Below are 72089 nucleotides of genomic sequence, written 5' to 3'. Positions count from 1 at the left end.
ATATTATGGACGCACCCATTCACTGTCTAAATTCAACTATTATAGTCTTTGTACCAGATTTATGAATACTACCCAGCTAAGTGATTAATTCTCGGTGTATCCTTGTTCAAGGTCCTCCTAACGTTTGATGGAGACCTCTATGTACCAGTTCCATACTGCTCTTTTAATACTGACATTGTTCCCCTGTCTCTTTCTCCACAAGATGGTGGTAAAACATAAACCTATTAATCATGTTTGAAAAAGTTGAACAGAGAAATGGATCACATAACAACCCAATGGCTATATCTTTTCAATCTATTAAACGGGGAGTGTTGATTTTGGCTACATGATCTGCTATCACTGATGTTCTGTTATTATTGATTTACAGCATTTTTATTTACCATTTAAGGTTTACAGTTCACCAAAGTTATAAGTATGGAGGTGGTGATCTGAGTAAAGAACAACCAACCTATGACCATGTCAAATGACCTAACGGACCAAAATGAGCAATTGTTTGCTACAGCTGCAATGTCAGAGTGTGTTCACCACCCTATTGAACTGGGTAATTGATTAGCAATGCCTTTGGAGCCGTCTGACAATCTCTACTAACCATCATATTCAAGGCTAATCAGTAGCCTATGTCAGCCTCGCTGCCAAGGCTATTTTTCTTTAAACGACTCCAGGATTTTTGGAGTTGACTCCGACTCTCGGCAGTCAAGGAGTTGAGGAATTGACTATTTTGGAGTTGACTATTCAGTTGAGTCTCCCCAGAAGGGAAGACCATCCTACCTTGTTAGGGCCAGGGTCCTTTTTTCTGAATTTCCGCCTGACTGACGTGCCCAAAGTAAACTGCATGTTACTCAGGCCCAGATATGCATATACTTGGTACCATTGGAAAGAAGACACTCTGAAGTTTGTAGAAATGTTAAAATAATGTAGTAGACTATAACACAATAGATATGGTAGGAGATAATCCAAAGAAAAACAAACCAGACTTTTTTTTGAGAGCCCATGCACTTCCATTAGAACGTATAGGGAAAAAGTTAAATCCAGCTCCCTGATTGCAATTCCTATGGCTTCCACTAGATGTCAACAGTCTTTGTTCAAGGTTTTAGGCTGGTTTCTTCCAAAACGAGCAAGAATTCTGAGTTATGATACGATACACAGAGTTGGAAAACAGTCTGTGCGCGCGATGAAGTGGACGCGCACCTGCTTATATCGCTTTCCAATTGAACATACTCATTTCTGTATGAAATATTATAGTTTAATTACATTTTAGGGTACCTGTGGATTACATTGAAACATATTTTGACTTGTTTTAACAAAGTTTATCTCTAGCTTTTTGGATTCCTTTCTCTGCATGTTGAAGTCGCTCTGGATAAGAGCGTCTGCTAAATGACTTAAATGTAATGTAAATGTTGAACGAGTGGATTACTCAAATCGATGGCACCAACTAAAACTGACTTTTTGGGATATAAAGAAGGATTTTCTCTAACAAAACAACACTACATGTTGTAGCTGGGACCCTTTGGAGATCAAATCAGAGGAAGAGTTTCAAAAAGTAAGTGAATATTTAATCGCTATTTTTGAATTTATGAAACCTGTGCTGGTTGAAAAATATTTTGATGTGGGGTGCCATCCTCAAACAATTGCATGGCATGCTTTCGCTATAAAGCCTATTGTAAATCGAACAATGCAGTTAGATTAACTACTCAGTGACTTTCCTAAAAATGTAAATAGTAAAACATTAAAGTTTTCCTTTTTAGTTAAAACTATACTAAATATATGAATGTCACCATAAAACTGATTAAAACACACTGTTTTGCAATGAAGGTCTACAGTTGCCTCAACAGCACTCTCTGGAATAGCACTATGGTGTAGTCGGAGGACAGCTGTTTTCCGTCCTCCTCTGGGTACATTGACTTCAATACAAAACCTAGCAGGCTCATGGTTCTCATCCCCTTCCATAGACTTATATCGTAATTAATTATGATGACTTCCAACCTATCAGAGCTCTTGCAGCATGAGCTGAAATGTTGTCCACCCAATCAAAATATCAGAGAAATAGTCTAGTACTGAGAGCATTTCGCTACACCAACAATAACATCTGCTTAACACGTGTATGTGACCAATAACATTTGATTTGATCTGTTATGATTTGAAAGCATAAGCTACTACTAGCTAGCACTGCAGTGCATACAATGTGGTGAGTAGGAGAGAGAAAGACAATAGTTGAACAGTTTTGAAAAATGTATTTCTTCAAAAAATTAAGGAGAAGCGAGAGAGAGAAAGAGATTGAGCGAGCTATATATATATATATTTTTCTCACTTTGACTTAATTTAGCCTACTCAAACACCCAGTTCAAACAGATAGGAATGTGTTCATGTTAGCTAGCTGGCTAAAGCGATCCATCACTGGAACTATTCCAAGTCAAGTTAAGCTTTCAGTTTTATTTATTTATTTTGGCCGAGGCCCACTGATGTAAATGCTGAACTGCTTGCTGTACACTGTACTGCGTGATTGTAGCAGGTTTACTAACGCGTTAGTTCTAATAGCTATGTCGACTATGACGTTAGCTAATCTGGTGACAATGATGTAGGATGTGTGTAGCGGTTGTGGTATGAAGGTTTGGAAAGTTATTTTCACCTGTTCACAGACAGCTGTTGTGTTGTGCACTGAAGTCCACAATGGCTGAAAAAGCAAAACATGAATTGAAAATTGACCCTAGAAATTGTATTGTTGGGAGATTTGGAGAGACCTGGTCAGTCAATTGCTAGTATATTAATACTCTTAGTAAATGTATTTATCTACAACTCGCAATCTGTGTATTATATTTGATTAGATAGATTCAAATGTTTTGTTAAACATCACAGCATAGTTGAAAGATACTGTATATGTCAGGTAGAAATCCAAAGAGGATGGCCAGCAGAGATAGGTGGGATGGGTTGAGGGAAACTGAGGGTTGGATGGTTGGTGGCCTGACGGTTGTGATTTTGGGCCGGTGGCCGAGAGGTCGCTAGTTCGGGTCCACAATTTGACTTGGTGGGAGATCTGTCGATGTGCCCTTGGGCGTGCGCTTGATCCTGGTTGCTCCTATGGGTCACTCTGGATGGGAGTGTCTGCTATATGACGGAATGCAATGATAGTAGTCTCCAGGTAGAATGTATGTTTTAAATTTAAATGTAAAAAATATTTTAATAAATAGCAAATTGAGGATACTGTTTGTATGTGGCTGCTATGAAAGTGAACTGTGTGTGCCGGTGATCAGGGGTGTATTCATGCTGCCAATTCTGTTTCTACATTTCTTTAACAGAATCAAAATGGAGAAAAAAAATTGAATAAACATACCTGATCTCTTGTTTTAAACTATTTCACTAATGATTACACTTTAGATCAGCTAGATGCAGTGTTTGCAAGGCGGTATTGAATTTGTCACTGTCTGTCACTTTGATTACTCCAATTTGTCTCTCGATCTGTGCACCTACGTTATAAACTTTCTCGATCTGTGCACCTACGCTATAAACTTTCATTCGTTGGCTATGCTGTAGTAACCTCATGATGGGTATAGGAATAAATGTAGTATCATGTAGTAGCCAAAACCTATCAATTTTAAATTGAGCTGGGTGAATGGAATATGAATGACAGTCATCCCATATGCTGTTATAGAAATAAGGCCATTGTAGCGTGTGCGCTGGGAGTCGGGAAGCAAGTTCAGGTAGTGAATACATTTAATGAATCATCGAAACATCACAAGAAACACGAATAACGCACAGACATGAAACAGAAACAATGATCCCTGGGGTAGGAACCAAAGGGAGTGACAGATATAGGTAATCAAGGAGGTGTTGGAGTCCAGGTGAGTGTCATTATGCGCTTAACAATTGTGACAGGTGTGCGCCAATATCGAGCAGCCTGGTGACCTAGAGGCCGGAAGAGGGAGCACACGTGACATTACCCCCTCCCCGACGCAGGACGCTGACCAAAAGGAGCAGAGCAGTCATCTCTGCTAAGGCGCAGAAACCTGTCGATCTGGCTGAGGCGCGGGGGCATGGCGACTAAGAGCGCCGGAGATAGAGCATATGTGACATTACCCCCTCCCCGGTGCGTCCGGTTCCAGCCGCAGGACGCCAACCAAATGGATAATCCCGGGGATCCGGAGCGGACCGTTCGCCTCCGCTGAGGCACAGAAACCTGATGAACCAGCTGAGGCGTTAGAGCCTGTTGAGCCAGCTGAGACCTCCCCGGTTGCCTCGGTCGAGGCACGGGAACCTGTTCACCAGCTGAGGCATGGGAGCCTATTGAGCCAGCTGATATATGGGAGCCTATTGAACCCGCTGAGGCATGGCAGCCTGTCGAGGCAGCTGAGGCATGGGAACCCCTCCGGTTCGGACACCCGGACACGATATCACCTCCAACACAAAAACAACAAAAAAACACTCCCTGATGCTTCCCTTTGGTGAGGCGTCATTCTGTAACATGTGCACGTTAGGCGTTTGGAAATTGCTCCCAAGGATGAACCAGACTTATGGAGGTCTAATTTTTTTCCTGAGGTCTTGGCTAATTTCTTTTGATTTTCCCATGATGTCAAGCAAAGAGGCAGTGAGTTTGAAGGTAGGCCTTTAAAAACATCCACAGGTACACCTCCAATTGACTCAAATGATGATAATTAGCCTATCAGAAGCTTCTAAAGCCATGACATCATTTTCTACAATTTTCCAAGCTGTTTAAAGGCACAGTCAACTTAGTGTATGTAAACTTCTGAACCACTGGAATTGTGATACAGTGAATTACAAGTGAAATAATCTGTAAACAATTGTTGGAAAAATGACTTGTGTCATGAGCAAAGTAGATGTCCTAATCAACTTGCCAAAACTATAGTTAAAAAGAAATGTGTGTAGTGGTCGAAAAACAAGTTTTAATGACTCCAACATAAGTGTATGTAAACTTCCAACTTCAACTATAGATCATTTACCTGTCAGATTTTGCAGGGCAATTTTCAGAAAGCATCAAGGTTTGCGCACCTATTCTTTTCAGAAAATCTTAAATGTACCTTTTGTAATGAATACTCAGGGAGAAAAGGTGTAGATTCACGCGCAGAGCACGGCAGATGTTTATTAGGCCTTCGCAGAAGGCAGGAATCGTGGTCGCAGGCAATGGTCAAACACAGGTAGGCAGTCCAAAACAAACAATATCTTACAATCATACGAAAGAAAGAACTGAAAGAACTGAACTAAATAGGGAGCTGATGAGACCAGGTGAGAAACGAACACAGGTGAAATCAATGAAAACAAATGAAAGACAGAGCTACGTTCCAGAACACAAAGAAAAAGAACACAAGGTTGACTAAGAAAAGAAAAGCAGAACCTTACACCTTTATTCAAGTGTCTGCAGTGGGTAGGTCCCACAATCATCAAAAGGAAAATGTGATATTCATTTTAGTTTTAAGGAGTGAACACAAAATGCACCATGTACAAAATGAAAGGTCTTGCAATTAATGTAAAAGGCATATTGTTATATCAATCAAATTTTCAATCAAATTAATTTATAAATGTAACTGCTTTCGTCGGTGGAAGGAGAGGACCAAAGTGCAGCGTGGTTAGTGTTCATCTTAAGTTAATAAAAATCAAAAAACAGAACACTTCAAAATACAAAACAACAAAAGTGAAAACCGAAACAGTTCTATCTGGTGCAGACACACAAAGACTGAAGACAACCACCCACAAAACCCAACAGAAAACAGGCTACCTAAATATGGTTCCCAATCAGGGACAACGATTGACAGCTGCCTCTGATTGAGAACCATATCAGGCCAAACACAGAAAAAACACACAGAAATAGAAAACATAGATTACCCACCCAACTCACGCCCTGACCAACTAAAACAAAAGACAAAACAAAGAAACTAAGGTCAGAACGTGACAGTACCCCACCCCCCAAGGTTGGTGATTCCGGCCGCAAACCTGAACCTATAGGGGAGGGTCTGGTTGGGCATCTGTCCGCGGTGGCGGCTCTGGCGCTGGACGTGGACCCCACTCCACCATTGTCTTTGTCCGCATCAGTGACGTCCTTTGAGCGGCGACCCTCGCCGCCGACCTTGGCCTGGGAACCCTAATAAAGGGCCCCACTGGACTGAGGAGCGCCTCTGGACTGATGGACGCCTCTGGACTGAAGGATGCCTCTGGACTGAAGGACTCCTCTGGACTGAAAAAACTCCTCCGGACTGAGGGGCAGCTCAGGACTGAGGGGCAGCTCAGGACTGAGAGGTAGCTCAGGACTGAGGGGTAGCTCCGGACTGATGGGCAGCTCCGGACTGAGGGCAACTCCGGACTGAGGGACAGCTCTGGACTGAGGGGCAGCTCAGGACTGAGGGGTAGCTCATGCCTGAGGGGCAGCTCCGGACTGAGGGGCAGCTCCGGACTGAGGGGCAGCTCCGGACTGAGGGCAACTCCGGACTGAGGGACAGCTCCGGACTGAGGGGCAGCTCTGGACCGAGAGGTAGCTCATGCCTGGCGGGCGGCTCTGGCAGCTCCTGACTGGCGGGCGGCTCTGGCGGCTCCTGACTGGCGGGCGTCTCTGGCGGCTCCTGACTGGCGGGCGTCTCTGGCGGCTCCTGACTGGCGGGCGTCTCTTGCGGCTCCTGACTGGCGGGCGGCTCTGTCCTGACTGGCGGGCGGCTTTGGCGGCTCCTGACTGGCGGGCGGCTCTGGCGGCTCCTGACTGGCGGGCGGCTCTGGCGGCTCCTGACTGACGGGCGGCTCTAGCGGCTCAGGACAGACGGGCGGCTCTAGCGGCTCAGGACAGACGGGCGGCTCTAGCGGCTCAGGACAGACGGGCGGCTCTAGGCGCTCAGGACAGACGAGCGGCTCTAGCGGCTCAGGACAGACGAGCGGCTCTAGCGGCTCAGGACAGACGGGCGGCTCAGGCGCTCAGGACAGACGGGCGGCTCTAGCGGCTCAGGACAGACGGGCGGCTCAGGTGGCGCTGGACAGGCGGGCGCTCAGGCGGCGCTGGACAGACGGGCGGCTCAGGCGCCGCTGGACAGACGGGCGGCTCAGGCGGCGCTGGACAGACGGGCAGCTCTGGCCTGCTGAGGCGCACAGTAGGCCTGGTGCGTGGTGCCGGAACTGTGGTACCGGACTGGGAACACGCACCTCTGGGCGAGTGCGGGGAGCAGGAAACAGGGCATACTGGACCCTGGAGGCGCACAGTAGGCCTGGTGCGTGGTGCCGGAACTGGTGGTACCGGACTGGGAACACGCACCTCTGGGCAGTGCGGGGAGCAGCAGCAGGGCATACTGGACCATGGAGGCGCACAGTAGGCCTGGTGCGTGGTGCCGGAACTGGTGGTACCGGACTGGGAACACGCACCTCTGGGCGAGTGCGGGGAGCAGGAACAGGGCATACTGGACTCTGGAGGTGCACAGTAGGCCTGGTGCGTGGTGCCGGAACTGGTGGTACCGGACTGGGAACACGCACCTCTGGGCGGTGCGGGGAGTAGGAACAGGAGGCCTGGTACGTGGTGCCGGCACCGGAGGACTGGTGCGAGGGGCTGCCACAGGAGAGCTAGTGCGCTGAGCTGGCACAGGACGTGCAGGGCTAGGAGGCGCACAGGAGGCCTGGTGTGTGGGGCTGGCACAGTCTTCACCAGACGGCTAGCACGCACCTCAGGACGAGTATGGAGAGCTGACTCAGGTGACATCAAATCCCCGACACGCTCCGTCGGGCGGATTTGTGCCTCATGCACCAACACAGCACCTCCCACATAACTCTCTCCTCCAATCTCCCCATTAACTCCTTCACTGTCTCTGTTTCACTCCCTTGCTCACCTCCAATTCCCCTCCGACTGGCTCTGGTTCCATCCTCGGCTCCTCACGGTAAGCACGGGAAGTTGGCTCAGGTCTGACTCCTGACTCTGCCACACTCACCGTGTGTCCCCCCCAAGACATTTTTGGGGCTGCCTCTCGGGCTTCCAGCCGTGCTGCCGAGCTAGCTCCTCATAATGCCGCCTCTCGGCTTTCGCTGCCTCGCTCTGCCTTGGGGCGGCGATATTCACCCGGCTGCTCCCATGGTCCAACTCCGTCTAATATTTCCTCCCAAGTCCAGTACTCCAGGTATCGCTGCCTCTCCCGCTGCTGCTGCTGCCTGTTACCACGCTGCTTGGTTCTTTTGTGGTGGGTGTTTCTGTAACGGCTTTCGTCGGTGGAAGGAGAGGACCAAAGCGCAGCGTGGTTAGTGTTCATCTTAGTTTAATACAAATCAAAAAACAGAACACTTCAAAATACAAAACAACAAAAGTGAAAACGAAACAGTTCTATCTGGTGCAGACACACAAAGACTGAAGACAACCACCCACAAAACCCAACAGAAAACAGGCTACCTAAATATGGTTCCAATCAGGGACAACGATTGACAGCTGCCTCTGATTGGAACATATCAGGCCAAACACAGAAAACCAACACAGAAATAGAAAACATAGATTACCCACCCAACTCACGCCCTGACCAACTAAAACAAAAGACAAAACAAAGGAACTAAGGTCAGAACGTGACAATAAAGCCCTTTTTACATCAGGTGATGTCACAAAGTGCTATACATAAACCCAGCCTAAAACCTCAAACAGCAAGCAATGTAGATGTAGAAGCACGGGGGCTTGGAATTAATCCCTAGGGAGGCAGGAAGCTAGGAAGAAACCTAGAGAGGAACCAGGCTCTGAGGGTGGCCAGTCCTCTTCTGGCTGTGCCGGGTGGAGATTATAACAGTACATGGCCAAGATGTTCAAACGTTCATAGATGACCAGCAGGGTCAAATAATAATAATCACAGTGGTTGTAGAGGGTGCAACACTTCAGCAACTCAGGAGTAAATGTCAGTTGGCTTTTTATAGCCGATCATTCAGAGTTAGAGACAGCAGGTGCGGTAGAGAGAGTCGAAAACAGCAGGTCCGGGACAAGGCCGCACGTCCGGTGAACAGGTCAGTGTTCCCATAGCCGCAGGCAGAACAGTTGAAACTGGAGCAGCAGCACAACCAGGTGGACTGGGGACAGCAAGGAGTTATCAGGCCAGGTAGTCCTGAGGCATGGTCCTAGGGCTCATGTCCTCTTAGAGAAGAGAGAAAAGAGAGAGAGAAAGAGAGAGAGGGAGCATACTTAAATTCACACAGGACACCAGATAAGACCGGAGAAATACTCCAGACATAACAGTCCATGTTCAGTGATTATGTGGTTTTAAGAATGGATGGCAAGGAAGAAAATAGTATTTCAAAAACGAAAAGCATTGTATTTGGGACAAATCACTCACTAAACCCTAAAACTCAACTAAATCTTGTAATTAATAATTTAGAAATTGAGCAAGTTGAGGTGACAAAATTGCTTGGAGGAACTCTGGATTTAAACTGTCATGGTCAAAACATATTGATACAACAGTAGCTAAGATAGCGAGAAGTCTGTTCATAATAAAGCCCTGCTCTGCCTCCTTAACAGCACTATCAATAAGGCAGGTCCTACATGGATTTTGTGTTGTAGATATGTGGTAGTAGAGTAGGGGCCTTTGGGCAGATACTTAATGTGTTGTGAAAACGGTTGTGAATGTATTCTAATGTTTAAAAAAGTGTATGAATGCCTTTAATTTTGCTGGACCTCAGGAAGAGTGAAGTATATTCGGAAAGTATTCAGGCCCCTTTACTTTCTCCAAATGTTCTTACTTTACAGCCTTATTCTAAAATTGATTAAGTAAATTTTTTCCCTCAGCAATCTACACACAAAACCACATAATGACAGGGCGAAACCTTTAGACATTTTAGCTAATTTATTAAAAATAAAACACTGAAATACCTTATTTACAAAAGTATTCATAACGTTTGCTGTGAGACTCGAAATTGAGCTCAGATGCATCCTGTTTTCAGTGATCATCCGTGAAGTTTCGACAACTTCATTGGAGTCCACCTGTGGTAAATTCAATTGATTGGACATGATTTGAAAAGACACACACCTGTCTATATAAGGTCCCAGAGTTGACAGTGCATGTCAGAGCAAAAACCAAGCCATGAGGTTGAAGGAATTGTCCGTAGAGCTCCAAGACAGAGGCACAGATCTGGGGAAGGGTACGAAAACATTTCTGCAGCATGTCCTTGAGTAGCCCAGCCAGAGCCCGGACTTGAACCTGATCGGACATCTCTGGAGATCTGACAATAGCTGTGCAGCGAGGCCCCCCATTCAACCTGACAATGCTTGAGAGGATCTACAGAGAAGAATGGGAGAAACTCCCCAAATATAGGTGTGCCAAGCTTGTAGCGTCATACCCAAGAAGACTCGAGGCTGTAATCGCTGTCAAATGTGCTTCAAAAAGGACTTGGTTGGAATATTTATGTAAATGTGATATTTAATACGTTTTAGAATAAGGCTGAAACCTAACAACATTTTGGAAAAGTCAAGGGGTCTGAATACTTTGAAATGCACTGTAGCTAACAGGGCTCTATAATAAATACAAATTGACTATATCCCGCCTAGTGGCACAGCGGTTGACTTTTGGCCACATTAGAAAATAGTGACTTTTCCGCTTCAGCAAGCATCCTAAAAGCTAGTAAAATTGGTTGTTTTTGGTGTAACTAACATAGGCCTACTATTACTACTATGCTTTAGCCTATGCTATTTGATCTTGCAAGAAAGGGCGTGTTCATTAAGTGCATCATATTACGAGGACAGACATTTTGGAACACCCCAGAGTTTTCCGTCTGTGGCTGTTCATGTTATTTCGGATTTGAGCGCAGAGCTTGTTTGACCATGAAAGAGCTTGGCACCCAACTTGGCACCCAAATACGCACCGTTCTTTTGTAACTTAATGCTGAAGTTCAGCAGCACACTCAGCGAGTTGGTTACTTCTAAGCTGCTATACATATTGATTTGGTTTCTCATTCTATCGTTTTTCATGGAATTTTGGGGTAATTAAATAGCCAATAATTTATTTAGAATTTATCTGTATAAATTTCTCAAATATTTATGCCAGCTCGGTGCATTCTTAAGTTGAAAAAGTGAGGGAGCGCAGCATATTTTAAACATTTACCAGCCACTCTTGTAACGCTCGTCCTCCTCCTCGTCTGAGGATGAGCAAGGATCGGACCAATATGCAGCGTGGTATGTATCCATAGTATATTTATTTAAGCGACGTAAATAAAGAACACTTAAACAAAATACAAAATAACAAAAACGACGTGAACAGACCTGAAGAAGAACATAAAACATGAACACACGAACAGGAACAAACGAAGAACGAAACGAACCAGTACCGTGTGGTGAACAAACACAGACACAGCAACAATCACCCACAAACAAACAGTGAGAACAGCCTACCTTAATATGGTTCTCAATCAGAGGAAACGTAAAACACCTCCCCCTGATTGAGAACCATATCAGGCTAATACAATGAACCCAACATAGAAACACATAACATAGAATGCCCACCCAGCTCACGTCCTGACCAACTAAACAAGGCTAAACAAAGGAAATAAGGTCAGGAACGTGACAGCTCTTATCCAGAGCGACTTACAGTAGTGAGTGCAAACATTTTTGTATTGGTCCCCCGTGGGAATCGAATCCACAACCAACTGACCCACACTAGACAACTTTGGCATCAGAGGTTGAATTGGAGATGGTCAGAGCATGTTTACACAATAATAAATAATCACTAACCTTTGATGATCTTCATCAGATGACACTCATAGGGCATCATGTTACACAATACATGTATGTTTTGTTTGATAATGTGCATATTTATATCCCAAAATCTCAGTTTACATTGGCGCGTTACGTGCAGTAATGTTTGATTCTAAAACATCCGGTGATTTTGCAGATAGCCACATCAAATCCCAGAAATACTCATAATAAACATTGATAAAAGATACAAGTGTTATTCACAGAATTAAAGATAGACTTCTCCTTAATGCAACCGCTGTGTCAGATTTCAAAAAAACTTTATGGAAAAAGCATAATCTGAGTACGGCGCTCAGAGCACAACCAGCCAAAGAAATAACCGCCATGTTGGAATCAACAGAAGTTAGAAATAACATTATAAATATTAATTTGTCTTTGATGATCTTCATCAGAATTCACTCCCAGGAATCCCAGTTCGACAATAAATGACTGATTAGTTCCATAAAGCCCATCATTTATGTCCAAATAGCCACTTGTCGTTAGCGTGTTCAGCCCAGTAATCAATCTTCATGAGGCGCGAGCACTACGTCCAGACAAAAACTCGAAAAGTTCCGTTACAGGTCGTAGACACATGTAAACTAGGTATGGAATCAATCTTTAGGATGTTTTTAACATAAAACTTCAATAATGTTCCAACCGGAGAATTCCATTGTCTGTAGAAAAGCACTGGAACAAGAGCTAACTCTGTCGGGACCGCGCGTCACGAGCCTGAGACACTCTGCCAGACACCTGACTCATTCAGCTCCCATTCCCCCCTCCTTTATAGCAGAAGCCCGAAACAAGTTTCTAAAGACTGTTGACATCTAGTGGAAGCCTTAGGAAGTGCAACTTGACCCCATAGACACTGTGTATTCGGTAGGCCAAGCTTTGAAAAACTACAAACCTCAGATTTCCCACTTCCTGGTTGGACTTTTCTCAGGTTTTCACCTGCCATATGAGTTCTGTTATACTCACAGACATCATTCAAACAGTTTTAGAAACTTCAGAGTGTTTCCTATCCAAGATGATTAATACTATGCACATATTAGCATCTGGGACTGAGTAGGAGGCAGTTCACTCTGGGCACGCTATTCATCCAAAAGTGAAAAACAGGTTTTTAACCACATTTTCCCACCAACATCTGCGTCTTAACATGCAGATGGAAGCAAACAGATTGAAAACAGAAAAGGGGATCTTATGATCTTATTGTTTCCGCTTCTGAAGAGATATAATAAAATACAATTTTCACAATTAAGAATAGATGATCTTATAGTAAAGAAATACAATGTTTTGGGGGTTTTAAGTAACCTTTATTTTTTCTGTTATGGTGACAATTTCCTCATACAAAACAGCCCAATACTGTACATCACAGTATGTAGAATACTTTGCAGAGTAATGTTTGTTGTAACATTTCTTTCATGAAGGCAGCAATTATTAAACCCTACCCCATCTGAAAGGACATCATTAATGTGTTATGCAAGGAAAATGTCACTCTTCATACAAACCTATCGGTGTAAACAACAACAAAATTGTATTAATGTAAAAAAACACACCAATTAATAATTTCACTCAGATCAATTTGTCTGCTCAATAAGCAATACTTTTTGTTCTTCAAAGAAAATATAAAATATGGATTTTCTATTACTCATGTTAATGAGTTAATGTTTTATTTTATAAAATATGTTAGAAAATTAACTAATTTATTGGGGGGAAAAATACACTTCATTACACACATAACAAGTTACTAAATATTATATTGGCTAATGAGACATAGGATATTTGGATATTTAAATCATGGGCCTACATATTTAATAATGTATTGGTAAATATAATATTTAGGAAAAATATTTTTATATAAATCAAATACAGATTTTGTACAAAATAATTTAAGCTATGACAGATATTCAAGGGCATCTTTCATAAAATAGTCTACATTTTAATTGTAAGGATCTACCTTCAAGATTTGCTTTCATTATTTTTCAGACAACCTTAACTTAACCTTTATTCAAGTGTCTGCAATGGGTAGCTCCCACAGTCATAAAAAAATGTAATATTAGGCTTCATTTTTATTTTAAGCAGGGAAACACAATTTACATAATGTTCTGCAAAAAATGTCATAATTGTCAGTTTAAGTTATTGGAAGACATGGAAATCTATGGCTTACAATATTTTAGCATCTTAAAAATAAAGTTTAGAAAATTAAGGCAATAGGCCAACAATTGAGATGTTAGACCTCAATGGGATGTAAAATCCATGTTATTCCCAGCCTACTACATCTTTATCCATACTGGGGGGTATCCTCTCTACAGGTGTTGTGTCCACTTCCTCATCTTCCTGTGGTGCAGCAGGAGAGAGAGCCCACAGCAGTACACCATGCTCTTCACTATCATCACTGTATAAACCAGAGAGGCCAGGTTCAGACTGCACATGACGAAGAAGGGATCTGCGGAAAAGAAAAGAGTATATAGGCCGAGATTTTAGCCAGTGAATTTACTTGAATAAGTCATGTTTTCAGTTAGTTTTTGTTTGCGGTCATCTTCTTCAAATCAAGCTTTATTTATACAGCACATTTCAGACATGGAATGCAACAAAATGTGCTTCACAGGAAAAAATGAATACAAACAATGAAAATAAAAACGGAAATATTTACTACACAACAAACACAAGAGGATAAAAAACAAAAGAATAACAATAAAAACTGAACGACTAAAAAAGCAACCCCCAAGCTAAAAAGGTGTGATTTAAAATCTATTTTAAATATGTCAACAGTATCAGCCCCCCTCAGGTTCTCTCGCAGCCTATTCCAACGACTGGGGGCATAATAACTAAAGGCTGCCTCTCCATACCTCCTCGTCTTTTGGATGGTTAACCTCTCTGGGATATGTGGGACGGTAGCGTCCCACCTAACCAACAGCCAGTGAAATTGCAGGGAGCCAAATTCAAAACAACAGAAATCTCATAATTAAAATTCCTCAAACATACACCATTTTAAAGATACACTTCTCGTTAATCCAGCCAAAATGTCTGATTTCAAAAAGGATTTACGGCGAAAGCCACCTTGCGATTATGTTAGGTCAGTACATAGCCACGGAAAAACACAGCCATTTTTCCAGCCAAAGAGAGGAGTAACAAAAAGCTGAAATAGAGTTAAAATGAATCACTAACCTTTGATGATCTTCATCAGATGACATTCATGGGACTTCATGTTACACAATACATGTAAGTTCATATTTATATCCAAAAATCTGAGTTTACGCGGGACGCTGCTGTCTCACTTGGCCAAAGCCAGACAAAATGCAGCGCGCCATATTCAAATAAAATACTATAAAAATCAAACTTTCATTAAATCACACATGAGAGATACCAAATTAAAGCTACACTGGTTGTGAATCCAGCCAACATGTCAGAATTCAAATAGGCTTTTCGGCGAAAGCAAACAATGCTATTTTCTGAGGATAGCAACATTGTAAACAAAGAGAGATAAGCATATTTCAACCCTGCAGGCGCGACACAAAACGCAGAACTAAAAATATAATTAATGTCTTACCTTTGACGAGCTTCTGTTGTTGGCACTCCAATATGTCCCATAAACATCACAAATGGTCCTTTTGTAATTCCGTCGATATATATCCAAAATGTCCATTTATTCTGCGCGTTTCATCCAGAAAAACACCGGTTCCAACTTGCTCAAACGTGGCTACAAAATATCTCAAAGGTTACCTGTAAACTTTGCCAAAACATTTCAAACTACTTTTGTAATACAACTTTAGGTATTTTTTTACGTAAATAATCGATAAAATTGAAGACGGGATGATCTGTGTTCAATACAGGATTAAAACAAACTGTAGCATGCTTTCTGGTTAAGCGCCTCAAACAAAAGTACACTTCACTCGACTCTCGTTCTGAACAGGGCTACTTCTTCATTATACAAAGGAAAAACCCTCAATCAATTTCTAAAGACTGTTGACATCCAGTGGAAGCGGTAGGAACTGCAAGAAGGTCAATTAGAAATCTGGATTCCCAATGAAAATCCATTGAAAAGAGAGTGACCTCAAAAAAATTGGGACCTACTGGGTATATAACTTAAAAGCACGTCTGACATATTGGGGCGCATAATTGAGGATTAATTCCAAAACCAATAGAAGACTCTTAAAAACTTCTTCAGGATTGGTGGGTCCATTGCGGGACGGTTGAGCTAACATAGGCTAATGCGATTAGCATGAGGTTGTAACTAACAAGAACATTTCCCAGGACATAGACATTTCTGGTATTGGCAGAATGCTTAAATTCTTATTAATCTAACTGCGCTGTCCAATTTACAGTAGCTATTACAATGAAATAATACCACGATATTGTTTGAAGAGAGTGCACAATTTTGAACATATAAAGTTATTAAACCTCTCTGGGATAGCGGGACGGTAGCTTCCCACCTGGCCAACTACACTCGTTGTGAATCCAGCCAACATGTCAGATTTCAAAAAGGCTTTTCGGCGAAAGCATAAGATGCTATTATCTGATGATAGCACAATGTCAACAAAGAGAGTGTAGCATATTTCAACCATGCCGGCGCTACTCAAAACGCAGATATAAAATATAAAACATGCATTACCTTTGACGATATTCTTTTGTTGGCACTCCAATATGTCCCATAAACATCACAAATGGTCCTTTTGTTCGATTAATTCCGTCCATATATATCCAAATTGTCCATTTATTTGGCGCCGTTGATCCAGAAAAAAACAGCTTCCAATTTGCGCAAAGTCACTACAAAATATCTKAAAAATTACCTCTAAACTTTGCCAAAACATTTCAAAGTACTTTTGTAATACAACTTAAGGTATTTGTAAACATTAATAATCGATCAAATTGAAGACGGGTCTATCTGTTTTCAATACAGGAGATCAACAAACAAACGCTACATTTTTTTGTCTTGCGCAACTCCCAAACAGTACACATGACGTTACTCTACTTCCTGATGGCCTTCTTCTTCATTGCACAAATGAATAACCTCAACCTATTTTCTAAGACTGGTGACATCCAGTGGAAGCAGTAGGAACTGAGAACACCGTGATTAGAAATCTGGCTTTCCAATGAAAGCTCATTGAACAGACAGTGACTTATAAAAAAAATGTTTTTTTAATGGTTATTCCTCTGGGTTTTGCCTGCTACATAAGTTCTGTTATACTTACAAATATGATTCAAACAGTTTTAGAAACTTCAGTGTTTTCTATACAAATCTAATAATATGCATATCTTATATTCTGGGGATGAGTAGAAGGAAGTTGAAATTGGGCACGCTATTTTTCCCAAAGTGAAAACTCTGCCCCCTATCCTAGTTAATAAGTAAAATTTGCAGGTTCTTCCATTTAAATTAGACATTTTAAACATTCCCATAATAACCTAGATGAACCAACTTCTCAGGTTAATTAAAGTTGAATTACCAGTTGCATATAAAAGGTATGATTAATCATTATCATTGATTAACCAAAAATATGCTTTTGCAAATTCATTAACGTCCAACTCCCACATTACTGATACAGTACTGTAACATCTATAAATATAATACAATTGTCTTTGAAGCTTCCAACGTATTCCAAAACCAAACTTTGGAAAAATAGGAACTTTATTTATATTTTCTTTCTCCTCTAAAATGTTCTAATAATGTGCAAGCTATCAGAGCAAGTGGTCCACACTCCCCCGCTAATTAGTGAACCCTCACTCATAAGATGATTGATCTCTGACCTCAGCAGCGATACCAACCCTAACTTTGCCACTAGCGGAAAAACAGTAGAAATCGCGACACACACTCTCCAAAATCATCCTTCGGGCACAGTTTAGCCCGGATGTCTTGCCATCCGAGACTGGCATCGGTCCAATACCGCAGCGCACAGCTGAAACACAAGCAGGAAATGGTAGACATAAAGGGACAGGTGGAGAGAACTGGGAACCTGATGACAAATGCAGAAAAGGGATACATTTAGCTAGCTATGGAACTGCGTTTGAAAACAGAACAATTAAATGTAATTGCAAAAACTTATGAAGACGAACGAGCAGAAACTCTTTAACAAAATCGCCTTCTACAGGAACAACTCGATTTAGCCAAAATTAAATACGACGATGTCCACGCCAAACTAGATAAATCTGACGAGTTATCTACAAACTGGAGCGAGCAGCTTGATAACATGCATGCAGTTTTGTTGAACGTTACTCAAAGTAACAATGTTCTACTCAAAAGGCTGCAGACCAAAGACGATCAGTTATTAATGAACAGAATGACTAGGTTGGATGACAGGTCAGCAAAACTTATTGAAGTTGCTGACCAAATGAATGATGAGAGAACTCATGTGATGAAGATATTGATTTATAAGCAAGCGGAGGAAATATCATCACTGAATCTCTCGCTCAGTACTCAAGACCTCTATCTGCAAACCATGACAGATAAGTATGAGACCAAAAGTAGAAAGTGCGACACTCACGTGTCCAAAATCAGTACTCTAAGTGCTCAAGGGTGGCAGGGTAGCCTAGTGGTTAGAGCTTTGGGCTAGTAACCGAAAGGTTGCAAGTTCAAATCCCCGAGCTGACAAGGTACAAATCTGTCATTCTGCCCCTGAACAAGGCAGTTAACCCACTGTTCCTAGGCCATCACTGAAAATAAGAAAGTGTTCTTAACTGACTTGCCAGGTTAAATAAAGGTAAAAATAAATAAAAAAGTTGACTCTGCAATGCAGCAGAATATCACCCTTAGGTATAATCTGATGGAATTCCAGAATGGTCATGCACTACAGTGTGACTACCCAACCAAGCATCTGGAGTCCGGTACTATAAGGAGTGAAGACGATAGATGGTTTCAGACTTTTCCTCCCTCATGTGTCCCTCAGTCTTCTCCTCTTGGCCATTCGGCACTGAGTAATATGGCACCTCTTCACCAACAAAGCCGAAGTTTGGCTTCTCCACTTGGCCTTTCGGCCCCAATTTCCCCACAGGATGAAGCCAACCCTTTCCGCCTGCTTGGCACGGAACACCTTGACAAACTCGTCAAGAATTTCCCCACCTTTGACCCCGTTCCAGGTCAGCCAAACTATACTGAGACGTTCCTAGCTGACAGATGACGCATTGGATGGCTATCGGAACGCTACGGATTCTGACAGGGTTTACCTGTTGAAGTGAACGTCGAATAGACACGTGACGAGGTTCATTCGTCAACAACAGCAACACGTGCTAAATGACTACGCTAAACTTGCCACAGTTTTGAAATTAGAATTCAGTGGTTCTGCAACTTACAAACACGATAGCTCACACACCCACAAGCTTACTATCATAGGCTTTGTTCAGCTTACTTTGGCCTACTCACTGAAAGAGGAATGGAAGAGCTTTTACCATTCAGACAAATGTTTCTGTCGAACATGTATCCCACCATTACCTACTTGGGCCCTACAGCCCACGTTGGCTTGCCTATCTTACAACTCAGAGAGCTTGCAAATACAGCTTTTGAGGCATCAAAAGCTCGCAACGCTAAGAGCCTTGACAACTTGGTTTTGAAGTTTGACCAGGAGGACTCACTACAGTTAGAGGGTGCATTATCAGGTATTGGAGCGTTGAGAGATGACACACAACAACGGTTTCTACCATGAAACCACGAATACAATAACCTCTGCGGTCGAAATAACAGTAAAGTACATCGCCATCAAAACGACTACCGCTCTACAATCGACCTGTTCGCTATGTTCCTGCACCCAACCCACAAAAAGTGTCAGAGCACAAGGGTAACAAAGGGTTAAAGGACAATCAAAACGTTGACCAATGTTCTCTAGAAAGAGAGAATAATTTGAGAAAAGGGTAAAAGATAAGTCACAAGGACTAGACAGGGAATTGCCGGATACCAGGTCCGCAGGAATTAACACCCTTAGCACCCTTAAAAATCTAATTTCTCCCACTCTCACTCCAGACCCTATCCAGGGCCTGCTTGATAAAGAAACAAGCCCACAGGCTTTGTCTATAGACTCTGATACAAAGTTTGCGAGGAAAAGGTCAAAAGCTTTGCTAAAACAAAGCCCACTCAAAATCATAAGTCGATCTGTTTTCACCTCGACACATCACGTCATTGCGAACGACCACTCCACTTTGTGGGCAATATTTCCACTAATCACGACACGAAACGGCCATACCTGGAAACAGTCCTGAAGGTCTGCTTATCTTGTCATGCGCTAATTGAGTCAGCTGCGAAAATATCGCTCATCTCTCAAACATTGTTCAATGATCTCAAAAGGGCTTTGAAGCCAACTAAACATTGGTTAACTTCTTATGGCTGCAGGGGCAGTATTGAGTAACTTGGATAAAGGTGCCCATTTCAAACGGCCTCGTACTCAATTCTTGCTCGTACAATATGCATATTATTATTACTATTGGATAGAAAACACTCTCTAGTTTCTAAAACCGTTTGAATTATATCTGTGAGTAAAACAGAACTCATTTTGCAGCAAACTTCCTGACAGGAAGTGGAAAATCTGAAATCGATGCTCTGTTCTAGGGCCTGCCTATAAATGRCRTTSATATWTAWRAGTATACATGCACTTCATACYRCTTCCACTAGATGTCYACAGGSAGTGAGAGAAGAAATMGAGTGMATAACTTCATCTGGGGTCGAATAAAAGCTCTTGGCATGACGTGACCCCAATTTCCTGTTTCCTGGAACGCGCGAGAAGGGACCTGGTATTGCCTTCTGTAAAGCTGTCGTTATAGACGACTAATATCTCCGGCTRTGATTTTATTTGATACATGTGAKAATATKATCGTAAAGTATGTTTTTTCAATATAGTTTAATTAGATTATTGAAATTTTTTCGGGACGTTAGGCGTGTTGCTTTGTCTGCGTATGTTCAGGAAGGAGAGCTTCGCGCCACTTTGCTAGCTTTCCGTGCTAATTGACTGGAGAAGAGGACATTCTAAATCCAAACAACGATTGTTCTGGACAAAGGACCCCTTGTACATCATTCTGATGGAAGATCATCAAAAGTAGGACCCAGTTTATGATGCTATTTCATATATCTGTCGAACATGTTGTACTAGTAGTTTGCGCCCAGATTTTGGGCACTCTCTCGCTATAACTAAGCTGGATGTCGTAATGAAGTTATTTCTAGAATTCTAACACGGCGATTGTATTAAGAACTAGTGTATCTATCATTTCCTATACACATGTATTTTTTTGTAATGTTTATGAATACTTATTTGGTCAGAATATGTGAGTGTCAGAAAAATATCCGGACGTTGTGGGAAAAAGATGCTACGTTACCACAATGTATAACCACTGATTTCAGCTCTAAATATGCACATTTTCGAACAAAACATAAGTGTATGTATAACCTGATGTTATAGGACTGTCATCTGATGAAGCTTATCAAGGTTAGTCAAAAATTATATATATTTTGCTGGTTTGTTACGATCGCTAACTTTTGCTGCTGGTAAATGGCTTGTGTTTCTGGCTATTGTGGTAAGCTAATATAATGCTATATTGTGTTTTCGCTGTAAAACACTTAAGAAATCGGAAATATTGGCTGGAATCACAAGATGCCTGTCTTTCATTTGCTATACACCATGTATTTTTCAGAAATGTTTTATGAGTATTTAGGTATTTGACGTTGGTGTCTGTAATTACTCTGGCTGCTTCGGTGCTATTTCTGACGGTAGCTGTGATGGTAGTTGCAATGTAAAACTGATTTATAGCTCAAATATGCACATTTTTCGAACAAAACATAGATTTATTGAATAACATGTTATAAGACTGTCATCTGATGAAGTTGTTTCTTGGTTAGTTTGGTTGGTTCTTGGTTAGTTAGGTTGGTTTTGTGCATGCTACCTGTGCTGTGAAAAATGTCTGTCCTTTTTTGTATTCGGTGGTGAGCTAACATAAATATACGTGGTGTTTTCGCTGTAAAACATTTTAAAAATCAGACATGTTGGCTGGATTCACAAGATGTTTATCTTTCAAATGCTGTATTTGTCAGGTTTTGGCCAAGACTGTTCGGGTTTTGGTCACTAGATGTCCCCATTGCACCTTTTTTGTACCTTTTGTTTTTCTTGCAATAATTATTGTTTGCACCTGTAGGTCATTCCCTTGTTAGTATTTAAACCCTGTGTGTTCCTCAGTTCCTTGCTCAGTGTTTGTATGTTAGCACCCAGCCCCAGCCTTGTTGTGAACATATTTCTCTTGTTGGATTTTCCAGAGGTTCTCTGGTTTAGTTCTTGTGTATTATTTGAGTAGTCTTTTGAGGTTTGTTTTTCCCTGCTGTTTTTACCACTTTGTGGAGTTTCTTTTGTATTTTGGAGGATTTCCATTTTGTGCCTCTTGGCTTTATTTTTGGACATTGTGGATTTAGTTTCTTTGCCTGAAGATTTTGTTCTTTAATTAAACCACCATCTCTAGTACTGCTGTGTCTGCCTCATCTTCTGGGTTCTGACGATTATTAGTGACTGTTTCTCGCACCGGGTCCTGACAGTATTGGACTTGTTAATGTGTGAAAGTTAAATATTTCTAAAAGATATATTTTGAATTTCGCGCCCTGCACTTGAGCTGGCTGTTGTCATAAGTGTACCGACGTCGGGCTTGCAGCCAGAAGAAGTTAAAAGTGGAATGACGCGAAACTACACTTTGAGGGGTCACTCAGACTACCTCACCTCTTACATTGAGTAATGCTGAAACTACACTTCCAGGACGTATCGCTCGTTCACCCTGTGTATGTTACCAGCCTCGAATGTGAACCCCTGCAACTCCCACTGATGGATTGGAGAACCAACCATGTATGGTCACAGGTCTCAGTGCCTTCTCCACTGACCACACTGTCTTCTCCTAACACTAGCTGCAACGCAATCATCCACGAAGGGTATCTGTCAAAAGCAACCCTTGGGAAAAATAAGTTTCAAAACCTCTTGGAGCAGAATCCGATCCAAGGACATATTACGATATCTCAACACATTCCAACAGCAAACCTGATTGACCATTATTTTTAGGATTACGAGCCAGCAGTCTCTGAATGAGCAATTTCCCTCCTCCTTGAAGTCGTGCAATACTGTAGTTGAGATTAACTTCTCTTTCTCTTCGGACACTTCCGCAAGCACTCCGGCTGTCTCAGCAAGAAAAACATACATGAGCAGAGTGTACTCTGCTTCCGACGATACATCTTCCACTTTGTGGGGGACTGTCACCCCTTGCAATGACACTAATGGCGTCAGTCTAGCAACTGACTCGATGACTCCCACTGGTGAAACACTTTGCGATATCACAGACAGATATCCTCATCTCAGTTCGCAGGTACTGAAGAGGTTGCCACACGCGGACACTGTGGTGACTGACAGGCCTTAACAGCCACTGAGCATTTTGAAGCACAAACACCAGGAGATTTGGTTGAAAGGTTACAGCCATTCTCATAACAACGCGGCCGCTGACAACTCATTCATAGGGTCCGACCTTTTCGTTTGTGCCTCGGATACCAACACCAACCTCTGGTAGGGCCCAGACCCGTGATGAGCCTCATCGAGGCCGGTGGGGCGGTCGAGACTACGTGCAACACCGTACGAAGCCGCCAGAGCAGAAAACACATCTAGTTGTAAACTCCCCTATGAGAACATTGAGGAGCAGACAGGCCCCTAGACGAGGATAATCTTAGAACACATCTAAGATATTACTGAGGTGTACCACACTGGTCGTAAAAGAAGTCCAGACTTCCACCTCCAAAACAAATGGCAAAAATAATCATGCCTTGCCATGTGTAGGTTCAACTAGTAGAATGCTCTAATCATGTGTTCCGGTAGGATAATATTTCAGAATAAATCGGTAGGATAACTGGTCCCTTTGAGTACCAGTACCAATGCTACCATAGTCATTCCAGCAACAATCAGTAAGAGGATTAGAAACCTCACAAGTCAAATTGCTATTGATAATAGTCACAGAGGAGTTAGTAGTCACTCAGATTGCAATATGTGTAAGGGAATCTCCAGAACACTCTTCTGATGATCAACACACATGCCACTAATAAATAGAACCCTCCGTTCAGGAGAAAAGTTATTAGAAGTCATGAACCATGATCACACCGCGTATGACTGGTTCAGTGCTTAGAGAGTACTTCCGTCATGAGGTTAGCTCCTCCATGGATAACATTGCTATGAAATAGACTCCTTCATACCTATCACCGCTACAATGGTGTAAGACACATTGACGTGTAGTAAACCTACTACAGGTCCCCTTAACACGTTTGGAGGTCGACATCAATTCTTACTGACCTCCAGGCAACGACCTGGAAATTATCTGATGACGTCAGACTCAATCTGAACAGGTTGCAACCTAACAGGATACTTGGTTCTTTCCCTTGGCATGTACGCTTATACGCACGCGAACAACGGAACTTTTAATGAGGATTTATACTCGAATCACTTAAGGGGTTGAACGAAATACCAGCCTTAGTGAAGTTGAACATTTACTCTTAGGCCTTTTCGACAGCTACAGTACTCACCAGTTTCTCCACTGAGGTCCATAGGTGATCCCTGTAGACTGCCCAAAGCTGGTGCCTTCAAGCTGTAGACTAATCATGCAGTTATCAACTTGGGATAGTGCACTAAGCAACACACCGCAAATTAGGAACCCTAGATATGACACTAGACAATGCCATTATAGGGTCACTTTGCCAGGACCTTAGACGTATATAGATTACAGTTCAATTAGATGACTTTGGTGTGATATACAAAATATGGTTATCTTTTGTTTATGCTTTCATTTAATTTCGTTTCAGTTCCTTTGACACTTAGGAAGTGATAGAGCCATAACCAAAGCCCCATACAACCATCACTTAGGGCAACAACGCCACTTATTTGGGAAGATATTGAATTATATATTTCATGAGTGTGTGTGCGTTGTTAACATCTGCCTAAGTTACTGCCCAGATCTTCCAGTCTGGACGACCAGACGATGGGTCCGGAACAGCAATCCCAATCCAGACACCCACTGCCTATCCTTGTGTCGGCCTGTTCCATTTGCAGAAATCCTACCCGGATCGACCACCAGAGGGGGACTACAACAGGGATCACCAACCGGACATCCCCTGGCCATTCCTGTGGTACTTTGCGGCTTCCAGGAAACCTACCAAGGTAAACCACTAAAGGGGGACCGCAACTGCAATCACCAACCGGACATCCACTGCCTATTCTTGTGGTGGACTGCTCCGCTTTCAGAGAGCTCAACAAGGTCAACCACCAGAGGGGGACCGCAACAATGATCCACAACATGGACATCATGTGGTCATTGTTTTTATGTTGGTTTGCAACTTGCAGGATAATCACAAGATTCAACCCACCAGAGGGGGACTGTCATGATGTGCCCTGGGGGGAGGATTATTGCCTCCCCCCTCTCTCTCTCTCCACAGCTTTATGACTTTACGACAGGTCATAAATACCTGGTAGAAACTGCCATGCAGTATTGAGGGTGAAAGTCTACCAGAACAAAGAGCTTCTCTTAGTTCAAAACTCCTAATCCCCAAAATGGGAAAACTAAATATTATTTATACTTTTGAGAATGTGGGAATGGTCCGTGGACACTTAAGGGACAGTCAAGTCGAGTGTGTTTCATTTGGTGATCTCATGAAGGACAGGAAACACATATCTCTTAATAAAGTGTACATTTCCCAGCTGTCAGGTTTACATCTAGATATTGTGAAACATATGTGATTAAACATGAAACTAAGATGTAATGTGATGTTTTCCTTCTAAATGAGACTATGGATTTTCATATAAAGATTAACTTGTCAGTGGCCACGCCCACGTGAGCGTAGACATTATGTTGGCGTTATGGAACCGCCCTTTTCTACTCCAGAGTATAAAACCACCCGTGACGAAATTTACATTTCATGCCAAAGAGATCCACGGTAAGCCGGACGTCTCGAATGGTTAAGAAGTCAGAGAACACCGGGACAGAGTCCCCACGTTGGAATGGCTACAATTCTATAGTCCACAGAGACCATACACCTGTAGCTTTGGCTACAGGGCTAGAAATGGTTAAAATCTGAGACTATCGATCACTGCAGAAGAAGGAGCAAATTCTAGATAACACAAATTACTAGTCTGCAGCTAGAAATGACGTAAACCTAGTACGAGAATACTGACACCCGCCAAAGCATCTATTCTATGAGAACATTTCTGAATGGTACTCTGAAGTATCGATTCTATCCACCTATAACCACGAAAGACATTGTGACTTCTGGGGAAGTTAACCAGAGACTCAGACGAACTCTCAACGGCGAGACAACAACGACATACGGGCGTAAATATACAGTGGGGAGAACAAGTATTTGATACACTGCCGATTTTGCAGGTTTTCCTACTTACAAAGCATGTAGAGGTCTGTAATTTTTATCATAGGTACACTTCAAACTGTGAGAGACGGAATCAAAACAAAAATCCAGAAAATCACATTGTATGATTTTTAAGTAATTAATTAGCATTTTATTGCATGACATAAGTATTTGATACATCAGAAAAGCAGAACTTAATATTTGGTACAGAAACCTTTGTTTGCAATTACAGAGATCATACGTTTCCTGTAGTTCTTGACCAGTTTGTACACACTGCAGCAGGGATTTTGGCCCACTCCTCCTCCATACAGACCTTCTCCAGATCCTTCAGGTTTCGGGGCTGTCGCTGGGCAATACGGACTTTCAGCTCCCTCCAAAGATTTTCTATTGGGTTCAGGTCTGGAGACTGGCTAGGCCACTCCAGGACCTTGAGATGCTTCTTACGGAGCCACTCCTTAGTTGCCCTGGCTGTGTGTTCGGGTCGTTGTCATTCTGGAAGACCCAGCCATGACCCATCTTCAATGCTCTTACTTAGGGAGAGAGTTGTTGGCCAAGATCCGCGATACATGGCCCCATCCATCCTCCCCTCAATACGGTGCAGTCGTCCTGTCCCCTTTGCAGAAAAGCATCCCCAAGAATGATGTTTCCACCTCCATGCTTCACGGTTGGGATGGTGTTCTTGTGGGTTGTACTCATCCTTCTTCTCCTCCAAACACGGCGAGTGGAGTTTAGACCAAAAAACTCTATTTTGTCTCATCAGACCACATGACCTTCTCCCATTCCTCCTCTGGATAATCCAGATGGTCATTGGCAAACTTCAGACGGTCCTGACATGCGCTGGCTTGAGCAGAGGACCTTGCGTGCACTGCAGGATTTTAATCCATGACGCGTAGTGTGTTACTATTGGTTTTCTTTGAGACTGTGGTCCCAGCTCTCTTCAGGTCATTGACCAGGTCCTCCGTGTAGTTCTGGGCTGATCCCTCACCTTCCTCATGATCATTGATGCCCCACGAGGTGAGATCTTGCATGGAGCCCCAGACCGAGGGTGATTGACCGTCATCTTGAACTTCTTCCATTTTCTAATAATTGCGCCAACAGTTGTTGCCTTCTCACCAAGCTGCTTGCCTATTGTCCTGTAGCCCATCCCAGCCTGTTGCAGGTCTACAATTGATCCCTGATGTCCTTACACAGCTCTCTGGTCTTGGCCATTGTGGAGAAGGTTGGAGTCTGTTTGATTGAGTGTGTGGACAGGTGTCTTTTATACAGGTAACGAGTTCAAACAGGTGCAGTTAATACAGGTAATGAGTGGAGAACAGGAGGCTTCTTAAAGAAAAACGAACAGGGCTGTGAGAGCCGGAATTCTTACTGGTTGGTAGGTGATCAAATACTTATGTCATGCAATAAAATGCAAATGAATTACTTAAAAATCATACAATGTGATTTTCTGGATTTTTGTTTTAGAATTCCGTCTCTCACAGTTGAAGTGTACCTATGATAAAAATTACAGACCTCTACATGCTTTGTAAGTAGGAAAACCTGCAAAATCGGCAGTGTATCAAATACTTGTTCTCCCCACTGTATATATTGCAATTATTCTTGAATGAGCGGCTGTTCATGTGCAAAGGATTAGCATTTCAATTAGTATAATTATCCACTGTGTGTAGTGAATCAATTTAGTATTTTCTGCTCTCTGTCACCACCCCTTTCCTTTGTCTATCAAGCCGTCATATCGGCTTCATCTACTAGGGACCTTTTCTTTGTATCATTGCTAGTAACCAATATCTACTGTTTGTTTGAAGTATTTCTGTGATTATTTAGATAGTTAGTAAATAAATAATTAACTTATTACGGGCAGGTGGGACGGTAGCGTCCCATCTCGACAACTTCCAGTGAAATTGCAGAGCGCGAAATTCAAATGACAGAAATATAAATATTTAACATTCATGAAAATACAAGTGTCATACCTCAAAATAAAGCTTAACTTATTGTTAATCCAGCCGCTGTGTCCGATTTAAAAAAGGATTTAAGGTGAAAGCACACCATACAATTATCTGAGGACAGCGCCCCTCATACAAAACCACATTTTTCAACCAGGCAGGTGCGCCACGAAAGTCAGAAATAGCGATATAATAAATGCCTTACCTTTGAAGATCTTCTTCTGTTGGCACTCCAAAAGGTACCAGCTACAACACAAATGGTCCTTTTGTTCGATAAAGTCCTTCATTATGTCCCCAAAAACTCAGTTTAGCTGGCGCGCTTCATTCAATAATCCACCGGCTTCCCTCCTTCAAAATGAATCCCAAACGTTACCAACAAACTTCTCCAAACAAGTCAAACAACGTTTATAATCAAACCTCAGGTACACTAATACGTAAATAAACTATAAAATTTAAGACGGAGAATCATTATTGTCTTTACCGGAGATAAACAACAAAGAACGAGTTCTCATCCACGCGCATGAAAACACTACAAATTCAAGCCAGGTCAATCAAAAAATTTCTAGCCCAATGACGAATCAAAACCTGCCCAAAAGGCCTGAAAACTATCCCCATTTTTCTTTCACAACAAGAGAGGAGTTGCCATATCTATATAATAGTCCCTTTTTCCATAACGTTATTGAGCCAATTAAGGAATATCATAATAACGTTAGAAGCAAATTTCGTGTTTCCTCAAAATAATTATTATTGCAAGCTATGACATTGCTTAGTCATAGCAGTCAAACGAGTTAAATCGACATCTATTGACAGAAAATTATCTGGCGAGTTTAATAAAGGTAAATTATCTTTCTCTTGCCACATTCAAATTAATTGATTACGGCATAAGGATCAAGGGGTATGGTATATGCCACGGCTAAGGAATGTTCTTAACCATGACGCAACGTGGACTGCCTGGATATAGCCATTAGCCGTGGTATATTGGTCATATTCCACAAACCTCCAGTGTGGCTTAAAGCTATTTTCAAGTGGTTAAAACTGTAATTGGAACAGTAAAAAGTAATGTTTTGTCATACCTGTGGTATATGACAAATCAGCATTCAGGGCTGAACCAGGTTTATAGATAAATCTGACAGAAGAGTTTGAGTGATGAAAGTTGGACAGAGGATCTCGAAGTCTCTGAGCAAGAAACATTTGGATGAACATAAAAAAACGGCAATTGTGGGGCTTCCCGGGTGGTGCAGTGGTCTAGGGCACTGCATCGCAGTACTAGCTGCGCCACCAGAGTCTCTGGGTTCGCGCCCAGGCTCTGTCACAGCCGGCCGCGACCGGGAGGTCCGTGGGGTGACGCACAATTGGCCTAGCGTCTTCCGGGTTAGGGAGGGTTTGGCCGCGCTCCAGCGACTCCTGTGGCGGGCCGGGCGCAGTGCTCGCTAACCAAGGGGGCCAGGTGCATGGTGTTTCCTCCGACACATTGGTGCGGCTGGCTTCCGGGTTGGAGGCGCGCTGTATTAAGAAGCAGTGCGGCTTGGTTGGGTTGTATTTCGGAGGACGCATGGCTTTCGACCTTCGTCTCTCCCGAGCCCGTACGGGAGTTGTAGCGATGAGACAAGATAGTAATTACTAGTGATTGGATACCACGGAAATTGGGGAGAAAAGGGGATAAAATAAAAAAAATAAAAAACGGCAATTGTGCTGTTATTATGTGCCATACGACTACAAACCGTTATAAAGGGCCCAATTGCGAGATTGACTTGTCATTTCAATAGGCATAAGCTACTGATAGGCCTACATCTCTTTTCACATAGCTTTCACAAGCTTGCTTAGTTCAAATTAACAGACTAATTTATTAATGAATAGCAAGGCGATTTCGCAATAAGAAGTGCTTGTGTTTCCCAGTAGCATGCTGGAATAAGCTACTGAGTGAGGATGGGGGGGGGGTCATAATTTCAATCACTGAATTAAATATGAATAATATGTATATGAACTGAATATGCTTGTCAACAACAGTCAGTGTTTATTTTTTATTTTTAAAAAACTATTTTTTTTTTATTATTTTTTTTTACCTGTAGCCTAATCTGACTAGTGTTACCGTCTATCTAATGCGTTCAAAATAACACAAGGCTACAACAACAAACTGAAGTCATAGGCTATTTATTAAATTGGTTTACGAGCTCCAGGTAGGCTACACAAGTGGCACGAATTGATTTGCAATGACTCCAGTGATATCGTCATTTCAACATATGAATTGTATCAAATGGTAGCCTACAATGGTTTATACATTCATAGGCTACTTGATGGCCAACAGAGGCAAATGTATAATTCTCCACATTTCGCCTAATGTCAGTTTCATTGAAGACATTTCCCCATAAAAAGAACCACGCGAGGGAGTTCCAAAACTTCCATTTCAAATGTACACTCGGGCAGCCCCTGAGACGCACTTAGCTTGATACCGCTATCGACTGTGCCCCAAAAGCATGCTCAAGCGGCAGAGTCGATATCCGCGTTTATAAACCCAGGGTCGTTACAATCTTTTTAAAGAGAAATGCCACCGTGGCCGCGGTGCAACTTAGAAATAGGCCAAAAACCGGCAACCGGCGGCCAATACATTTTCACCCGCGAAATGATTAGCAAAATAGCCCAATTTGCGGGAACTGAGAACATGGCAACACTGCAACTGACTTACTGACTATTAGGATGCTAGCGCGAGAGCCACTGTAGAGTGAGAGCGCGTGAGGCAACCACTAGAGCGAGCGGCTCAATCTGCGGGGCGAAACAACCACAACACCCTTGACTATAAATACTCTAAATGATTACAAAATGCCAAAGATTAAGCTACTTAAGTATCTTTATCAATCGTACAGTTTTTTGCTCATGTTTGGGTTCCCTGTGTTGCCAACCTGAAATTAAAACGGTACTATTAATACAGAATGTATTACCCCTTTTTCATTGATGTTACAGACAAACTAGGACCAACAATAGCATCCTGCCTCTGATTTGATGAGAAACTTGCCCATACTGGTATATAAATTAATCAATATAATACCAAGCAATCTCTTTTGACCTTGTGGTGTTTATTTATTTAATGCATTATACTGCCACTGTGCTATGGTAACACACACACTTTTTAAAATGTTTATGTATCCTTTATTTATACAGGTTTTTCTCATTAAGATAAAATACATTTTCAATTAATAAATATGGTACCATATGATAATTTTTGGCACCATTTATCCTGATTGTGTGTTACCATGGTAGAATGTATAATGCAGTATAAAACCAATGGTATTTCCATGATCCACATCTATACCATAGTATAAATGAGGCAATACCATAGTATTATTTTGGTGCATCGCAGTACCATCATACTTCAAAGTTAAAACCATTGTTCAGATCTATACCATGGTATAAATGATGCAATACCATGGTACTATTTAGGTATAGGCCTAATGGCAGTACCATGGTAAGCGGAGGTACCATGGTAAAATATAACTTATAGCTCATCTATTCACATGCTCATCTAACACTGTTCAGAAACATTTAGTTTGCAAAAATGTAGCCTATGTTAAGTGTATTATTTTTTGCTCGATCGCCAAAAGTCAACTCCCAAAGCCCGCGAAATATGAACATGAGACTCACATGCTTTTGACATTAGATTGCGATTTTTTTTGTATCGGTATCATGATGAAGATACTCTCAATGTAAGACCCTACACCTGCTCCCTAACAAAGCGGAGTGAGGGTAGAAAAGAGATGAAAGGTGGATTAAAAAATAGCATGGGCTTGTCTTCAAAATATCACTTTTATATATGACAGCGCATATAGGCTGCACAGACCAGTAGCCAAATTAAACTCTAAATATGCCATTCTATTATTTTGAGATTTTTTCTAAATGTGTCTCATGTTTCTTAGGACCTACCTAAAACGAATTAATAATGGATTTCTTTGTGATGGTGTATATTATTAAGATTGATGTCCACCCACATCTGCACAGGTCTAGTCCCACTCCTAAACTTGCTGAGAGATATAAAAGGCTTATCCCAGAATGTGGTAAAAATAGGACTGCATGAATTGGTCTCTAAAAAACATTTCCAGATTTTTTTTTATACGGGCAACACGCCGTAAAGTCTGCCTGTAAAGGGTATAATTTACCAATCCAAAAATGGTTTGCTGACATGGCCAGTTAAATGCCTGTCAATGACTGACAAAACAAGCTAAACACTGCTGATGCACATGCTCATTTCGAATTTACGCCTTGTGTATTCTACTATTCTAACTCTCAACAGTAAGTTGAGAACACGACTGAGGGGCCCAAAAGCGACTGAATATGTCACGTATGCCTGGCACGTATGCACTTTTTACATGGTTGAATAGCCTACATGATAGCCGACTCATATAAATATATTACATTAATAAATATACATGAATAACGATGTATACAAAACAATACACACGAATGTAAAACTATTTCGATGACTGGCTTTACCTTTTAGCATGTCAACATCGTGAGTGTCCCCTTCATGCTCCACATAACATCTGTATTTGTTCTTGCACGCATTCTCTTGATCAATGGTGATCATACTGGTCGTCCGTCCTTCCTCCCTCTGCTCCAGCTGTTCCGTCTCTGCTTTGGACACCTCCACTGTTTGGCCGTATTCATCCTCCATCTTCCATGAGATCTTGACCAAGTCTGGAAACATGTCTCTAGCCAGACATAGCAGTGTGGTCTTCCCATTCGACTCAGGGTTGGACGCTGGGTAGACCGTCACTTTGGGTTTACGTACGTGATTGTCTGATTTTCAAGAGAAACAATAACATTTACAGTCTTCTTGAAAGGACCGTCACACACACACGTTTTCAGACTTCAGATGTATTATGGTGTCAAGATTAATCGTGATGTCCCACACCATTTGTTTTATATCCAGCTTTACTGCCTATATTCAAGTAAACAATTAATTACATACATCAATAATTTCCATGTACCAACTCGTCTATTTTGTCATAACAACTATCCTTTATGGAATATCCAATTTCGTAATATAAAGTCAATTATAACGTTCAATATTATTTTAATCATAAGATTCTTAGCTCAGTAAACAATTCGACATTCTGGCCCTATATCAGACTACTTTACATTTATATCACACATTTAACTGAGGGTGTATATCTATATGATAAAGGACACGCAATATACTGCAAATTGTGCGTATGGCTTCCTTGAAAATCTGAATAATCAATTATACAGGTTAATAACACACGTTCAAATTAATAATATAGAGATTTTTTTAACATGGGTTGATCGTAAATAGTGCGTGCATATTTGGAGCAAAACTGCAGGAAGTTTTGTCAATTATTTTGGACTGATTAGACATAGATTAATTATGAATTATTAATGACTACTGCTTAGTTTTTTTTTCTGCTCGAAAACCCGAGGAATGGATCTCTTACCTGTCACATAAAGTCTCGTACCAGAGCCAAATACATAACCATACACAGTGAAAATTCCCTTGTCAAAAAGTAGTCTTCACTGTGTTTTGGATCAGCTTGTGTTAACAATACAAAGGTTCAGCGGCATCATGCACCCCAAATATCATAGGGGGTTCAAATATGAGGGGGCACATTCAAAACATATTTAATTCTACAGTATGCACAAAAATATGTATATTTTTATGCATATCTAAGCATACCTCTTGAGCTAAAATATATATATATACACACATAGAATGAGTTGGAACATGAAGCCTACTGCCAAAGTATTATTATAATGTTTTTATATTTTTTATTATTATTATAAAAACACAACCCCGCCACACTGCTTCTTGACACAATGCACGCTTAACCCGGAAGCCAGCCACACCAATGTCTCAGAGAAACGCCGTACACCTGGCAACCTTGTCAGCGTGCATGAGCCTAGGCCTGCCACAGGAGTCACTAGAGTGCGATGGGACAAGGACATCCCGGCAGGCTAAACCCTCCCCTAACCAGGATGATGCTGAGCTAATTGTGCATCGCCTCATGGGTCTCCCGGTCGCGGCCGGCTGCGACACAGCCTGGTATCGAACCAGGATCTGTAGTAACGCAGCTAGCACTGCGATGCAGTGACTTAGACCGCTGCGGCACTCGGGAGGCCTCTACTGACAAAGTTTTAAATTACGTTTTTTCATTGGTTGCACTGGTGCTTCCAACTTAAAAAAGTTAGGAGCACAACACAAACATTAGGAGTGCCAGAAATGAAGATTTTTTAAAATCGTTTGAGCCTATATTAGCTACTTCTGAAGCACACGTTGTGCCATTGAAACTAATATGTAACACTGTAAAACCGTGTTTATTATAAAATGCTAAAATGTTGATACAAATACCTGTTATTTAAATTACAAAATTATTTGTGGAATATTAGGTTTCTACCTTGTATAAAATCACTTTTCAAAAAAGCTTAGGCTTACTGCTGTCAACAACAACAAAACGTATGTTAATTTATGTGAAGATAATAATGAAAATGTATGATGTAAATTATCACTATAATGGGGTAGGAAACAAGACAATTCTTTCCAATAGGTTGGCCCTCTTTTACTCCTCCTTGCAGATCTGAGACAACTGGATAGTTATAAGAAACAGCGTCCATTTTCTGTCATGTCTCTTTCACCTCTCTCCTCTGGTACCAGTAGAATATGTAAGCCTTACATTGGCTGACAACTCTGTAGTTGAAGGAGACACTCTTTCCCTCACTCCTAGTCTTTACTGTGTTGGGCTCTGATGAAGGTTGACGGGCCAAAAGCTCAGTTACTATTAAAATACATTTGCATCTGATTGGAAGTGTGCAGAAACTTTGCCACGCTTTTTCAGCTTTGTATTTTGCCTCCAGCACCTTCACTAATCGTACAGGCTCCATGATCTATGTCAAAAAAGCCAAACTTACCTTTGGCCCTGGCATGACGCAAATGCTTACAATATGGTGTTAAATGGGGAGCCATTGCAAATACTGTATATTATTAATCATCACTCCCATTTTACATTGTTTAATAATCACAGTCTCCTCTTGGGTGACCAGCAAATATATTTCCCAGCTTGGAGTGAGAGGGGAATTCATACTCTCTCTGAAATTGTGGACAGTTGTAGCCTACGTGCTTTCCAAGACTTGAAAAAGCAAAAGAATCTGCCTGGTTCTTAATTTTTCTTTCATTAGCAGCTTTGTTCTACTCTACGTGATTATGGAGTCCCATAGGGCGGCGCACAATTGGCCCAGCGTCGACCGGGTTTGGCCGGGGTAGGCCGTCATTGTAAATAAGAATTTGTTCTTAACTGACTTGCCTAGTTAAATAAATGTTAAATACATATATTTATATTTTTTTATCTATTCAAAATGTAACAAAGATATACCAGCAATAGATTTTAAGGACTCAGACACCTTGAATTTTTCCACATTTTGTTATGTTACGTTACGCCTTATTCTAAAATGGATTATAAAAAAATAAATAAAACCCCATAATGACAAATGCAGTCAGCATACCAATTGCATACTCCCTCAAAACTTGATACATCTGAGGCATTGTGTTGTGTGAAAAAACTGCACATTTTAGAGAGGCCTTTTATTGTCCCCAGCACAAGGTGCACCTGTGTCATGATCATGCTGTTTAATCCGTTTATTGATATGCCACACCTGTCAGGTGGATGGATTATCTTGGCAAAGGAGAAATGCTCACAAACAGAGATGTAAACAAATGTGTGCTCTACATTTGAGATAAATAAGCTCAGAGACCCAAGCCAGCATCTGCCACTGATATATAACGTGTGCCACAAATGCACTGGCTGGCTAGGCTACCTAGACGTTTCATTCAAAATTTGTGACTGAAAGTAGTTAATAACTTACCAACATAGTGATGACATACACTTAGCAAATAACTTTTGAATGACAGGTGCATAACGATGCACCCTGCATAAAGCAAGCTCAGCCATATTTGTTTTGTTGTCCAATTGTACAAGTACTGTACAAGGTTGCTGTGGTTCGGCAATTCATTCATGCTCCCTAGGGTCTCAAGTTGGAAAAACTCATAGCTCACTGTGTTATGGTTGGAAAACTTTCCCATAGACTTCTAAATGTATTATAACTATTTACAGGGACTCCACTCCCTGGCAGAAGGCCATGAGCATGCATTCGATACAAGCCACACCAGTAATCCCCCAGATTCTCAGCAACCCCGCCACCAGCGGCGCTTCTTCCCCTCTGTCCCGAGAACCTCGCTTACCTCCTCTGGAGAGTCTGGGACCTGCCTGGCCTTTCTCTCCCAGTGCTCCCTCATCTTCAAGCTGCAGCCTTCTTCGTTCCCCATGGACCGCTCGAAGATGGCATACCTCATAACGCTGATGTCCGGGATGGCACTCGCCTGAACTACGACGGTGTGGGAGCAACAGTTCGCCATTTGCCTCAGTCTGGAGGGGTTTGTGGCGGAGATACGTAAGGTGTTCAATTCTCCATTGTCTGGGAGAGAGGTTACTTGTAAGCTGCTCCAGCTACATCAAGACTCCCGTAGTGTGGAAAACTACACTACGGAGACCATGTAACTGGGCTGGGCTAGATTGTCTCCTGCTGATCGCTTATGCAGACTACACACCAACAGCTGTCTGTATTGTGGAGCTACAGGACATTTCTTATCTACCTGCCCATTAAAAGACCAGGCTTATCAGTAGGAACGAGTACACTGGTGAGGCTTTACTACTCGTAACCCCCTCCATGCTACCCTGTTGTGGGGATGCCAGTCCTTAATCCATCATGGTGCTCATTGACTCTGGGGCCGATGAGAGCTTTATGAACACTACCCTGGTGTCGAAGCTGGGAATCTCCACTCAACCCCTTTCCATTCTAATGGACGTCAGAGCGCTGGATGGGCACTTTGTTGGCAGAATCAACCACAGTACGGTTTACTACTCGTAACCCCCTCRATGCTACCCTGTTGTGGGGATGCCAGTCCTTAATCCATCATGGTGCTCATTGACTCTGGGGCCGATGAGAGCTTTATGAACACTACCCTGGTGTCGAAGCTGGGAATCTCCACTCAACCCCTTTCCATTCTAATGGACGTCAGAGCGCTGGATGGGCYCTTTGTTGGCAGAATCAACCACAGTACGGTTCCTATCCACCTGCAAGTATCAGGCAACCACAGTGATTCTATGCAGTTTCTGCTCCTGGAGTCTCCTCATATACCCATGGTTTATATACCCAGGGCACAATCCCCTTATTGACTGGGCTAAGGAGTCCATCATGGGTTGGAACCCATTTTGCCATGCTCATTGTCGGAAGTCGGCACAGCCTGCCCCGGGACGTCTCCCTGCTGGCCTGGGGAAAACCTTGGATCTCTCCGCCGTTCCCATGGAGTACCAGGACTTATGAGAGGTTTTAAACTCTGCCCGGGCCACATCTCTTCTGCCGCATTGGCCATATGACTGCGCTACCGACCTTCTACAGGTCACTGCATCGCCCTGGGGGAGACTTTATTCCCTGTTGGGTCCGGAGACCAAAGCGATGGAAGAGTATATTAAGGACTCACTGCAGAGATTATGTGTCCAACTTCCTCTTCTTTGTGTAGAAGAAGGACAATACCCTGCATCCATGTATCGACTACTGGGGTCTCAATGACATTACCGTTAAAAAACGTTACCCGTTACCACTCATCTCCTCAGCTTTTGAGCCTCTCCAGGGGGCAATCATCTTCTCCAAGTTGGACCTTTGGAATGCCTACCATCTGGTTTGGATACGGGAAGGAGATGAGTGGAAGACTGCCTTGAACACAGCTAGCAGGCACTACGAGTACCTGGTGATGCTATTCGGACTGACCAATGTTCCCTCAGCATGTCCTCCATGTCCGACAGGTCCTCCAGCGTCTCCTGGAGAACCAGCTTTTCGTGAAGGCTGAGAAATGTGAGTTACATCACTCCACCATCTCCTTTCTAGGATACATCATCACTGCAGGGAATATTCAGATGGACCCTGACCATGTGAGAGCTGTGTTGGATTGGCCTCAACCCACATCCAGAGTGCAGTTGTAACGTTTCCTGGGGTTTGCCAATTTCTACCGTTGTTTCGTCCGGGGTTACAGCACCTTTGCTTCCCCCATCTTTGTACTCACCTCTCCCAAGGTTTCGTTCATATGGTCTCCAGCAGCTGAACGGGCATTCTCAGACCTCAAGCAGCGAATTGCTGCAGCTTTTGCCTTCCCCTCGAACTACTATAACTTCTTAAGACTAGGGGGCAACATTTTCGTTTTTGGCTAAAAAACGTACCCATTTGAAACTGCCTATTTCTCAGCCCCCGAAACTAGAATATGCATATAAGTGTCAGATAGATTAGGATAGAAAACACTCTGAAGTTTCCAAAACTGTAAATTTTTTGTCTGTGAGTTAAACCTGGGGAAAATCCAATCAGGAAGTGACCCTGTTTTTGAAACCTCTCTGTTCCTAAGCATCCCTATTGCCCATTGAAAGGGATATCAGACTTCTTTTTCTATGGCTTCCCTAAGGTGTCAACAGCCTTTAGACATAGTTTCAGGCTTTTATTTTGAAGAATAAGCGTGAAAGGGCACATTGCGTAAGTGGATAGGTGGGGGCTCTCAGAGTGAGTTCTGCGTAACAGAGAAAGGCGTTGAGACATGGAGACATGGATTGTGTATGTGTGCCATTCAGAGGGTGAATGGGAAAGACACGATTTAAGTGCCATTGTTCCTCCCTGTCCTAGTGAAAAGCCAACTGTCCCGGTTGATATATTATTGAATAGATATTTGAAAAACACCCTGAAGATGGATTATAAAAAACGTTTGACAAGTTTCTGTGGACATTATGGATATAATTTGGGATTTTTGTCGGGGTTGTCGCGAGCGCTCTTTCCGGTGGATTCCTGGGCATAACGCATCAAACTAACGGAGGTATTTGGATATAAAAAATATCTTTATGGAACAAAAGGAACATTTGTTGTCTAACTGGGAGTCTCGTGAGTGAAAACATCCGAAGATCATCAAAGGTAAACGATTAATTTGATTGCTTTTCTGATTTTCGTGACCAAGTTACCTGATGCTAGGTCTACTTATTGTTTTGTCGAGCGATCAATAAACTTACACAAACGCTTGTATTGCTTTCGCTGTAAAGCATAATTTCAAAATCTGAGACGACAGATGGATTAACAAAAGGCTAAGCTGTGTTTTGCAATATTGCAATAACGCTGGCTAGGCTATACTAGTCAGCATTTCTGATGACAATTATCCCTTATCCGGGATGGGTGGTTCAGAAAAGATAATAAACTCGAGACTCGTACTACTTAGCCTGCGCCGTGATAACAGGAGTTGCTTACCAAGACAGTGAAAGCTCCTGAGTGGTAGAGTTAAAGTTTTGACTTAAATCTACTTGAAAATCTATGGCAAGATCTGAAAATAGTTGTCTAGCAATGATCAACAACCAATTTGACAGAGCTTTAAGAATTTTAAAAATAATAATGAGCAAATGTTTCATAATCCGGGTGTGGAAAGCGCTTAGAGACTTACCCAGAAAGACTCACAGTTGTAATCGCTGCCAAAGGTGATTCTACAAAGTATTGACCCAGGGGTATGAATACCTACGTAAATTAGTTTTTTCTGTATTTCATTTTCAATGCATTTTTTTTAAATATCAAAAAACATGTTTTCACTTTGACATTATGGGGTATTGTGTGTAGATGCGTGAGACAAATAAATACATTGAATCCACTTTGAAATCAGGCTGTAATACAAGAAAATGTGAAATATGTTTTTTTTTTGTGTACTTTTTACCCCTTTTTCATGATATCAAATTGGTAGTTACAGTCTTGTCCCCGCACTGCAACTCCCGTATGGACTCGGGAAAGAGCCATCCGTATGGACGGATGGCTCTGCGTATGGACGGAGCCATGCGTCCTCCGAAACATGACCCTGCCAAGCCGCACTGCTCGCTTAACCTGGAAACCAGCCGCACCAATGTGTCGGAGGAAACACCGTACAACTGGTGATCGAAGTCAGCATGCATGCGCCCGGCCCGCCACAAGGAGTTGCTAGAGGGCAATGGGACAAGGACATGCCGGGCAATGGGACAAGGGCATGCCGGCTGCGACACAGCCTAGGATCGAAGCCGGGTCTGTAGTGATGTCTCAAGCACTGAGATGCAGTGCCTTAGACTGCTGCGCCACTCGGGAGGACCTATGAATACTTTCTGAAGGCACTGTAAATGCTACATTTTCTTTTGGTACCAAGGACTGATATGACAATTATTAGAGACGCTCTCGGGAAACCAAGACAAGATAAGAGATATATTCAGAATAATATTTTATTTCATATATGTATACTCTGATACTGTATCACCACATAGTGATCAATGATGTATATAATCCCTGGATTGCTGATGCTATGTCTAGGCCATGGAGAGGCTTTGAAGCCACCGGTCGGCCATATTGGCACTCCTCAGAAAAGCAGAACAGCAGTGAGAATTAATGGAATTATACAGTATTTCAAGGACATAATTACATGAATACTTTGTAAAATGTTGTTCTATATTTTTTAATTTGTTATTTTTATGTTTAGCTTACATAATATAATTTAAAAGTATGCATTAAGTTGTCTGTAATACAATAAATGTGGACAAAATGAATGTAGACATTTTTCACACTGGTGGAGGAGTGCCAAGGAGGCTCCGTGGGTCCTCCCCCTGGGTAGACATCTGGTGTAGCCTACATCATTGGTAATGACGCATGTCGGTTTCAAATCGAGTTATTGCATAGCTTTTTTTTGTTGCCATTTCCTGTCTCTGTGTGGGTTTTTGAATTTTCTTAGATAATCTATTTGATTTTGTTGTGCTTGCTCCGTTTGTAGATTCTGAGGAGGAAGTGCTGGATGATAAATACGACCTGAAGAAGGGGCTTATTTAGCAGGTAGATATACTGTCTGTACCTCTCAAACTAATGAGGCAAACTAATCTGTCGAGGGAAACTTTTAATAACATTTCTAAATTATTTCGGTGTGTAGAATGGTGTATATCATAGGTATGATTTATCTAAGTAAAATATAAAAGCTGTATGGCTCTATTGTCAAAAGGTAATTTTGATACCAAAATACTTTTTGGTTTGATTAATTATGTGGCTCAATCTGTTTTGGAGATAACAAGATAATAATAGAGTTTGTGTTTTGCTTTCTTATAGCATGCTTTTTTTAAAGTACCACCTTTAGTGGTCATCCTGGAATGTGGAACCCATTTGAAGTTACCCAAGTTCTCGCAGTAGCTGCCCCAGCTAACTGTGGAGCAAGACTTGGCCTTACAACTACCGCATGTTCTGTATTCCTCCACTGAGAGATCCATGTTCCTCAGCCTATTCACCATCTACACACCTGCTTCATATCCCTTCGCCTCTTCACTCCCTTCCAGCTTCATGAAGGGGGCACGCCCATGCAGCATCAGCTTAGCTGTATGCGGGTTGGGCCAGGTTGTTGTAAATTCTTTGATGAAATCCGAAAACAGAGGTAGGTTGACTGTGGGAGCCACAGGGGCCAGGTTCTTTCCACTGAACCTTGATCACTTCTGCGCCGGGGGTGAACACGGCCACTTCACCTCTAAATGCATAGCCACTCTGCTGTACAGTCTCTGAGGATGAGTGGTATCAGGGGTGACAGAATTTTCATCAAAATCAATGTCTAGAATCCAAGTGAAGGGTTCACCCTCTCTCTTCCGGTACCAGTCGACGAAGTTACCCGCACACCGACCAGTACTTTGCAGCCGAAGGAGACAATATGTCTCTCTCTCCTAGTCTCTGATATTTGGTCCTGTTGCAACCACTGTTCTGAAGCAGCCACTGAAAAACAGAAGTGGAATACTAAAAAACACACAGTAAAGTTACTTTATTGAAATATCTGGATACAGGTTGGATGAACCACTTAAAAGAGAGTATATTGTTAAACCACAGTCCATGTTCAGTGAATATGGGCTTAAGAATTGAGAAAATCAAAAGCTGTATAACACTATAACATTGAACAATATGAATATGAAAAATAAATTATCACTGAAAATCAAATTGATTTCACAGATCTTTACTGAAGTATGGTTTGTATCATACAGTTGAGAATGAAGATGAGAGGTGATACACCAGCTGGGAGTGTCATTTCAAACAGTTATGTAACTTCCTGGGGTGCAAAAAAATTTAAATATTTTTTTCGTTATTAGCTTGATTAAAACCACAGAGTTTCTGTACAGGGTGTGTGGATCAGTTTTCACTGTGGGTTCCAGCAGGCACAGTAGTAGGTGGCAGAATGGGACACTTTAACTGACTGGATCTTCAGATCACAGGTGTTCTTCTTTCTCATGGCTGAGAAATCATCTTCTTGAGGATGGTCGAAATTTCCATAGACTCCGCAGGTATCCTTTTTGATGATAAGAATCAAGGTAAAAGTTTCTCCTTCCTTCTTCTGGTACCAGTAGACACCCGTTCCACACCGGTCATAGTCTTTGCAGCTGAAGGAGACAACCTCTCCCTTTTTCCTAGTCCATGAAATCTCCTGGTCCAATTTCTGCCCTGACACTGACACTGCAATGACAAAATCAACACACTCAAACAAAAATACATTAGCAGAAGTTAAAAGCATTCACATGTCCACAATATTTGCATCAATCATAGACTTAAATTCAGACATAGACACTATTTTCCTATTTTCCTCTAGAAATTTACAGTTGCTCCATGAACTATTCTAAGTGATGGACACACTTACTTAAATAAAGTGAGTAAAGAATGACAACAGAGCCTAGAGACATTTCTATGATGATTCTGATGTGTCCTCTATTGAACCTGAAGATAATTGTGTTCAGTTGAGAGAGATGATGTGAAGTGAAACACTGTCACTTGGGCCTTGTGGTTTCTAACTTCTCCTCCAATCTGATGTCACTTCCTGCGGTCCTTGACAAGGGCTATGTTCCAATTATATTATCTACTTATCGCTCCTTCCTCCCAAAGTGTGCACTTGTTTTACTTCCCTTCACTGATTTGAAAGAAACATGGTGGGAATGCCAGTAGCCCATGCCTCGACCGATCTAATACTTGTGGGAAGTAGTGAACACTTCAGGAGAAAGGATGTAATATTGGGATGCACCCATTCACTGTCTAAATAAAAAAAAAAAGTATTTTTACCAGATTTATCAATAATACTCAGCTAAGTGATTAATTCCTGATGTATACATGAACTTGTTCAACGTCCTCCTAAAAAAAAAGACTTGATGTAGACCTCGGTGTACCAATCCCAGATTGCTTCTTTAATGCTGACATTGCTCCTCTGTCTCTTTCTCCACAAGATGGTGATAAAACATAAGCCTATAAATCATGTTTGATAAATCAAGTTGAATAGAGAAATGGTTAACATAACAGACCAATGGCTATATATTTTCAATTCTATAAATGGGAACCATTGATTTTGATCACTGATGTTCTGTTATTATTAATAACATTTTCATATACCATTTAAGGTTTATACTACCCTACAAGGCAAAATGCATTAACTACCCCAACTGTGAAACTGAGAAAAATGGCTTCAAAGTTTTATTTGATATCCAGCCAAATATGTTGAAGGTAGATAAGTGATAATGCACGGATGTATCATCATATTATGAAGTCATTTTTATGCATAATAACCATGACCTCTGATTTAACATATGACCCCTAAACGCAGATACTGCACTCTGCCTTCGCATGAACTTAAACTATACGGGTAATGCAAAGGCAAAGTGCAGTATCTACAATCTAAATGTTTTCATCCACATTTTTTGTTGTTTTTCTGTTTGATGGACAGATTGAGAGTTTTAACTACATTCCATATTTAATGGTTTTATGTAGTTATCTTTTCATGTTTTGAATGTTATATTGTAGTTACCCACAAGCATTTTTCCGACAAAGATAAGGTCTATTTCATGACGTAGAACGTTTATAGATAAAAAAAATGTTTTGACTTTGTGAGTATCTACAATCTAAATGTGTTTATCCATATTTCTTGTAGTTTTTCTATTTTACTTTGCACGGTCATTTATTTGACTTCGGGGTCACAGGTCAAATCAATGGTCATGCTAGATATGCATAAAAAAGTACTTCATAGTAAGTTAATACATCAGTGCATCATCACTTATCTACAGTACCTACGACATGTTTGGCTGGACAGCAAATAAACTTTCAAGACATTTTTCTCAGTTTCTCTGTTTGCGTAGTTACTGCTCAATGCCTTTGTGGCATTGAGCAGAACGAAGGTTAATTAACCATGTAACCATGGTTATGTGAGCTTTATGGATCACTCCAATATATTGGTATCCGCGGCAGAGTGATATAAAGGCACATGTATAAGGGCACAAGGCGAGACCGAGATGCAGACACAGGAGGCAGATGGTTGGAGCCTTAGATGTTTATTAATCCAAAAAGGGGTAAGCAAGAGAATGGTCGTGTACAGGCAAAAGGTCAAAACTAGTTCAGAGTCCAGTAGGTACCGAAGGGCAGGCAGGCAGAATGGTCAGGCAGGCGGGAATGGAGTCCAGAAAACAGGCAAGGGTCAAAACCGAGAGGACTAGCAAAGAGAAGAGAAAAAGGAGTACGGGAAAAAAGTACGCCGGTTGACTTGACAAACATACAAGATGAACTGGCACAGAGAAACAAGAAACACAGGGATAAATACACTGGGGAAAATAAGCAACACCTGGAGGGGGTGGAGACAATCACATGGACAGGTGAAACATATCAGAGTGTGACTTTACCCCCTCTCTGCCCCCGCTCTCTTATGGGCGCCACCTAGCATCCTACCTGGAGGCATACCTGGCTGACCGGGGTGTCGGAGGTAAAGAAAACCGTCAATTTGGCCCCCTGGTGCCAAACCAAAACAAGGAGCTACACCTCAACCTCCCTATTTTGCAAGCCACTGCCCTAGAGCATATGAGAGTCCTCTGCCCATCAAAAAAACAAGTACCAAGATCTGATGACCATGCTCAACTACTTGCCAGCTGCTGCGCGCTCTTTTTATAAATCACTGCAGAGTGAATAATTTGTTGTTAAACCAAGCTACATAATTAACCGTTTTTTCTGTGAGTTTATGATCCCCTGAACCTGTATAGTATGTTGAATCTGAATACATTTCAGAAGACATGTCACCCCTATTGTAGGAAATTAAATGTATAGTAGGTGTTTTCTATGTGAATCAATTTGTGTATGATTTGAACCAGCACAATATATTGAATTAATTTAATTTTAAGATGTTGTTCCTAGTGTAGAAAATGTTATGTACAATGTGTTCTGTTGAGAATTATTTTGTGTGTGATCATTTGAACCTTTTTTAATCTGAATTAATTAAAAACAAATAAGTCATCACATACAGTACGTGAGTATTCATTTGATCTTGATTCCCTTTTTTTATTCATTACAATATACAGTACATCTCTCTGTCACCACATTTGGCATTAACTCTAAGCAGTTAATACTTATTTACTGCTGTCACCTCAGTACAGAAGGACATTTCTTGCCTTTAGCATGGGTTTAACGCAATTCAAAACTTAATTGCTGATCATAGTGTTAAACGCAAAGAGAATGGTTTTCTGAACGTTTTGTAATATTGACCTTAGGGACCTGCATAATGGACATGCATATTGGCACATCACATTGATCCATATTTGATATGTACAAGTGGTGCTTGTTTTGATTGAATTAATTTAACTTCTTGGAACTATAGGGGGTGCTGTTCCGCATTAGCATATTTGGGTCTCCAAATTAAACTGCCTCGTGCTAAAATGTCTGATCGTACAAATATGCATATTATTGTTAATTATTGGATAAAAACATTTCTAGTTTCTATGAAGTTGGAAATTCTTGTCCTCTGAGTTGGTACAGAAACAATAGTCTACAGCACTTTTCATGCCAGGGGTCAGATTTCCAGAAATTTTTAACAACCCTGATCTGGAGTCTGTTTTTTAAAGGCGACACGTGAATGTAATGAAGAAACCGACACTGCCTACGTCTCCCTCTGGGTGTCTGTACTCATCCCGTTTTGAAATGGAATCGATTTGCACAATCAGAGCCATATAAAACCACAAAACGTATAGGTACCTCCCTTTCTCCGTCCGCGCCTGAAGCGTGAAGGACATCGGACTTGCCTCAATTCAAATCGTTGTCTAACCAGCAATATTCTCTCCGCGTCACGGGATGTTTTCAAGTGTTATAGTTGTAAAGACATCATAATGTAGTTAATTTGAACCGTTTTATAGCAATTTTATATCCGTTTAGTGCGATGTTGAGGAATTTCTTTGTTGTGCACTCTGAAACTTTAGACACGTTTTGTGTCCCGTTTCGATCGTTAGTGGACATTTCGAAGGACAAGAGGAACATCTATCGACAAAAGACGTTTATAAACATAGAAAGGATACATTGCCCAAAGAATCTGATGGAAGAACAGCTCGAAAGTAGCAATATTTAATATGATAAATCGTTGTTCTTGTCGAATATTTTAAACGCATATTTCGCCATTTTGTTTGTTATCGCGTCCACTTGGCGAACCCTGTATTGAAAAGTAAGGATAATTTTAAAATGTAAGTCAGCGGTTGCATTAAGAACTAATTTGTCTTTCGATTCTGTCAACCTGTATTTTTTAGTCAAGTATATGATTAGCTTCAATTAAACTAGATCACTCTGATAGATGACGTCAGACATATTGAGGCTTGATTTCCTAGTTATTTTTATTGTGTAACCACGGTTTTGTTATGGCTAAATATCGCACCTTTTTCGAACAAACTGTATATGTATGTTGTAAAATGATGTTACAGGAGTGTCATCGGAAAGAATTCTGAGAGGTTATGTGAAAAAAATTAATATATTTTTGGCGGTGATTACGTTATACGCTCTTTGGCTGGAATCGATGCTCTGGTAACGTTTTCACATGTGGTATGCTAACTTATCGATTTATTGTGTTTTCGCTGTAAGACGCTTAGAAAATCTGAAATATTGTTCTGGAATCAACAAGATCTGGGTCTTTCCATTGCTATGCTTTGTCTATTCTTATGAAATGTTTTTATTAAGAGTAAATTGGTCATACACGTTGCTCCTCTATAGTAATTCTAGTCGGTTGTGGATGGTCGGTGCAATTGTAAACTGTGATTTCTACCTGAAATATGCACTTTTTTCTAACAACACCTATCCTATACCAATAAATATGTTATCAGACTGTCATCTGAAGAGGTTTTTTTCTTTGTTAGTGGCTATCAATATCTTAGTTTAGCCGAATTGGTGATAGCACCTGAAGTAGTAAGAAACTGATGGAGTTAGAAAAGGGGTGTGATTTTGCTAACGTGTTTTAGCTAATAGATTTACATATTTTGTCTTCCCTGTAAAACATTTTAAAAATCTGAAATGGTGGCTTTATTCACAAGATCTGTATCTTTCATCTGGTGTCTTGGACTTGTGATTTAATGATATTTAGATGCTACTATTTACTTGTGAAGCTATGCTAGCTATGCTAATCAGTGTGGGGGAGGTGGGGGGTGCTCCCGGATCCGGGTTTCTGAGGCAGTAGAAGTTAATTGTATTCTATTTTTGTAGTTATTCTATGGTATGTTCACATTGAGGGCTTCCTTTTAAATGAGACTAAGATTTCATGACTCAACTTTTAAGAAAAGTCATCAGTGCTAAAGTTGATAAACCCCCTTTAAATGAACCTTCATACAAATGAATTAACTACATATTGTATTTAAGTTATTTACATGAAGGGCATCTGTACTTGAAAGTACTTAAAACATCATATCAGGTGTTAAAAAAGGACATCTTACAAGAGTCATGCAAAATGTCACATATACTGTTCTTCCACAAACTGAAATCATCACTGGAGATAAACTGTTCTTCCACATTCAAAAAATTAAAATGACAATAAAAAAAGTATTTTTTGAAATAACAAAAAAATATCAATTGTTGTTGGAAGATATGGGTATGGTGAATTATTTGTCAACCATAAAACACGTAATGTGGTACACACAATTAATAATATAAAAATAACTGATTATCTTAAAATGGAAAAATTGTCACATATATGGTTCTTCGTCTGTAGGATTCAATTGGTGCTGACAATCCACTTTTTTCCATGCCTTGCTACGGGGTCCTTGAATGAGCTATCGGACAGAAACGTTGGGGTCCGTCTCTATGGGCCGAGCCAGTTTAAATGCACCTAGTCTTGTGACTCTGGAACTTTTCTAAATGTCATAATTTTCGTAATGGTCAAAATGAATTGAAGTTATTGCAAATGAACGAGGCTGTTTCTCGGTCCGAGAACCTTCTAGAGCCACATAACTCACCACGCACTATCGAACTGAGCTCTAGAACAGGTTTCTAAAGTTTCAGAGCTCTAGGTCTGACAGTTCTTTAATAGTTCGAACAAAGGTAACTATTGCAGGCTCTTTGTGTCTCTAAGCCCCACACTGTGTCACTCCGTCCTAGCTGTGTGTGTGTGTGAGTGAGTGTTTCTTGGACATTTGATGGGAGATATGACTGATTTACAGTTCATGAGGGTTGCCTAATCACACATTTGAAGTTTTGGAAAGATCTGACTTTTTTAACCCTTCGAAACAGCCCCTAACACCCCAAATTAAGGCAATTCCGGTTGGCACAGGAAGCTGAACGTGAACACATATCCTCGTTTTTACAGAATCCTGAGTTTAAAGTCTATACGTTAAGAATTGACTGATCTACACAGGGTTGAATGCAGTGATTTTCACAATTGCAGGTTATGTATATCAAAACACATTTAGGGTGAATGTAATCACTTTCGGTTGCTCCAGGAAGTTTAGAATCGACACAGGTAGACCTCATAGTGGCCTGATGGATTGTCATCGAAGACAGGTTCATAAGGCATTCATAACCCACATAGGCTTCAGGTTGAATTTAGGGGAGCAGGCAATGTATTCCTATGGGGAGAGAAGTCATTGAAAACTGTTTGATGTAAACACCTTCTTTTCACTGTTAAGGGTTAATGCCACATGGTCAAGGTTAGGCTTGCACTGATCGGGAGGACCTCGGGAACGTGTCTGGGGTTGAATTGTGCTTCTAACCCTAACGGTTCTCCCGCTGTCACCCAAAAGCACCTGAAATTTAGGGCCAGGCTTCATTTTGGGCCTTCTTTTTTTCACTGTCGCTACGGTCAAGCGGGGCATCTCGTTGAACTCGGCCCATTCTAGAGATTATGGTAATGCCATTGCAGGCTCTGAGTGTCTTTAAGCACCGCACTTTGTCACTCCATCCTTGCTGTGTGTGTGTGTGTGTGTGAGAGAGAGCTTTTCTTTGACATCTGTTGTGAGAAATGACTGACTTACAGTTCATGAGGGTTGCCTAATGACACATATGAAGTTTTGAAATTATCTGACCTTTTTAACGCTTCAAAACAGCCACTATGACACCATTTTAAGGTACTTCCGGTTGACACAGGAATCTGAAAGTGAACACATATCCTCCTTGGGGTAGGCTCTTATATAATATTGAGCTTTAAGTCTTTATGTTAAGAACTGACTTATTTACAGAGGGTTGAATGAGTGTGTGTTATTTCAGAAAATCACAACAAAAAAAAACACTTAAAAAAGATTAGTCTGAACACGCTGCAACTGGATCTGTAATTTTTTTTTTTTTTTAAACACATTTTTTGAACATCACTAATTGTACATTGTACGATTTCTCTTAAATTATGATAAATAAATGTCTGGTACTTTTTTTGCTGACACCGTAGGTTCATGTATTTTGACGTGAAGCGGTCAAATTAGCGCTCTATTTTCGTTTTTGACCTTTAACTTCTTTGGGCTGCAGGGGCAGTATTGAGTAGCTCTGATAAAAGGTGCCCATTTCAAACGGCCTCGTACTCAATTCTTGCTCGTACAATATGCATATTATTATTACTATTGGAWAGAAAACACTCTRTAGTTTCTAAAACCGTTTGAATTATATCTGTGAGTAAAACAGAACTCATTTGGCAGCAAACTTCCTGACCAGGAAGTGGAAAGTCTGAAAACGATGCTCTGTTCTAGGGCCTGCCTATAAATGGGCATGATACGTATTAGTATACATGCACGTCATACACCTTCCACTAGATGTCAAGAGGCAGTGAGAGAAGAAATGGAGTGTTTATCTTGGTCTGAGGTGGAAATAATCCTCTTGGCATGACGTGTCACCCATTTCCTGTTTTCTGGAAAGCGCGAGGATGGACCTGGAATTGCCTTCTGAAAAGCTGTCGTTATATGCGACTACTATCTCCGGCTTTAATTTTATTTGATACATGTGACAATATCATCGTAAAGTATGTTTTTTCAATATAGTTTTATTAGATTATTGAAATTTATTCGGGACGTTAGGCGTGTTGCGTTGTGTGCCTTTGTTCAGGAAGGAGAGCTTCGCGCCACTTGGCTAGTGTGCTTACTAATTCAAGAGGGAAAAAGGACGTTCTAAAACCAAACAACGATTGTTCTGGACAAAGGACCCCTTGTACAACATTCTGATGGAAGCTCATCAAAAGTAGGACCCATTTTATGATGCTATTTCATATATCTGTCGAACTGTGTACTATTAGTTTTGCGCCTTTTTTGTATTTGTCGGTGAGCTAACATAAATATACGTGGTGTTTTCGCTGTAAAACATTTTAAAAATCGGACATGTTGGCTGGATTCACAAGATGTTTATCTTTCAAATGTTGTATTGGACTTGTTAATATGTGAAAGTTAAATATTTCTAAAAAATATATTTTGAATTTCGCGCCCTGCACTTGAGCTGGCTGTTGTCATAAGTGTACCGACACCGGGCTGCAGCCATAACAGGTTAAGAACTAATGTATCTTTCATTTGCTGTCCAACCTGTATTTTTTAGTCAAGTTTATGATTAGTTATTGATTAGATTAGGTGCCTCTCCCAAGATGTCTCTCGACATTTTGTTTGCAGTTTGGCCACTATTCTCATTGTATAACCACGATTTGTGCCGCTAAATATGCACATTTTCGAACAAACAATATATGTATTGTATAATATGATGTTATAGGACTGTCATCTGATGAAGTTTTGAGAAGGTTAGTGAATTTTTTTTATATCTTTTGCTGGTTTATTCGCAATCGCTAACGTGCATGAATCAATGCTGCGGTGTGGTTGGCTATTGTAGTAAGCTAATATAATGCTATATTGTGTTTTCGCTGTAAAACACTTAAAGAATCTGAAATATTGGCTGGATTCACAAGATGTTCGTCTTTCATTTGCTGTACGRTGTGTATTTTTCATAAATGTTTTATGATGAGTATTTAGGTAATTCACGTTGGTCTCTGTAGTTATTCTAGCCGCTTTGGTGAGATTTTGTGATGGTGGCTGCAATGTCAAACTATGATTTATACCTGAAATATGCACATTTTTCGAACAAAACATATGCTATACAATAAATATGTTATCAGACTGTCATCTGATGAAGWTGTTTCTTGGTTAGTGACTATTTATATCTTTATTTGGTCGAAMTTGTGATAGCTACCTATGCAGTAAGAAAATGGTGGAGAAAAAAAAGTTGAGTCTTTTGCTATCGTGGTTAGCTAATAGAAATACATATTGTGTCTTCTCTGTAAAACATTTTAAAAATCAGAAATGATGGCTGGATTCACAAGATGTGTATCTTTCATCTGGTGTCTTGGACTTGTGATTTCATGATATTTAGATGCTAGTATTTACTTGTGGCGCTATGCTAGGCTATGCTAGTCAGCTGTTTTACTGATGAGGGTGCTCCCGAATCCTGGATGAGTAGCAAGTAGAAGTTAAACATGTTGAACACTAGCCGCGCTGCGTTTTGGTCCTCTCCTTCATCTCGGGAGGAAAACCGTTACAATAACTCAAAAAGCGTTGAGGCCTCGACGCCATCTTGTTCGGGGCCAACTGCCCATTATGCCAAACCTATGCTCACCAAGTTTCGTCTTCAAAGTCTTTTCCGTTTAGGAGAAGAGCCAGGCCACGTCGTGATTGGTGATGTTTTGTACATTTGCAATATGATTCCATTCGCCATTTGGTGGGATTTACCGGGACAGCGGAAAAATTACCAAATTTGAAAATTTTATAAAACGGAATCCGAATATCCGAGAGACTTCCTTCGATGACTTCCCGGAAGATCTGGCCCCCGTGCACGGCCCGCCGCCGTCCACAAATTTTACAAACGTTTGCGGACGTCTAGTAAGGGACCGTACATTTGCAATATGGAGGTTCTCATCAACCATACAGCACATTTGTAAATGTTCCCTTCAGGTATGCGAGGGAGTTATGAGTCTCCAGCTTCAGTGATTTTTGCAGTTCGTTCCAGTCATTGGCAGCAGAGACCTGGAAGGAAAGGTGGCCAAAAAAGGGATTGGCTTTGGGGGTGACCAGTGAAATATACCTGCTGGAGTGCGTGCTACCTGTGGGTGCTGCTATTGTGACCAGTGAGCTGAGATAAGGCGGGGCTTTACCTAGCAAAGACTTATAGATGACCTGGATCCAGTGGGTTTGGCGACGAATATGAAGCGTGAGCCAGCCAACGAGAGCATACAGGTCGCAGTGGTGGGTAGTATATGGGGCTTTGGTGACAAAACGGATAGCACTGTGATAGACTGCATCCAATTTGCTGAGTAGAGTGTTGGAGGCTATTTTGTATATGACATCGCCGAAGTCAAGGATCGGTAGGATAGTCAGTTTTACAAGGGTATGTTTGGCAGCATGAGTAAAGGATGTTTTTTGCGAAATAGGAAGCCGATTCTAGATTTAATTTTGGATTGGAGATGCTTAATTTGAGTCTTGAAGGAGAGTTTGCAGTCTAACCAGACACCTAGGTATTTGTAGTTGTCCACATATTCTAAGTCAGAACTGTCCAGAGTAGTGATGCTGGACGGGCGGGCAGGTGTGGGCAGCGATCAGTTGAAGAGCATGCATTTAGTTTTCTTGCATTTAAGAGCAGTTGGAGGCCACGGAAGGAGAGTTGTATGGCATTGAATTTCGAATGGAGGTTTGTTAAGAAGAAGTTAAGAACCAGTGTATCTTTCATTTGCCATACAACAAGTATTTTTATGTCAAGTTTATGATGAGTTCTTTGGTCAGATTAGGTGAGTGTCCAAAATATCTCCGGAGATTCTGGTGAATCGATGCTACGTATTCACAATGTATAATCAGGATTTGTAGCTCTAAATATGCACATTTTCGAACAAAACATAATTGTATTGTATAACATGATGTTATAAGACTGTCATCTGATGAATTTGTTCAAGGTTAGTGATTAATTTAATATCTTTTGCTGGTTTTTGCGAAAGCTACCTTTTGCGGTGAATAAATGCGTTTGTGTGTTTGGCTATTGTAGTAAGCTAATATAATTCTATATTGTGTTTTCGCTATAAAACATTTTAAACATCGGAAATGATGGCTGGATTCACAAGGTGTTTATCTTTCATTTGCTGTATTGGACTTGTGATTTCATTAAAATTATATTATACGATATCCCTGTCCCGTTAGGCTAGGCTATGCTAGTCAGCTTTTTTGATGAGGAGGATCCCGGATCCGGGAGAGAGAAGGGGTAGAGGTTTTTAACCTTTCTCGCCCCGGGGTTCCGCTAGCGGAACACCCACAACATTCCGCTGCCTTCGCAGAACGCGAAATTCAAAAAATATTTTTTTGAAATATTTAACTTCCACACATTAACAAGTCCAACACAGCAAATGAAAGATAAACATCTRGTGAATCCAGCCAACATGTCCGATTTTTAAAATGTTTTACAGCGAAAACACAATATATATTTATGTTAGCTCACCACAATAGCCAAACACACAATGCTATTTATCCACCGCATAGGTAGCTTGCAAAAAACCGACAAAATATAGATATAATTAGTCACTAACCAAGGAACAACTTCATCAGATGGCAGTCTTATAACATGTTACACAATACATTTATGTTTTGTTCGAAAAATGTGCATATTTAAGGTATAAAATCATAGTTTTACATTGCAGCTACAATCACAAATAGCACCGAAGCAGCAAGAATAATTAAAGAGAGCAACGTGAAATAACTAAATACTCATCATAAACATTTATGAAAAATACATGGTGTACAGCAAATGAAAGATAAACATCTTGTGAATCCAGCCAATATTTCAGATTATTTAAGTGTTTTACAGCGAAAACACAATATAGCATTATATTAGCTTACCACAATAGCCAACCACACAAACGCATATATCAGCAGCAAAATGTAGCGATTGCAAAAACCAGCAAAAGATATTAAATTATTCACTAACCTTGACAAACTTCATCAGATGACAGTCCTATAACATCAGGTTATACAATACACTTATGTTTTGTTCGAAAATGTGCATATTTAGAGCTGAAATCCGTGGTTATACATTGTGAAAATGTAGCAACTTTTTCCCAGAATCTCCGGATATATTTCTGACACTCACCTAATCTGACCAAATAACTCATCATAAACTTTACTAAAAAATACATGTTGGACAGCAAATGAAAGATGCACTAGTTCTTAATGCAACTGCCGTGTTAGATTTTTTAAATTTACTTTACCATAACAAACAGCTCACGTTATAGCGAGACAGCGCCCGCAAAAAGTGCGGATAATAGGACTAAACATTTTCCACAGAAATACGAAATAACATCATAAATGGTTCTTACTTTTGCTGAGCTTCCATCAGAATCTTGTACAAGGAGTCCTTTGTCCAGAATAAATCGTTGTTTGGTTTTAGAATGTCCTTTTCTCCTGTCGAATTAGCAACCTTAGCTAGCCAAGTGGCGCGAAGATGTCCATCTTCACCAAACGCAGAGAACGGAAAACACCAAAACTCCCGATAAACGTTCAATAATCTMATAAAACTATATTYAAAAAACATACTTTACGATGATATTATCACATGTATCAAATAAAATCAAAGCCGGAGATATTAGCCGTCTATACCGAAAGCTTTTCAGAAGGCAATCTGGGGTTCCTTCCCGCGCCTTGGCAGACAAAGGAAATTGGGGTCACGTCATTCCAAGAGCTCTTGTTCGACCTCAGATCAAGCTAGACACCCCATTCCACCTTCCACTGCCTGTTGACATCTAGTGGATGGCGTATGAAGTGCATGTATATCCATAGATTTCAAGCAATTGAATAGGATGGCCCTGGAACAGAGCCTCGATTTCAGATTTTTCACTTCCTGTCAGGAAGTTTCCTGCAAAATGAGTTCTGTTTTACTCACAGATATAATTCAAACGGTTTTAGAAACTTGAGAGTGTTTTCTATCCAATAGTAATAATAATATGCATATTGTACGATCTAGAATAGAGTACGAGGCCGTTTAAATTTGGCATGATTTTTTCCCAAAGTGAAAATAGCGCTTCCTACACACTAACAGGTTAACACAGTGTCCAAAGAGGGGCCAGAAGTATACAGAATGTTGTCGTCTGCGTAGAGGTGGATCAGAGAATCACCAGCAGCAAGAGCGATATCATTGATGTATACAGAGAAAAGATTCAGCCCGAGGATTGAACCCTGTGGCACCCCCGTAGAGACGGCCAGCGGTCCGGTCAACAGGCCCTCCGATTTGACACACTGAACTCTGTCTGAAAAGTTGATGGTGAACCAGGTGAGGAAGTCATTTTAGAAACCAAGGCTGTTGAGTCTGCTGATAAGAATGTGGTGATTGACAGAGTCGAAAGCCTTGGCCAGGTCGATGAATACCGCTGCACAGTAATGCCTCTTATCGATGGCGGTTATGATATCGTTTAGGACCTTGAGCATGGCTGAGGTGCACCCATGACCAATCTGAAACCAGATTGCATAGCGGAGAAGGTACGGTGGGATTCGAAATTGTCGGTGATCTGTTTGTTAACTTGGCTTTCGAAGACCTTAGAAAGGCAGGGTAGGATAGATATAGGTCTGTAGCTGTTTGGGTCTAGTGTCTCCCCCTTTGAAGAGCGGGATAACCGCGGCAGCTTTCCAATCTTTGGGGATCTCAGATGATACGAAAGAAAGGTTGAACAGGCTAGTTATAGGGGTTGCAACAATTTTGCCGGATAATTTTTGAAATAGAGGGTCCAGATTGTCTAGCCCGGCTGATTTGTAGGGGTCCAGATTTTGCAGCTCTTTCAGAACATCAGCTATCTGGATTTGGGTGAAGGAGAAATGGGGGAGGCTTGAGCAAGTTGCTGTGGGGGGGTGCATGGCTGTTGACTGGGGTAGGGGTAGCCAGGTGGAAAGCAAGGCCAGCTGTAGAAAAATGCTTATTGATTTTCTCAATTATTGTGGATTTATCGGTGGTGACAGTGTTTCCTATCCTCAGTACAGTGGGCAGCTGGGAGGAGGTGCTCTTATTGTCAACGGACTTTACAGTGTCCCAGAACTTTTTGGAGTTTGTGCTACAGGATGCGAATTTCTGTTTGAAAAAGCTAGCCTTTGCTTTCCTAACTGCCAGTGTATATTGGTTCCTAACTTCCCTGAAAAGTTGCATATCGTGGGGGCTATTCGATGCTAATGCAGTACGCTACAGGATGCTTTTGTGTTGGTCAAGGGCAGTTAGGTCTGGAGTGAACCAAGGGCTATATCTGTTCCTGGTTCTACATTTTTTGAATGGGGCATGCTTATTTAAGATGGAGAGGAAAGCACTTTTAAAGAATAACCAGGCATCCTCTACTGACGTAATGAGGTCAATATCCTTCCAGGATACCTGCGCCAGGTCGATTAGCAAGACCTGCTTGCTAAAGTGTTTTAGGAAGCGTTTGACAGTGATGAGGGGTGGTCGTTTGACAGCAGACCCATTACGTACGCAGGCAATGAGGCAGTGATCACTGAGATCTTGGTTGAAGACAGCAGAGGTGTATTTGGAGGGCAGGTTGGTTAGGATGATATCTATGAGGGTGCCTGTGTTTACGGATTTGGGGATGTACCTGGTAGGTTCATTGATAATTTGTGTGAGATTGAGGGCATCAAGCTTAGATTGTAGGATGGCCGGGGTGTTAAGCATGTCCCAGTTTAGGCCACCTAACAGCACGAGCTCTGAAGATAGATGGGGGGGCAATCAAATTACATATGGTGTCCAGGGCACAGCTGGGGGCAGAAGGTGGTCTATAGCAAGCGACAACGGTGAGAGACTTGTTTCTGGAAAGGTGGATTTTTAGAAGTAGAAGCTCAAATTGTTTGGGCACAGACCTGGATAGTAAGACAGAAGTCTGCAGGCTATCTCTGCAGTAGATTGCAACTCCGCCCCCTTCGGCAGTTCTATCTTGTTGGAAAATGTTATAGTTAGGGATGGACATGTCAGGGTTTTTGGTGGTGTTCCTAAGCCAGGATTCAGACACGGCTAGGACATCTGGGTTGGCAGAGTGTGCTTAAGCAGTGAATAAAACAAACTTAGGGAGGAGGCTTCTAATGTTAACATGTATGAAACCAAGGCTTTTACGGTTACAGAAGTCAACAAATGAGAGCGCCTGGGGAATGGGAGTGGAGCTAGGTGCTGCAGGGCCTGGATTATCCTCTACATCACCAGAGGAACAGAGGAAGAGTAGGATAAGGGTACGGCTAAAGGCTATAAGAACTTGTCGTCTAGTACATTCGGAACAGAGAGCAAAAGGAGCAGGCTTCTGGACACGGTAGAATAGATTCAATGCATAATGTACAGACAAAGATATGGTAGGATGTGAATACAGTGGAGGTAAACCTATGCATTGAGTGACGATGAGAGAGATATTGTATCTAGAAACATCATTTAAACCAGGTGCATTCACCGCATGTGTGGGAGGTGGAACTAAAGGGTTTGCTTAGGCGTGTTGAGCAGGGCTAGAGGCTCTACAGTGAAATAAGGCAATAATCACTAACCAAAACAGCAATGGACAAGGCATATTGACAATAGGGAGAGGCATGCGTAGCCGAGTGATCATAGGGGTCCAGTGAGTAGCTTGGGGGGCTGGAGACACGGCGATTCAGACAGCTAGCGGCCGGGGGCTAGCAAGCTAGCAGAAGGGCCTTAGAGGGACGTTGCGACGGAAGAAGTCTGTTGTAGCCCCCTTGTGCTGTTACGTCATCAGTCCAGTCGTGATGGATCAGCAGGGCTCTGTGTAGTGAAAGGGTCCAGGCCAATTGGCAAAATAGGTATAGCGGCCAAAGAATTTGTCTGATGGGCCTCTTCAGCAAACAGTCCGACATTCTCTAGACAGCTAGCGGGCCGCGGCAAGCAGGCTAGCAGATGGGCATTCGGGGGACGTCGCGATGGAGGAGTCAGTTGAAAAACCCCCTCGGGCAGATAACGTCGGTAGTCCAGTCATGATGGATCAGCAGGGCTCTGTGTGGTAAAAGGGGTCCAGGCCAATTGGCAAAATAGGTGGCAATGACTGGTATCAGAGAAGGGGGGGTAAAATCTTTGATTTTGTTGTGCTGCTCCCTTAGATTCTGATGCAGAGCTGCTGGGTGATAAACACAACCCGTAGAAGGCTTTTTTTTGCAGGTAGATATTCTATCGGGGGCATTCAACTCTTACTCTACGAGGTCTGGAGCCTGCTGGTTTTCTGTTGTACCTGATAATTAATTGCACCTACCTGTTGTTCCAGATCTAAATCAGTCCCTGATTAGAGGGGGACAATGAACAAATACAGTGCAACTGGCTTTGAGGTCCAGAGTTTGAGGAGTATAGAGGGATCTCAAAACGTAGTAGGAGGAGGCAGGAGGCAGTCGCAGGTTTAGAACTACTGAATTTATTAATGCGCCATAGATCAAAGTGGGACGAAACCCAAACGGTCTTGTGCTCAAAATATACAGTATCTTCATAAACAAAAAGGCACAGGGTGAACCAAAAGTGCAAAATATAAGTACTCAGGAAATAGTAGGAGAGATTCCTCTCAGGAAAAGAAGTAGCATTTACAATGACCGACAAAGACAAATGGCAGAGGAAGTATATATACAGTGATAGAGTGTGGATTGGAACCAGGTGTGTGTAATGGTGACGAGACAAGTCCGGGGTTGATGAGTGAGGGGCATTTGCCATCAGTGGGTTTCTGCAGCAGCTAGAAGGCGGGGACGCCGAATGCCTGAGCTGGACAGGAGGGGGAGCTAAAGCGAAGGCTGGTGGGACAGTAACCCCCCCAGGCGCTGCTCCAGCAGAGGGGCGCCACCGACCTTGGGGACGACCACGGAGACGCGGTGCGGGTCGGTTGGGACGACGCCTGTGGAAGTCCCGAATGAGAGAACGATCCAGGACGTCCTGCGCCGGAACCCAGCATCGCTCTTTGGGACCGTACCCCTCCCAGTCAACAAGGTACTGGCGAAGCCTCCCACAATGCCGTGAGTCCAACAGGCGGTGGACGGAGTACGCCGGGGCCCCCTCGATGTCCAAGGGAGGGGAAGGTGCGTTGTTGGGTCCTGCACAAGCCAAGGGACCAGCTGCCACTGGCCTAAGGAGAGATACTTGAAATGAGGTTGAGATAGCTGTAATCTGTACGTCACCTCATTGACTCTCCTCAGGACTTTGAACTGCCCCACAAACCGCGGGCTCAGCTTCCAGCAGGGCAGCGGAGGGGCAGGTCCTTCGTAGAAAGTCATACCCTGTCACCGGGGTTAAAGACCGGGGCCACACTGTGGTGACGATCGGCCTGCACCTTCTGCCGGAGGACAAAGTGCTGGAGATGGGTGTGTGCGGTATTCCATACCTCCTTGGCGTGCCGGAACCAATCGTCCACCGTAGGAGCCTCAAACTGACTCCGGTGCCAGGGCCGGCTGATAGAACACACTGAAAGTGTGTGAGGTTCATGGATGATTGACGGAGGGCGTTGTGTATGTATTCTGCCCAAGGCAGAAACACAGCCCACTCCCCCGCCGGTCTTGACGGTAACTCTAAAGGAACCTACCCAGTTCCTGATTTACCCTTTCCACTTTGCCATTTGATAAGGGACGGTACCCGGAGGTGAGGCTGACCATGACCCTCAGTTGTTCCATGAAGGCCTTCCAGACAGGATATGGTCCTGCACATCAGAGGGCACGTAGAATACGTGAGAGACACCCCCCCTGACACTCCTGCGACCAACCAAACAACCTCCTCTGGGTGATTGATTAAAACACCTATAGAAGGGGATAGGGGATTGTAAAGGTACTTTAGGAATGCGTAATGATAAGGTAACTGATCGGTCTAGGAAATTGCCTGCAGATCATGAGTCCACTAGGGCAGGACTCAGTGGGTGGCCAGGATAGTTAGGGAAGGTGACAGGGAGGAGGATGGGCTGGGTGGACAGAGAGGAGCAAGACACATCCACGCCTACCTGGGAAGGTGCAGGAGCGCTCCTCGGCCTGTCGCTTACGCGCCTGGTTCTCCTTCTGGGACAGGTGTTCCAGGGGTGGTCCGACTCCCCGCAGTAGGAGCAGAGACCCTGTTGACGGCGGCATTGACGTACCTCAGGGGGAAGGGGGGTCGTGCCCACCTCCATGGGCTGTGTCGTTGGAGGTTCCTTGGAGAGACCCGAACCCCCGGGATGGGCGACGACAGGCACGCAGGAGATTATTCAAGGGGATGGCCATGGCAATGAGCTTGTCCAGTGTGAGGTCCTCATTGCGACAGGCCAGCTCGGTCTGGACATCCGCCTGTTGCCTGCTGCGGACAACAAGGCCTGGTCGTTCCAGCCAGTGGACGCAGCCACCGTTCGGAAATCCAGAGCGTGCTCCAACGCTGTCCTGGACCCCTGGCGTAGACGGAGGAGATGCTCACCTCCCTCTCGGCCCTCTGTAGGTTGGTCGAAGATGGCACGGAAGAGTTGGGTGAAGCTGTCATAGGACTGCACTTCTGGTCTGTCCCTCTCCCACACGGCGTGCGCCCACTCCAGAGCGCGGCCTGTCAGCACCGAGATAACCAAGGCCACCTTTTCCCTCTCAGAGGCCGTCCCAGCATGACGGGCCAGGTGGAGGTCAAACTGCAGGACAAAACCCCATACAATGAGCTGGGATGCCTTCAAACCGCTCCGGGAGGGGCAGGTGGACGTTGCTGATCGGCCCGGGTGATGTAGATGGTGGTGGGGTGGCTGAAACGACCGCGTGGAGCTGGGAAGGTGGTGGTGTAGCCTGCAGTTGGCGTACGGCCCGGAGCACTTTGTTCATGGCAGTCCCGAGCCGTTCCGGGCACGAGTCGTGGTTGCGGAGCTTCGCTCCTACAGCGGAATGTCCTGCTGCTTCCTGTTTTCTTGGGTCGGTCATTCTGTCACTGACGTAACAGTGGAGGAGGCAGTCGCAGGTTAAGAAATACTGAATGTATTTAAGCAGCATAGATCAAAGCAGTACAAAACCCAAATGCTGTTGTGCTCAAAACATATCTTCATAAAAAAAGGCACAGGGCGAACCCAAAGTACAAAATATAAAGTACTCAGGAAATAGTAGCAGAGATTCCTCTCAGGAACATTTACAATGACCAACAAAGGGAGTATATATACAGTGACAGTGGGGATTGGAACCAGGTGTGTGTAATGATGATTAGACAAGTTCGGGGTTGATGAGTGAAGGGCGTTTTCCAGCAGTAGGTTCGGCAGCAGCTGGAAGGCTGGCGACGCCGAACACCTGAGCTGGATAGGAGGGCGAAGGCTGGATAGCCAAAGCGAAGGCTGTTCTGACACTTGGGTTGAGTTGGGCTGGGCGATACGGACAAAATATCATATCACAATATTTGTTCACATTTTTTAAGGTTGATATGGTGTATACCATAGGTATAATACATTTATTCATATAAGAACATATAAAAGTTGTATGGCTCTATTGTCAAAATGTCCTTTTGATAATGTTGACATGAAAATACTTCCACATTACTGTATTTTTAGGACACTATTTCTGGTTTGATTAATGATGTGGTTCACTGATCAGTTTTTGAGAATACAAGGTTATAATATAATTTGTGTTTTGCTTGCTTACAACATGGTCATCCTGGAAATTGCAATGTTTAAATATCACAACTTTGAGCGATAGAACCAAAAGTTACCCAAGTTCTCACAGCAGCTGCCCCATCTAACTGTGAAGGAAGACTTTGCCTTACAACCACCGCGTGTTCTGTATTCCTCCACAGAGATCCACATTCCTCAGCCTACTCACCGTCTACACACCTGCTTCATTTCTCTTCGCCTCGTCACTCAAGCTTCCAAACAGTTGTATTTAAAGATGAAGATAATGGTACATTTTTACTTGACTTTGTGCATACAGCTAACATTTTTGGAAACCATATTCTTTCAGATATAAACTAGATCATGATGTGCTCATATTGGTAACTTGCTGATATGATTAGAAACCATGGCTCCAAAATCAGTTCAGAGTTGAAGCCTGAGAAGTCAGCATGGGCAGTGTGTGACAATTGAGTCCTTAATGATGGCACTTGAATATCAATAGATTGCCTAATATCAATAAAAAATATGTTCAGAGTAATCTCCTTTGGAATACTATCAAGAGGGAAAAATAGAATAGGCTGCATAACCAACACAGCTGTGCCTACATATGCATATTATTATAATGTAACAAGTTCATACAGTATGTCCAAATGCATGCATTTGGGAACTCAATGACAGAATGTTTTTTTTAATGGCTGCCATCTCTTCATTGTAGGAAGTGAACAAATTGTGGAATCATACAGTACAACCATTAAAACCACTAGGCAGTGTTTTACTATTTGTTTGCTAAACTGACATTTTGTTTTGGAAGAAGGGTATTAGCGTGGAATGTTCTTGATAAACTTTGCATTTAGCTTTGCAAAATGCATCAATATACAAATTCAACATGTCTTCCATGTTGGACAGGACAGAATACTTTTTCTATGAACTGATTTTGGAGTTCACACTGGTGTTTAACAGCCACCTGTAGTGGTTTACAGAAGCTGTGTTTGAATTAAATAGAATGACTCCCACCCCCATTTCTATCCACCATGACAAGAGTATGAAAGTGGCAATGGTAATAAAACTTCTGTGGTCCATACTTGCAAACATTTCAAAGAGTTTAAATGTATCAAAATGCGCATCAGCCAATTAAAATTGTTGTCATAGTTACACGTGATAAAATGATACTTATAAGCTGGGTTGTTCGAGCCCTGAATGCTGATTGGCTGACAGCCGTGGTATATCATCCTGTATACCACGGGTCTGACAAAACGTTTATTTTTACTGTTCTAATTATGTTGGTAACCAGTTTATAATAGCAATAAGGCACCTCGGGAGTTTGTGGTATATGGCCAATATACCACTTAAGTGCGTAAATGCATAAGAACAGACCTTGGCCATGGTATATTGACCATATACCACACCCCCTTATTCCCCGTGAGATGACCTGGAACCCTAAGCTATATGGAATTGTTTTGAGGTTATACGAAGGATCATTTAGCTATTAGATTTTTTATTTTAAGACCCCTTGAAGTATCAACAAAATACTTAAAAAAAATATTTGACTTACTGCTATTAGCCAATAGAAAGTCATTGAATTACAGATTCAATACATGGAACAACATAGTCCCCCCCCCCAAAAAAAAAATCTAAAGAAGTTTGTTCTGAAATGTCTATATCTGAGAGATGTAATAAAGTTCAGGAAACGTTTTAGACACTTATTTTGGCAATGAACAGTGACCATATATACTGTACTTCCATTCATTTTTTTAAACAGGGACCTTCAATCGAGTCATAAAGGGCCTGTGAGAGTCTCACCTTTCCACAGAGGGGTATGTAGCCGAAACTGTTCAGACACCACAAGACACAGAACACCATTGTGTTCGTGAGAGTGTCATCTTTCCATAGAGTGTTCATAATAGGGTGTAGGCCAAACCGTTCGGATGCTACAGACAACTTTTGTGAGAAGACTGATTATGGGGATGTCTCATGATTTGACAAACACCGCTCTAGCTCTGTCACCTTTCACCGCAGACATTGACAGATACGGTGGATTGAGACACATTTAATGCAACCCAGATATCTCAAACTGACTGGTTATGGGGATTTTTTTTTTATGGTAATATTTCCGTAGGGGTGCGAACATCGACCTTTTGGGTTGCCTTTTAAAAGGTGCACGCTGTCAAAGCCTAATCAGATTTTATCCTGGCCTTAGTGTTCTATATTGAAGACCCACTAAACAGCGTATTCTCTATTCAATACAGTAAATTAATTAGGTTCACCTTTTAAGACACCAAGTTAATTTTCAGTGAATAAAGTAGCCTAACAGTTACCTACCACATTTGATCATGAATTACATTGGTTGTCAATTCAATAATGTGTATATATGAAAGTTACAATTATGATTTATTTCTGTTATTGATAGTATTATAGGCCTATATAAGTTCTGTTTTGCATTTCTTTAGATTTGAATGAAATGTAACACTTGAACACATTGTTCGTCTTTGGGAAGTGTAGAGAAAAGAAAGCAATTAATACAACATTTTGGTAGGACGTTACATTAAAACAGAATAAATGGTAATAACGTAACAGAAACGCAAGTCTACTGTATTTACTACTTCTTTGGATAACAATGTTAATTTCCTTTCCAAAGATGTGTTAGAAACAAACTAAACACTTAACCCTGATTTAATTTGATTGTTTCAAGGTAAAAAGTACACAAACAGAAGTAAGAGCTTGTTTTGTCATAGGGCTATAATTCTACAAATGCAAGAACCATAAGCTACCATTATGGACTCGTTTTGTCAGCCATCGCTGTCATATTCTTCAATTTGATGGCAGGAGCCAAACCCACAAAGAGAGCTGAAAACGGACCAAGATAAAAATTAATCATCCAGCAGCTTTGGATAACCAACTCATCACACGCTCGAGCTGTGGTTATGCAGCTAGCTATATCTTGTTTCCAGTAACTACCGTTTCACATTTCTTCAGAAAACCAAATATACATTAACCACATTTTCCCACCACTATTGAGTCTAGGCTCAACATCTGTGTTGGAACAATGAAGCAAACAAGTTGAAACAGAATAGGGGATCTTGCAAGTTTATTGTTCCGCTTCTGATGAGATTCAATCAATTAACATTCACAAATATGAATAGATGATCTTATAGTAAAGAAATACTATGTTGTTGTTTTTTTTTGGGGGGGGGGGGGGGGGTTTAAGTATCCTTTATTCATACAAAGCAGCAAGGAACTGTAAAAAAAAGTTATTTACAATAATTGGCAGAACCATTGTAACTTCATTCACAAAAGCGTTTATTAAATCCATCCTCATCTAAAAGGATATTATTATTTTGAGCAACTTGGTTAATTTGAGCAGGCTGTATTACTCTTTATAAAAGCTGTATAAAAATAATGTATTCATGTAAAAAAAGCACCAAATGATTTTGCGCATAGCCCAATTTTTATGCTCAATAAGCACTCAGCATTTAGATATTTAAAGCAAAAATTGATTATCTTACTCATTAATTAAGATGTGAAATACTATGTTAGAAAAACTACACTTCAATACAAGACAAGTTGCTAAATATTATATTGGATAATGATTTAGATCTCATGGGCCTACATATTTAGGAAAATATTTTGTATAAATTAAATACAGGTTGTGAGTATAATTTAGGCCTACCTCTGACATTTTGCAGGGAAACTTAAACAAAAGTCTAAATTAAAATCATAATTTATTTACATTCAAGATTTGCTCTGCTTATTTTTCAGAAAACCTAAATAAACCATTATTTATGTGTCTGCAGTGGGTAGCTCCCACATGAGGGAAACAATACACCATATACAAAATGAAATGTGCTGCAATTGTCATATTTGGCAGTTGACGCTATTAGAAGACATGGAAATCTATGGCTCATAGTATTGTAGCATCTAAAAAATAAAGCAGGAAAAATAAAAGCAATACAAATGAAATGTTAAACGTCAATGGGATGTAAAATCCATGTTACTCTCAGCCCACTACAACCATACATGGGGGGGTATCCTTTCAATAAATGTGTCTACAGGTGCTGGGTCCTCTTCCCAGGTTCCTGTTGTGCAGCAGGATAGAGAGCCCACAGCAGTACACCATGCTCTTCACTATCATCACTGTGTAGACCACAGAGGCCAGGTTCAGACTAAACGTTGACTGGAAGGAATCTGGAGAAGAGAAAAGAGTAAGGCCGGGATTCAGTCTGATTGCTGGTTACAGGCATTGCGGTTTTTAAAGACATTCTCCTTTTAAGCCGACATTTGCAACATTTACCGTGGATGGCATCATGGCAAACACAGGAAATATGCCTTATAAAAGACACTTTGCCTATTCACCATGATCAGATTAGCGATCCAATCGCATTTTGTTGGCACCACTCTATTTAGGGCGTTTTAGCAATATGAACATTTTACGAGTACAACAGGCAAAATGTTCCATGCGACTCGCGCTGCTTTATCACAATAGCTAGTACTCTGGTCCTGGATCTTGGAGCCGCTACTCATGCAGGTCCAGTAGTCGTTTCAGCATTGACCAAGCTTCCCCCCAAAAATGACCAATATTTTTTTTTAATACATCTTTCATCTGTTTCATAATTTTCAATTCGCAATTGACAATGTATCTGACAGGAGAAAGCACCAGAGCGAGCGAAATAGCGCCCCTCTGTCTCTAAGTGTGTGTCACGCCCTGGCCTTAGTTATCTTTGTTTTCTGTAATATTTTGGTTAGGTCAGGGTGTGACAGGGGGGATGTTTGTTTGTATTTGTCTTGTATTGGGTGGTTGTATGGTATAGGGGGTTTTGGTAGAGAGTATGGGTTTGTGTTGAGTGTAGGTATCTAGGTAAGTCTATGGTTGCCTGAATGGTTCTCAATCAGAGACAGCTGTCATGCATTYTCTCTGATTGGGAGCCATATTTAAGGCAGCCATAGGCATTAGGCTATTGTGGGGAATTGTCTATGTCTATGTTGCATGTGTGCACGTAGTTTGTTTAGCTTCACGATCGTTTGTTGTTTTGTTCATTTGTAAGTTCATTTCATAATAAAATATGTATTTCTCTCACGCTGCGCTTGGGTCCACTCTTCCTCATTACGACGATCGTGACAGAATTCCCCACCAAACTCGGACCAAGCAGCGTGGCTACGGGAAGCAGCGGCAGCAGCAGCAGCAGGAGCTAGCAAGGCAGAGTGGCTGGAAGCCCGAGAGGCTCCCCAAAAATGTATTGGGGGGGGGGGGTGGCATACGGGGAGTGTGGCTGGGTCAAGGAGACTTCAGCCAGTTCCCCGTGCTTACCATAAGGAGCAATGGCTAAATTGAGGTACGAGTCGAAGAATGTGGAGGAGTATTTGGACAGATTGGAGGAAAGTGAAAGGATGGGAGATTATGAGACATTTGATGAGTTGTTGGTGATATTGGAGGAGAGCGAAGAGAGAGAAGATGTTGGTTTGGCGGAGTATACACGGTACTCGCCCTGAGGTGTGTAATTACCGTGGAGTACGGGCAGCACCGTGTTATGCGGAAGAGCACACGGTGTCTCCTGTACGTGTGCATAGCCCGGTGCGGGTTATTCCACCTCCCGCACTGGCAGGGCTAGATGAGTATTGAGCCAGGTGCCATGAAGCCGGCTCAACACGTCTGGTCTCCAGTGCGTCTCCTCGGGCCGGCATACATGGCACCAGCCTTACGCATGGTGTCCCCGGTTCGCCTACACAGCCCGGTGCGGGTTATTCCACCTCCCCGCACTGGTCGGGCTACGGGGAGCATACAACCAGGTAAGGTTGGGCAGGCTCAGTGCTCAAGAGAGCCAGTACGCCTGCACGGTCCGGTATTTCCGGCGCCACCTCCCTGCCCCAGCCCAGTACCACCAGTGCCTACACCACGCACCAAGCCTCCTGTGCTTCTCCAGAGCCCTGTTCCTCCTCCACGCACTAGCCCTATGGTGCGTTTCTCCAGCCCGGTACCACCAGTTCCGGCACCACGCACCAAGCCTCCTGTGCGTCTCCAGAGTCCTGTGCGTCCTGTTGCTGCTCCCCGCACTAGCCTTGAGGTGCGTGTCCTTAGCCCGGTACCTCCAGTTCCGGCACCACGCACCAGGCATACAGTGCGCCTCAGCCGGCCAGAGTCTGCCGTCTGCCCAACGCCGTCTGAGCTGCCCGTCTGCCAAGCGCCGCCTGCGCTGCCAGTCTGCCAAGCACCGCCAGAGTCTGCCGTCTGCCCAACACCATCTGAGCTGCCCGTCTGCCAAGCCCCGCTTGCGCTGCCCGTCTGTCCTGAGCCTTGGCTTGGCTTTATAGCGCGGATGAGGGTAGGCTACTAAACACTCCAGGATCATAAGAGGATACAGCGCATTCGGAAAGTATTCAGACCCCTTAACTTTCCATATTTTGTTACGTTACAGCCTTTTTTTTCTTCCATCTACACACAATACCCTATAATGACAAAGCAAATACAGGTTGCTATTAAAAATTTAACTGAAATATTACATTTGCATAAGTATTCAGACCCTTTACTCAGTACTTTGTTGATGCACATTTGGCAGCGATTACAGCCTCGAGTCTTCTTGGGTAAAATGCTACAAGCTTCGCACACCTGTATTTGGGGAGTTTCTCCCATTCTTCTCTGCAGATCCTCTTAAGCTCTGTCAGGTTGGATGGGGAGCGTTGCTGCTCAGCTATTTTCTTGTCTCTCCAGACATGTTCGATCTGGCTGGGCAACTCAAGGACATTCAGAGATGTGTCCCAAAGCCACTCCTGCATTGACTTGTCTGTGTGCTTAGGGTCGTTGTCCTGTTGGAGGGTGAACCTTTGCCCCCAGTCCGAGGTCTTGAGCATTATGGAACAGGTTTTCATCAAGGATCTCTGTACTTTGTTCAATTCATCTTTCCCTCGACCCTCACTAATCTCCCAGTCCCTGCCGCTGAAAAACATCCTCACAGCATGATGCTGCAACCCCCATGCTTCTCCGTAGGGATGGTGCCAGGTTTCCTCCAGACGTGACAGTTGGTATTCAGGCCAAAGAGTTCAATCTTGGTTTCATCAGACCAGAGAATCTTGTATCTCATGTTCTGAGTCCTTTATGTGCCTTTTGGCAAATTCCAAGCAGGCTGTCATGTGTCTGACTGAGGAGGAACTCTGAAGCTCTGTCAGAGTGACCATTAGGTTCTTGGTCACCTCATTGACCAAGGCCCTTCTCCCCCAATTGCTCAGTTTGGCTGGGCGGCCAGCTCTAGGAAGAGTATTGGTGTTTCCAAACTACTTCCATTTAAGAATAATGGAGGCCACTGTGTTCTTGGGGACCTTCAAGGCTGCAGAAATGTTCCCCAGATCTGTGCCTCAAAACAATCCTGTTTCGGAGCACTACGGACAATTCCATCGACCTCATGGCTTGGTTTTTGCTCTGATATGCACTGTCAACTGTGGGACCTTATATAGAGATGTGTGTGCCTTTCCAAATCATGTCCAATCAATTGAATTTACCACATGTGGACTCCAATCAAGTTGTAAAAACATCTCAAGAATGATCAATGGAAACAGGATGCACCTGAGCTAAACTTTGAGTCTCATAGCAAAACCTGTAAACCTGTTTTTGCGTTTACATTGTGTTAATCCGGGAGAACATTTTAATTTAATATATTTTGGAAAATGTCAAGTGGTCTGAATGCTTCCCGAATGCACTGTATGTGAAAGCGCCCTTAAGGTAATTTCCAATTCAGCAGACATAAGCAGCGTTTACCATGAATGCGTTCTCCAAAAGGTGCAATTTTGACAAAGTGCAATCGAATTTAATACCTGTCTAATTGGTTAATTTGTCCAACCACTTACTTTTTTTTGAATTGACCTAAACGAAATACAAATCAATTTTACCGTCGGTAAGATGTAGAGTCTGAGACTGCTGCGTGTCATTTCTGAACGGACAGGTTGGTGCAGCCACGGTGGTTAGCGGAGCTACAGTTGGTTTATCTGACAATGAAATGGAAAAAGATCATATTACATTTTTTTTTTCAGAGCATTATGTAGGCTACTGTCGAAGGATAATTGTTAAGAAAACAAAGGCTATTTTGTTTAAAATCTTGGGAGACTAACTACACAACATTCCAATACAATTACCAGTGTGAGTCCAATTTTTATATACTTTCTTTTTTACTTTGAAAAGGTAATAGGCATGTCAATTTTACAAGGTTGAATACACAATAACCTACTCATAATTATATTACATACATATAAAATAAATAACGATGTATGTATATAAAACATAATAGGCCTACATACTAATGTAAAACTATTTCAATGACTGGCTTTACCTTTTAGCATGTAAACATCTTGAGGGCCCCCTTCATGCTCCACAGAACAGATGTATTTGTTCCTGTACATCTTCTCTTTATCAATGATGATCATACTGGTCGTCTCTCCTTCCTCCCTCTGCTCCAGCTGTTCCACCTCTGCTTTAGGCACCTCGACTGCTCTGCCGTTTTCATCCTCCAACTTCCATGAGATCTTGACCAAGTCTGGATACATGTCTCTAGCCAGACATATCAGGGTGTTCACATTCGACTCAGGGTTGGACTCTGAGTAGACAGTCACTTTGGGTTTTCGTACGGTATTGTCTGGTTTTCGAGAAATAATAACATTTACAGACTTCTTTAAAGGCCCATCACACAAGTTCAGACTTCAGATGTATTCTGTTGTCAAAATGAATCGTGATATCCCAGACCATTTGTTTTATATCCAGCTTTACTGTATATAGTCAAGTAAACAATTACTTACATAAACCAACTGATATTTTTCTTAGCAATACTTTAGGGAATATCTTATTTCAATATAAAGTCAATTATAACATTCAATATAATTTAGATCAGATTGTTAGCTCAGTAAACACAATACTTTTTTTAACATGGGTTGATCATAAATAGTGTGTGCATATTTGGGTAGCAATACTGCAGGATGTTAGATCAATTATGTTGGACTGATTAGACAAATTCATTATTAATGACTACTGCTTAGTTTTTCCTGCCTGAAAATCAGAGGAATGGATCTCTTACCTGTCACAAACAGTCTCGTACCAGAGCCAAATACACCACCATACACAGTGAAAATTCCCTTGTCAAAAAGTAATCTTCACTTCGTCTTGGCAGAACTTGTTAGCTATACAAAGGTTGTGGCCTCATGCACCCCAAATATCTGAGGTGGCACAAATATCTGAGGGGGCACACTAAAAACATGCTTAATTCTACAGTATGTAAAAAAGATGTCTATTTCTATGCATATCTAAGCATACCTCTTGAGCTTAAAAATAATAAATATCTGGAGGTGGCACGCACGCACACAGGCGCACACACAAAGAATGAGTTGGAACATGAAGCCAACTGACAAAGTTATTTGAACTTTTTTTATTGGTAGCACTGGTGCTCCCAACTTAAAGTTAAGAGCACAACATAAACATTAGGAGCACCAGAAATGAAGATTTTTTTTATCGATTGAGGTGTAGCCTGTATTAGCTACTTCTGAAGCACACGTGCAATTTAAAAACTAATATAACACTGTAAAGACATGTTTATTGTAAAAAGTTAAAATGTTGATACAAATGCCTGTTATTGAAATAAGTCATTTGTAGAATATTAGGTTTCTACATTGTATAAAAACACTTTCCAAACCAGCTTAGGCTCACTGCTGTGCTGTCACATGCTACAGCAAATTTCCAATAATTAAGTATGTTAATTTCTGTGAAGATAATGAAAATGTATGATGCAAATTATCACCGACTTGGGGTAGGAAGCAAGAGTCCTTATTTACATTTGATTCCAAGAAGTTGGCCCTATAAGGGCACCAGGCTAGACCCCGATGCAGACACGGGAGGCAGATGGTTTGAGTGTTTGATATTTATTAAACAATCTAAAAGGGGTAGGCAAGAGAATGGTCGAGGACAGGCAAAAGGTCAAAAACAGTTCAGAGTCCAGGAGGTACAGAGCGGCAGGCAGGCTCGAGGTCAGGGCAGGCAGAATGGCGGGTACGGAGTCCAGAAAACAGGAAAGGGTCAAAACCAGGAAGACTAGCAAAAATAGAATAGAAGCAGGAGTACGGGAAAACACACTGGTTGACTTGAAAAACATTCAAGATGAACTGACACAGAGGAAACACAGGGATATATACACCAGGGAAAATAAGCGACACCTGGAGGGGGTGGAGACAATCACTAGGACAGGTGAAACAGATCACGGTGTGACAGGCCCTCTTTTACTCCTCCTTGCAGATCTGAGACAACTGGATAGGTGT

At 42.0% G+C, this 72089-nt stretch overlaps 1 protein-coding gene across 1 annotated transcript; it reads right to left on the bottom strand.

Moving 5' to 3' along the window:
- Positions 1-13523: 13523 nt before the first annotated feature.
- LOC111958086 (uncharacterized) lies at positions 13524-42785 on the bottom strand. Its single transcript, XM_070437083.1, has 7 exons — positions 42672-42785; positions 42181-42490; positions 36171-36354; positions 34844-34851; positions 33376-33449; positions 32414-32719; positions 13524-14105 (listed from the first exon to the last, which is right to left on the bottom strand). The coding sequence occupies exons 1-7, from the start codon at positions 42712-42714 to the stop codon at positions 13966-13968; spliced, it is 1065 nt and encodes a 354-aa protein (XP_070293184.1). The 5' UTR covers positions 42715-42785; the 3' UTR covers positions 13524-13965.
- Positions 42786-72089: the final 29304 nt, after the last annotated feature.

This window comes from Salvelinus sp. IW2-2015, linkage group LG33 (assembly GCF_002910315.2).
Source record: "Salvelinus sp. IW2-2015 linkage group LG33, ASM291031v2, whole genome shotgun sequence".
Lineage (NCBI taxonomy): Eukaryota > Metazoa > Chordata > Actinopteri > Salmoniformes > Salmonidae > Salvelinus > Salvelinus sp. IW2-2015.
The sequence above is the reverse complement of the archived record's forward strand: the minus strand, read 5'-3'. Positions and strand labels throughout refer to the sequence as shown.

Excerpts from the sequence above, each read along its gene's own strand:
- LOC111958086 (XM_070437083.1), bottom strand. The coding sequence starts at position 42,714 with ATGTCTCTAGGCTCTGTTGTCATTCTTTACTCACTTTATTTAA. Across the intron at positions 42,491-42,671 it reads TCTTTACTCACTTTATTTAA|TGTCAGTGTCAGGGCAGAAA; the intron begins GTAAGTGTGTCC and ends TTGTCATTGCAG. Across the intron at positions 32,720-33,375 it reads TACGAGACTTTATGTGACAG|ACAATCACGTACGTAAACCC; the intron begins GTAAGAGATCCA and ends CTTGAAAATCAG.